The sequence below is a fragment of the Nanorana parkeri genome, unplaced genomic scaffold (genome assembly GCF_000935625.1).
Source record: "Nanorana parkeri isolate BGI_ZX_2015 unplaced genomic scaffold, ASM93562v1 scaffold257, whole genome shotgun sequence".
NCBI lineage: Eukaryota > Metazoa > Chordata > Amphibia > Anura > Dicroglossidae > Nanorana > Nanorana parkeri.
The window spans coordinates 1,389,286-1,461,374 of NW_017306525.1; the positions used below are offsets into that span (position 1 = coordinate 1,389,286).

A 72,089-nucleotide genomic window follows, 5' to 3' on the forward strand; every position below is an offset into this window, starting at 1 on the left:
TTTTATATCGGGTAGAGAATTGGACTATCTCTGTGCTGTTTTTCAAGGAGCATGCTTTATAACTAGCTTGGCTTTGCAGAAGCAAATCATAGCAGAGAAAAGGTAGAGCATTCCCCCAAGCATTAACATAAGATGCTCTTTCTACAATATCAGAATGATTTTGAAACATTTTAACATAACTTTCGCTAAGAAGCTTTGGGTGTATTCCACTATATGGTACTTTATATTCTTTACCATATGAATTCATGTACTTATTTTTGCCAGTTGCGCACGCACACACTAGTATATCACACCTCTATTTTCTCCCGGTTTTAGTTTTGTCTATCTAAACATTAGGTTGTACAAGGGCTGAGTACCACCTTGAACAGTGTTAAACCCTGTACAACTTCAGCCTGTTATCAAAGGTGGTCAAATGAACTGATGCAGGCATTTTCAGTTACCAAAAGGTAACTGCACTTTTAGTAGTAATATTGGTTAGGACTCTGTTTTTGACCTGATAAGTTTTATTGAACCAGTTAAGCTCCAAAACAATCTTTTTATTTATAACTATGGGTCTCTTAATTCCGCACTAACTTTATAATCAAATTGTAAAGAGATTTTGACAGCTGCACTGCTATACACTTTCAGATCTTGGAATTCCAGCTTTGACAGTGGGTCTCAGCAGCTACACCCACAGGCATGTGCCTGGCAGGGTTGGCAATCTAGCGTTTCCCTGGGTTTTTGGGTTTAGTGGTCTCTTGATAGGAAACACCAAAATATTCTCCCCTCATTTAAGGAAGATTTTGTTTAAAGAAAAGCAGAGAAATACAATGTAACTGTGCAATGGGTGAAAGCATTCTAAAATGTAGAATGGGGATAATGGGTTCTCTTTAGAGATTAGGAAGCTGTTAAGGGACTCTGACAGTGGCCGGAGGCCGCTCTCAAGATACAATGAAGGCAGCGGGAGATTCCTCGATCAATGCTAGTGTTGATAGAAGAATCTGTTCTATTATTTTCATTCAACCTGCGGGATGAAGGAAAAAAAAAAATAGAACAGTGGATGGCCACCATTTGTGTCTGTTTAAACTTAATTTTAAAGCATGCAAGCCAGAGGTTACAAAAATCCTGCCATTAATGTGGAAGAATAGTGACCAAGTACTCTCATAAATACTTTATCCTTCTCTTAGGTCTGAATGGTGAACTAGATGAGTTGCTGATGGAAGCTCAGCTTTTACAAGTCTCACTTCCTGAAGTACAAGAATTGTATCAAGCGCTTATGACCCAGCCAAGCACAACAGACCCAGAGAGCAACTTAACTCTCTCCGGGAAAGACCGGGGGCCCATTAAACAGCAGGGAACAGAATGGAACGTGTCACGTTCTGAGGTAACAAGAAATAGATTTTGACTATTGACTTGGCAATTAAATTATTTTGAATCTGGAAGTTATCAAAGAATTGTGGCTGGTTCCTTATTTCTCGAAGCCATTGAAATACCAGAAAAAATAGAGAGATTTGTAGATGATGAATTTAAAACACACTTGTAACACGCAGTGTATCTCTCTCTACTTGCATTTATCTCCCTGTGCTGAAGGCAAAGCCAGATACAGACCTGGTCTTCAGATCAGATAATTGCTGGTCTATTAGGCACAAGCTTTTCTGAGAATAGAAATGTTGTTTTTATTAGTGGCTGTACTTTTCAGGGCATTGTGAACTAATTATTTGGGTTTGTATTTCCCTTACCTTTTAGATGCTGCTAGATGGCAATGATTTGCCCTGAACAAACCACATTTACAGTGCATGTTTTTCTTGGTTGGAATGTGCTTAAAGGTATAACACAACTAAAGATTGTTTGTCTATTCTTAGGCTGTGTACTGCATGACAAAGAAGGAGAGGTCGGACAGCACAGAGAAAAGGTTGAAGAGGCGTCATGAGGCTACAGAGAGGAGGATGAGGAAGACACCAGCTCCTAGGAAAAAGAGGGTGAAAACTCTGCAGTCCAAAGGCTTATGTAGTAGAGAGCAACGTCTTGATAGAGACAGTGACTCGCAATGTTCTTTCACATCTGAATCGGAGGATGAAAATGCAATTTGTCCGGCAGATCATTGCATAGAACCTGAAGGAGATGAGGTATGGATCTGGATTTATTTCTTCCACCTAATTATACTGTGAATAAAACAGGGAGTGTCTTAGGGTGGCTATGCTTGTTCACTTCATCTTCATCTCCAATACATGGGTAGATTAACAGTTTACAGAAGGAAGATAACATTGTTTGAGCATTCAGTGCAGCTCACAGGAAGTGACAATGACACTGTTTCTGGCAAGATCAACAGGTATTTTCTGTACTTGCTAAAAAAAAATTCTTAGTGTGAAAAATGCAAATAATACAGCCCCCACATCAAAGGAATAGTTAGAACATTTTTTTCCTGGGTTTAGATATCCTTTAAAGGGTAATTCTACTTTCCCAGACGAATTAAAAGAAGCGCTTCTCATTGGTCAATGTAGTCAGGGGACCGCGCTGATCAATAAGTGCTTGCCATTTGTGAGTGGAATGTAAAATACAGAGCGCAGGGCTGAACTGCTATGTGTAGTATACCTTGGAGGGTATGGAGCATTCGTTGACAGGTAAGAGCAGCAGAGGGGGCAGATTGTTGAGGGTTAGTCCATTTTCCCAAATTCACCTTTGAAAGTGGAATTACCCTTTAAAAAATAAAGAAAACATCCACTAGAACCATAATAGGCATAGTCTTCCTTAAAAAAAACGCCTACACATTATTTAAAGAAAAAAAGTGCATGTATTAATGTAATTTTTTTTTTTTTGCATTTTGAGACTGCAAAGGATTTCAACCACGATCAGTGGATCGCAGTTGAAGCACACTGGCCTCTGCAGACTAGTCCCCCAGTTTAAGGCCAATACCAAGGTAGAAACCTTCCTTTTGGGACTAGAAGTTTCGTGGACTACAAGTGTGGTGTTATCACCACACTTGTGCTCCATGGTGATCTACAAGGCTCCCTGCGATGGTGGCAGATAGGACTTATGCTCTTTACATTCACAGATCATGTGAAGGGATCAGTGAATTAATAATGCAGCTATGTGGTTGAGTTCAAATAAATACAGAATCGTTCAAAGGGATTAACCTTGAGATTTAGGTTAGTGGAGGGGTGGTTTAAGGGTGCTGGTGGCTGGGGGACCATGCTTAATGTTATTCCTTAAATATGGGAACATGGTCCAATAGTGGAGTATGCTTTTAAGTTGTCGTTGTACATGGCAATTTTCTGTTAATTTCACTTTACATTGACTGGGAATTCCACATACAACCATAAGTAATTGCCAGAAATTAAGCAACCTATCACCATTAGTTTCACTCAATACAGAAAAAAAAAAAATTGTTTAAGTCTTTAGGTTCTTCTCCCTCTCTGCCATCCGGACATAAAATGATGAGTAACAGCAGCATTCATGATAGACTGATGGGGGTGGATGGCCTGTGTAGAGGTAAGCCAATGAATAGGGAGTTGCAATAGCCAAGACGAGAGATAAGTGAGTGAATGAGTAGTTTTGTGGTTAGATTGGTGAGGAAGGGGGGTATTTTGGAGATGTTACGAAGGTGACAGGATTTGGATAATGATTGAATGAGGGGCAGAAATGTGAGGTCTGAGTCCAGAATGACACCTAAAACCTTTGCATGGGAGAGGGCTGGATAGTTGTGTCAACAATCTCAAAGGAAAAGTTGGGGAAGGGTGCACGGGCAGGAGGAAATATCATGAGCTCAGTTTTTGAAAGGTTGAGTTATAAGAAGTGTTGCGACATCCAGACTGATATGTCAGATAGTAGATTAGTGACACGCAAGGACACTGAGGGGGTGAGTTGTGGAGTAGAAATATATATATTTGAGTGTCATCGGCATAGAGATGGCATTGGAAGCAATGTGAGGTTATCAGCTGACCAAGGGAGGAGGTGTAGAATAGAGAAGAGAAGGGGTCCAAAGACAGAGCCTTGGGGGACTCCTACAGAAACATGAGGGGAGGAGTTAGTTGTAAGTGACACTAAAGGAGCGCTTGGGTAGGAGGAGAACCATGAGAGAACAGAGTCTTGTAGGCCAAGCAAGCAGACTTTTTTTGAGGAGCAGCGGGATGTCAGCAGTGTCAGAAGCAGCAGAAAGGTCTAATAGCAAGAGTAAGGAGTAGTGGTTATTGTTTTTAGCAGTTGGTAAGTCATTAGTGAGTTTTTTGAGGACGGTTTCAGTGGAGTGTTAGGGGGCGAAAGCCGGACTCCAATGGGTCGAGAAGGTTATCAGTGAGGTGGCAGCTCAGGCGGTTGTAGATTAGGGCTTTCAAGGAGTTTGGAGGTGAATGGGAGTAAGTAGGTTGGTCTGAGATTAAGGTTGGTAGGGTCCAGTGAGGGTTTTTTTGGGGGGGGTATTCGGGGTGTACAGCACATGTTTTAGACGGGAGGGAAAGATTGAAAATGTGAGTAAGAGTGTAGGATAGAGCAAGAGGGTGACCGAAGTAGTGGTGAAGGAACAGGGTCCAGGGGGCAAGTGGTGAGGTGGGTGTCAGAGAAAAACTTTGTAACCTCCTCTGTGGTGATTGGGTCAAAACAGGAAAGTAAGTGTGATGGTGGGTCTGGTACATTAATAGGGGAAGGTGACTGGACAGTGGAGATCTCATCCCAAATTGCATCTATTTTGTTTTTGAAATGAATGGCAATGTCCTGGGTGGTGAGTTAGTGGGTGGTGGCGGACATAGTTAAAAGTAGAAAATAGTTGACCAGGTCTGGATGAGTGTGTTAAGAAGAGTGACAAAATAAGTCTGGCGGCATGGAGGGTGGAATTACACATGGTGAAGTCTTGCAGATACCTAGTTTTCCGCCACAGTCGCTCAAGAGCTCGGTTATGTCTTTTAAGATTTCTGTTTACCATGGTTGTAGTGGATGCGGCCTAAGTCTGCATGTAGTTAGGGGAGCCGAGGTGTCTAGTGAGGATGAGAGCGAGCTGTTGTAGACAGAAGTAGTCAGGGCAGGACAGGGGTGAGATTTTGTCAGAGGTAGGCAGTAGCAAAGTAGAGAAGAGAAGGGTTGTTGTGGCGAAGGTTTCTCTGGGTGACAGTGTGCTGTTTAGGGAGATTCAGGGTTGGGGACAGGGTTAGGGTGAAACTGACAAGGTTTGGTCTGAGAGAGGGGAAAAGAGGTGTTGAAGAGGTTGCAAGGCATGCATAGGTGAGAGAACACAATCTATTATGTTGCCATTGGACTGAGTGGGAGCATGTGCCCATTGTTGAAAAGAAGAGGTTAGGTTGAGATGTTGAGTGGAAGCCGGGGGTGGTAATGTTGGTAGCAATGTTGGTCAGCAAGAATGATAGTGGGTATTTTTGAGGAGAGAAAGTGGGGCAGTCAGGCAGAGAAGTCATCAAGAAACCGAGATACCAGTCAAGGGGGCCGTTCTATTACAGTAATCCTCAGAGAAATTGCGCCTGTACAAATCGCATAAACAGTGGGCATGTATTAGTAATGTTTGATAATAACAAAAGGAGCATTTCCTATATTACAGGACCTGCACCGTGAATGTATTTAAGTACTGCATAACACAACGGCATTCCTATTTATTTTTGTAGGTTGACTGGGTGCAATGTGATGGAAGCTGTAATCGCTGGTTTCATCAAGTTTGTGTTGGTCTTTCTGCTGAAACTGCTGAGAAGGAGGATTACATGTGTGCTCACTGCATTGACGAGATTGCCGCTGCACACAAATAAAGTTCTCCCCTCAGAGTTGACTGTACTGCTCCCAGGACTTAAGGATTTTTTTTTCTCTAGACACACGCCCGGTTTCCTTTTCAAATCCGGCCCATAATGGTGCTTTTCAGACCCTGAAAAACAATTTCTCACTCCTCCAAGAAAATTGGGACTTAATGGAAATACAAATCGTTTTGTATATTTTACTTAACTTTACAACTGTTACACGTTTCAGATGTGCTGGTTCTCCAGCGAAATGAGTTGTTTTAGATTGTTTTGCTGTTCAAAGATGAACTTTCATACCTCGCTGTATGGATCCTTGGTCAGTGCAGTACATTAGGAGGAGGCTGAATGAAATTTTAACTTGTGGTAAGGTACCAAGACTTTGAGGTTTCATTTCCATTTAAAAGACAAAAACAGAAACTAGGTGCTGTTTATGTAGGACATTTTTCCTGAGCAATAACTTTTTTTTTCCCCCCTCCCTGTCATTAATTCCAAAATCTGAAATTGAGATACTGAACCAGTTGCTCCGATTTGAGGCCACTGCAATGAAGTGGGTCTTTGTACAGAATGTTGGGTTAGTAGGTGCTTAGGGCAGCCAGCGTGTTAGACATAGCAAACTGAGCTCTGAAAGTTTCCTTAAAATCCCGTTAATTATTATTATTTCTTGTTTGTTTTGGCTTTTCTTGTAGCTTGTATCAAATTTTGCAGTTTATATTGTGGAATAAAAATCCTTGGTTACAACAAAATATGTTTTTGCATATTAAAAGGCAATAGCTGATTATTTAAAGTGATGGTAAGCTAAACTTTCAACTGGACATCTTTCACTGGTAATAGGAACTAAATGATAACTTCTCTACAGCACCATCTGCAGGTGAAAACTGGTGTAGCTACTCGGCTTTATGCACAGCACTCTTAGGAGTTCTATGAGCTCTCATCATTTAGACATATTCTGCTCAGAAAATGTAAATATTAATGTCATAAGAGCCCCACTATGGAGGGACTTGTTCTCAGTCATTTAATTTAAAAGAGCAATATACACACTGCTAACCCTATGGCTTAAATACCTTTTAACACAGACATAAGAAATGTATGCAGATCAGGAAAGTCAGAAGTGCTTGTTGGCAATCTTGTTTTTCATTCAGGTCAGTTGCAACAAGAAAGGAAATTTACAGTGGCATCTGTTTTTGATGTACCTTTTTAAATGGCACGATTTCCTTCAAAGTGAATACTCCCCCAAAACTGAGTCTATATATGGAAAAGAACAAAACACACAAAGTAACAATGTAAACAAAAGTCTATGCCCTATAATAAAAAGTATATATAAGTAGGAATTCCTTATACACTAGTGCACATGAGTAAGGCTTGGTTCACACCTAGGCGTTGCGGGAACGCATGTCACGTAAAATACCACACAAGCTTTTTTGCCACGCGTATATAAACCCCTTGAGAACAATGAGGACACGTGACATGCTGGTGTCAATTGGGCCTTAAACTCACCAGAATTTGTGACTTAAAACCCATTTCCACCCTTGCGGAGGTATTTTTTTTCTTTTATATAAACATGCAGGCAATGTACACAGTGATATGCAGTTGCTGTATAAACACAAAAACGTATGTATTTTGTTAGCTTTCCTCTTCATAACCTCCATAGAAATGGCTACCTCTGTGTTTTGCAAGCAATCTGTGTATATTATAACTGAGCTCTCCACCCCTCCATCCCATTCATTAGTATTCATAATGGCCCCACGGACACTGTATTGTGTGCAAAGGCAGAGCTGGTGTTTAGTGATCGTGTTGCACAGAATCACAGGGAGGAGGAAGAGGGGGGGGGAGGGAGTCGGCTGTTTACAGCTTGTTTTACCCTCAGAAGAGTTTCCTGCACAGAATGACACTGGGGTCAATGTTTCATTTGTAGGATTCAGGCCTAATAAATTCCTAAAAAAAAAAGCAATGTGAGGCATGAAAACCACAAGAAACGGGACAGCAGCTCAAACAGAATTTAAGTCAAAGCATCAAAATGACATCCTGGGAAACTAGCCTTCTCAAACAAGAGTTGAGTAATGGAACCCTCTTTTAATCTTTCAAAACAATGTCCGTCTTATAAAAGGTCAGTACTTGCTTCAGCTCCAGCGTCTCTCCACCTTGGCCATTATGCTGACCTTCCCCATGCTTTTATGGGCCCCAGCAATTTTCTCTGGGAATATAATAAAAGCTTTCTCCCAATCTTCCAGGACAGCAACCTGAGAGATGATTGGATCTTCAGTCTACAGGAAACACAATCAGACAAGGTTAAAAACCCATCCCACCCCCCCCTCGTCCCTCAGTTTTTGTGTTTCTTACCGCCTGGGTCAGCGCAATGTTTGTTTCTTTGTCCCGACTGGATGGCCTTGAGGTCAGCAGTCACCCTCTGTGGGGCTCTGCTAGGGTACTGGATTCCTGAGCCTTGCCTTGTGGTACAGAGGTTGTTTCCATAGAAGAGGTAGCTGCTCTCTCCCAAACTTAATGGTAGACACTCAGCCTATCTTTCCCCCGGGCTATTTGCCCTGTCTGGTGCTCTGTGGAGCTTGCCTCGTGGTGGAGGGCAAGGGGGCGGGACTTCCGCATTCCAAGCCTCGTTCGGAGTTACGAGGTGTCACTTCCGCCACAAAGACGCTGGCCTGACAGAGAGGGGAGTTGCTGCACGCCGCCGAGGCTGACATGGAGGAAGAAGCCAAGCCGGCGATGTCTGCACCCAAGTCCAAGGTAGCGGTGAGTGATGCTTCTGGAGGGACTGGGTGTAGTCTAGGTGGGGGGTGCCCTTATTGCTCCCAGTAGCTGTATTGATACAGTGTTTTGTGCCTCTCTCTTCAGGATGCACTTCTGGGGGACAAGTCGGTAGCCCAATTAGCAGTTCCACTTTCTGCCTCATCTTCTAAGGCATTGAAGAAGCGGTGTGGCAGTTGCAATGTTAAGTTGCCTCTGAATTACTCCAAGGCCATTTGTGAACAGTGTATACATAAGGTTATGTTGAGTGAATCTTCATCACTTATGCAGGACTTTATGGCCAGTATGCGTAATGAAATGGTGACTGCTGTGCAATCTTTCAAGAATGTTTTTTCAGAACTGTTGCCTATCACTACCTCCTCGATTGCCTCTGCAGGGCCATCTGGAAGTGCTGCTCTGCCTTGTTCACTTTCTAATTCTGCTTTTACTCGGGTAGAAGAGAAAGAGGAGCATTCTGGTTTAGATACTGACAGTTCCCTGGAAGAGGGGGAGACTGTAGAAGGGAATGTGGGGATTCAACCGCCACGTCACCTTTTTGCTCTAGATGACATGCAAGATCTGTTACAGGCTATTTATACTACTGAGCAGATTCCTGACCCTCCTAAAGCTTGTTCTGTGCAAGATAGGCTTTACAGGGGGTTTGCAGGATTCGGAAGGTAGAGTTTTTTTTTTTTTCCTTTCAATCAAACACTAAAAGATTTAGTTTTAGGTGAATGGAAGGATCCTGAGAGGAAGCATTTAGCCTTTCGGTCTTGGAAGAGGCGTTTTCCTTTCGGTAAAGAAGGAGGAGAAATATTTAAAATGCCTAAATTAGACACAGCATTGTCGCAGGTGTCTAAAAAACAGGACCTCTCCTTTGTAGATTCAGGGAATCTGAAAGATCAAATGGATCGCAAAGCAGAAGCCTTGTTGCGAAAAGCATGGGATGCAAATTCCTCTGCTATGACCCCGGCTTTGGCCTCCACCTCTGTGGCTAGGAACTTAGACTTGTGGTTGGAAAGGGTTTCACAGCATGTTTCCCTAGGGGCCCCTGCGGAACATGTGATAGATTCTCTATCAGTCGTGAGTAAAGCAGTTACATATCTGGCTGATGCTGCGGCTGAATCTGTTCGAGCATCGGCTAGATCAGCAGCTCTTCTCAATTCAGCTAGGAGAGCTATCTGGCTGAAGTCTTGGGAGGGGGATCTTTCGCAATCGTAGGTTTTTTCGAGGCCCCAGGACCAGAAAAAACAAGGGGGGAGACCTCGGGAGCAAAGGAAAAGATGGCCCTTTAGCAAAAATAAGCAAAAAGGAGGTTTGCTCTTTACTCCTCCTGACTCCTCCAAGAAGGAGTCAAAATGACGCCACATTGAAAGTGGGAGGGAGACTTTCTCTTTTTCTTCCCCAGTGGGTAGAAATCACACAAAATCAGTACATACTAGATTTAATAAGAGAAGGTGTTCGGTTGGAGTTTGACTCTCCCTCCACAAACTTTTTTTATTACGCCTCGGCCAAAAGATCGCTTAAAGGCAGTGGCATTATGGGCATGTGTCCAAAATCTTGTTTCCCAGGACGTTGTCCCGGTTCCAGAGGGTCAAATATTTCAGGGGTTCTACTCCCATATTTTTCTTGTACCCAAGCCAGGGGGCAAATTCAGATTAATACTGAACTTCAAGAAATTGAACAAGTATCTCCTGTTCAGAAGGTTCCGGATGGAGAACATATACTCAGTCCGGAAGATTTTGCAAAAAGATCTGTTCATGGTGACTTTGGACTTAAAGGATGCGTATCTCCATGTTCCAATTTGGTCAGGACATCAGAAGTTCCTGAGATTTGCCGTGCAGACAGAAAGGGGGTTTCTCCATTTTCAGTTTAGGGCCCTGCCCTTTGGGCTGGGCCCTGAACTGGCGTATTTAGACGATATCCTCCTGTTCGCCCCTTCAGAGGGGGAACTTTTGAACGGGCGTATTTAGACGACATCCTCCTGTTCGCCCCTTCAGAGGGGGATGGGATCATCAGAAGCATTCCCTGGAGAATCAGGTCTCCCTACCCGTAGAGTTGCGTCATTCACTGACTTGGTGGTTGAATCCACTGACCTTGTCGAAAGGCAGGGCTTGGGGTCAACTGTCTCCCGTGAAAGTTACTACTGATGCGAGCTCGCAGGGGTGGGGAGCTCATTCTCCTGGGGTTACAGGCTCAACGGTTTTGGGGCCCGGATCTTGTGGATGCATCCTCCAACCTGAGGGAACTATTAGCAGTGAAACAAGCCTTTCTAGCTTTCCAGCCCAGGCTGGAGGGGCAAGAGATTCTAGTTTTCTTGGACAATGCTACGACTGTAGCATATCTGAACCGACAGGGGGGGACCAGGTCCCCCAGTCTCCTGCAAGAGACGGTTCAGTTCCTTCTATGGGTGGAGGAGCATTTCGTCTCCATTTCCGCAGTCCACATAAAAGGGACATCCAATGTGGTAGCAGATTATTTGAGTCGAGCACCAATTCTTCAGGGAGAATGGGAGCTTCACCCTGAGGTTTTCTCCCAAATAGCCGAAAAGGTGGGGAATGCCCTCGGTCGACCTGTTTGCAAGGAGGAAAAACAGGAAAGTGCCTCTCTTCTTTTCTCTTTCAAGGGAGAGGGATTCAAGCGGGGTAGATGCTCTGTTACAGGACTGGGAGTTCTCCCTAGGCTATGCGTTTCCTCCTCTTTTTCTTCTCACTCGAGTGATTCAGAAATTAAGTTGCTCGGATTGCGTCATCATTCTGATCGCTCCATGGTGGCCCAAAAGGATGTGGTTTCCGGAACTTCAGAGAAGAACAGTTCAGCCTCCATGGATCGTGCCCCTCAGGCCGGACCTTTTTCTCCAGGGGCCGGTTTTGTATCACGATCCAAAATTATTTCGCTTGACGGCATGGATGTTGAAAGGAGGATCCTAGAACATAAGGGCTGTTCTCAAAAAGTGGTGGATACACTGCTATCCAGTCGGAAGCAGGTGACAAGGGGGATTTACAGCAAGGTGTGGAAAGTGTTTTCCTCATGGCGCGCACAAAAGCAGATCTCTACCCCATCAGTCCCAGTCATTCTGGACTTCCTTCAGGAGGGTGTGGATAAGAAGTTGGCACTGAGTACTTTGAGGGTGCAAATTTCCGCTCTTTCTGTCTTTTTGGACATTAGATTAGCAGAGGATACGTTGATTAAACGTTTTTTTTCTGGCAACAGAACGCATTACGCCTTTGTCAAAGCAATTTTTTCCTCCATGGGACTTGCCCTTGGTGCTGACTGGTCTTACTAAGGATCCCTTTGAACCCATTGAAAGCTTGCCCATTAAATGGTCATCTTTGAAAATGGCCTTTTTGTTAGCTGTGACTTCAGCCCGAAGAGTGGGCGATCTCTCTTCATTGTCTATTAAGGAGCCTTATATTACCGTTTTTCAGGATCGGGTTGTCCTTAGACCGGACCCATTATATCTGCCTAAGGTGGCCACTACGTTTCATAGGTCCCAGGACATTCTTTTGCCTTTTTGTGAAAATCCAAAGACCCCTGGCGAGGAAAGATTCCATTGTCTGGATGTCAGGCGTTGCCTGCTGCGATACATGGAGGTTACTAAGGATTTTAGAAAGTCCAGCCAGTTGTTCGTCCTTTTTGGGGGTTGCAAGAAGGGTAGCATGGCTTCAAAAGCCACCATTGCTAGATGGATTAGGCAAGCCATCTCTACGGTGTACAAGACGGAGGATAGGACTATCCCAACTCCATTGAAAGCCCATTCGACCAGATCTCTAGCAACTTCCTGGGCGGAGAAGGCCGGAGCATCTGTGGATCAAATCTGCAAGGATGCCGTTTGGTCCAACCAGGACACCTTTGTTAAACACTACAGGGTGGAAGTCCTGTCCCAACAGGATTTGGCTTTTGGCAGAAAAGTTTTGCAGGCAGTGGTCCCACCCTAAGGTAGGCTTATGTATATCTTGCTTATCTCTCAGGTTGCTGTCCTGGAAGATGATTGGAGAAATCTACGGTTAGTCTTACCGGTAACAGTATTTCTAAGAATCTTCCAGGACAGCAAGCCCTACTTCCCACCCTTACTGGATTTTAAATTGTCTAGTGGTTCCCCTCGTGCACTGGTGGAGGTATTCTACTTTAATCTCAACTGAGGGACGAGGGGGGGGGGAGGGGTTTTTAACCTTGTCTGATTGTGTTTCCTGTAGACTGAAGATCCAATCATCTCTCAGGTTGCTGTCCTGGAAGATTCTTAGAAATACCGTTACGACTAACCGTAGATTTAATAGTGCATGATCATCAGAAAAGGGTTGATGCTGGATGTAAAGAAGCCATCACAGTATTCCTTTTCCCCACCCCTTGACAAAGTGGTTGGTGACCTAATGAGTTGGACACTTAGTGGACCTTTACACCCTGTGACTTAAAATCACATCGGCATACATCTCTGCAATCTGATATGAAATATCTTACATTCGTTAGCTGAACAAACATTTTTATTTTACTTACAATTTTCCCCCCCACTTCCTGGTCTACTTTGGCACACTTGATGTAATGTTCCCAAGTGTTGCATCCTGGGTAGGTTACATCAGCAGATCATTGCTGTGAAATCTCATCTGTAATCTCACAAGATCTCAGGGAAAGGCATTTTCCTCCCCTGAGATGATGTGCATCGTCACATGTGCCAGAGTTACAGGAAGTAAAGGGAGATGTAGTAACTTGCACAAAAATGGCCACTGTTGGAAGACTGGTGAAAAAAAGAGAAATAAGGTATGCAAAAAATAAAAAGCCGGCAATTATCTAGACTTATGTGTATGTAGATTGTCAGTACTAACAATTTCTAAAGGGGCCTTTGTTGTTATTTTGAAGATATGGGTAAGGTTCCTCTAAGTGACATTCTTGCATTACACCGAGCACAGTAAATTGCTACCCAGAGCTGGAAGCTGATCTCGGGGCGTGGCCAGCAGCCGCATGTAGACGGACATGTTCGGGGAAGAGCTCTCCTCCATTATCCTGCTTCTCATCCTCTGGCTTACCTTGCCGTACTCCTGTCCCTCGCCGGCTTGTAGGGCAAGCTCTCTTGTCCCCAAAGGATCCATTTGGAGGTTGCAGGTGGGCGCTTTTACCCGCAGAGATGTTAAAGAAGGAGGGTAAGCAGGGCAGCCTCGTGGTCCAAGATGGTGGTGGCACACCAGGCTGCGCTCCAGACCCCATGCAAGGCTGCTGGGGAGAAAAATAAGGACACAGCAGTGCGATTGGAGAGCTTTGCCCACCACCCTGACACCCCAGCTAAGCAGCACAGGCTCTCCTACCCGGGCGATCGTGGCTCCCATAGAGAGACTGTTAGCGATTCTCCCTTATCTGACTTTGAGGGCCCCGACGACCCTGTGGTGAACGTGAGTATTGCTCCTAAGGCTGTTAAAGGCCCCAAGCCACTCAAGGCGGCTGATCCTACCACTGCTGATGTGTATTCTGCTGTCCAGCTCTCTAATACAGCATTGTCTGCCCTCACGGATCAGGTCCAGGGGATGAGAGCGGATATTTCGTTTATCCGCCATGATTTGCAGAAAGTGCGGGAATGCACGGCTGCCCTGGAGGGTAGAGTTAGTGATTTAGACGACTCTACTTCCTCTTTAATTGCAAATGTCAAACTGGCGATGCAGAAGATTACCGCAAACTCCCTGAAATCTGATGATATTGAGAACCGACTACGCCGTAACAATGTACGTGCTGTAGGTATTCCTGAACGTACCAAAGGAGCTAATGCAACTGGAAGCTCAGCCCAAAGGTCCTGGGCACATTCTTTGGTGTGGCAAAAGCAGTGAGCTAGTGTACACGGAGTATAGCATGCAATATATAGGTTTGTGCTCTTAAGGCACATACACATTGTGATATTTTATTTTTGGGTTGTTCTTTTGAATATTTAACTTCAATTTTCAGGGTAGTTTTCACATAAGTGGTATAAGGAGGTAGCATTATTTAGGAGACAACAGTGAAGGTTTGCAACCAAAACATTTTCACAGTGCCATTCTCCCAATTAGATAATGGAATTTATCTATGTGGCTGTGTCAGTGTATACCAAACTGAAGTACAAATCAGAGTGCCACATCTACCTTTTTGGTGGTTGATAAAAGCATCCAGAGAGGACTCTGCAGCTCCACAGACCTTAGCAAGGACCCTGATTGTGCAGCATTTGCTTTGTGAAACTTTTAAACCACATTAGACTTAACTTGTTACAGAACCCAAACAGTGGTTATTAAATCTGAAGTGTGCTAGTAAAGTGTATATTAAAGGAGAACTACGGGGTTAAGGCTTTTCCCCATAGTTCTCCTTAGGGTAACGGGAGGACACAAACTAGTGTCCTCCCGTCACCCTAAGCTCAGTATAGTTTAGGGTATGCTGTAGCATGCGGTATACTGAGACGCCACAGCTGAAGCGGATCCCGACAATTATGTCTGGATCCGCCCAGCTGCGTGAATGACAGCTGGCTCTGCCTATCTAGAGGCAGAGCCAGCTGTACCTGCCCCTCCCCCATCCGATCTGCCAGTCAGCGCTGGCAGATCGGAGGGGGGAATCCAGCCACTCCCCTATCCCGGCAGAGAGCCGTGACAGGATCGAGAGGTAAGCGAACGCCGGTATGTGTTCGCTCACTTCCCGATCTACTGAGCCAACCTGTGACAGTCTCATTGTCACAGGTCGGCTAGAACTATGGGGTGAGTGAAAAGCACTCGCCTCATAGTTCTCATTTAAACATTAACAATTAACTCTTACTTGCTACCTTTTAGTCTGTGAAATATACCTTTTGAAAGTGTTTTGCTATATTGGTTAAGTAAGTGCAAGGAAAATACCAAAGCTGTCCTTTGAAACACCTCCTTGTCATCTCCAGGAGTCTTATTACCACCCCTCCCAAATTCTTATCCTGGACTTCAGAATAATTAGTGTCTTATGTTGTGGGAAATAGGATTACAGGATTTAGGGGCTGAGTGCATGTCTGGCAGATCAGCAGGTAATTGTCTGTACATGCAGAGTTTTTAAAGGGACACAACATGGCCGGTGTGCATGTATTGCCAGATGTACTTCATTTTTTTTCACATTAACATACTTTAAGGAAAAAAATAATAATTTCAAAGCTGACTCGGTGTTACATTTACAACCACATGTACAAATTTTAAACTGCAGTGTACACCACACCCAAGTACAGTATATTATCCTCACAAGTTGATTTGTGGAAACAAGAGCCTGGGATATGATGACGGCCTCAAAAGAAAGGGCCGTGAGCTGGGAGGGCAAGATCCTCACCCATGATGAAATGGGAAAGCCGATTCAATTGATGTATCAAGTAGGTGATGGTGGCCATCAATGCAGGAAGACCTGTACTTGGACCCTTAAGGATGATGAAAAATTGAATTTTTCTATTCACTGTAAAAATCCTCTTTCTAAATTTAATTTATTAACCTTGTGATCAATAGATCAAACAAAATCAGTAGGTTATCAGTAGAAGTAGGATCCAAACAAGGGGCAGGCAAATTCACCAATGACAACAAAGCAACCCTCTCCCCAACCTGGGTGATTCACACTACTGCCTGCAAAAAACGGCAGCTAAATCTCCTATCCCACCTCAACCTAACCGCTCAACCATCACGTTCTTAAACAATTCATCCCCACACAGCTCCCTCATCATGTATCACTTCTCCCTCCCTTTTAGATTGTAAGCCCTCAGGGGCAGGGCCCTCCTTACCATTTTGTCTTGAGTTGTATTGGGATTGTAATGTCTTCCTTATATTGTAAAGCTCTGCGCAAACTGTTGTCGCTATATAAATACTGTATATTAATAATCCCCAGATGCAGGCACATCTACCTTGTAAAAGTGTATATAGAGGATCAAATTGCCACCTAACAGATGTGATACAAATCCCTGATGGTGAAAAGAACAATAAACACTTACTGCCCATGTGGAATCGGTAGTGACTGCAAAGAGGGGGTCATTAAAAAGATTAAACGGTCTCCCAATCTAGGACAGCATAGCAGATTTGGAAACATTCTCCAATTCAGCTCACTTTCCAGTTCAGGTATGTTGTCCTAGATTGTTCACTTCTCCTAACTCTTCACCCTTGTGTGAATAACCCTGATAGTGTTTCGGTGCAAACAGTTCCTGATTTCCTCTCACTTTAGTAGGCGATACAAGAACTCAACCTGGGGTATAACTTCCCACACCTTATCAAGGTACTGTATCTCGATCAATTTCTCCAATATATTAAAAGGAAATGTGTAGAGCCTCATCGCCTAGTATGGTAAAACTTGAGCTTTTATTAAAAGATTAAACCTACTTGCATAGCTGTAAAGGCAATCGCATGTGTAAAAAAATATCCGTTTGATCTGAGTCACTCAACACTACTCATCGTGATGTCAGCATGCGTACGCCCGTCTGTGTTTCAGGGGTACTGAAACTCGTAGATGGGGGTACGCAAAGTCCGTGACGCAACATGTAGATGGGTCTACACATGCTGATGTCATCACGTTGAGGAGTAGTGTAGAGTGGAGAGAAACTCAGAACAGATATTTTTACACGTGCGATTGCCTTTGCAGCTATGTGAGTAGGTCTAATCTTTAAATAAAAGGAATGATCATTCGCTATGGCAAAAGTCTCTCAACAGACCTTTATGCTGAATGGATATCTCAGCAGACTGCGAGGTCTCACTTTGCCAGGGTCTTGTGGCACCTACAGAGGTAGAGGGCTTTATGCACTTGGTTTCCTTAATTCAAGCCCCTTTTGGGATGAAAGGAACACCCATGGGCTGTGAAGGAAGGAACTCAACATTGTTTATGGCATCTTTGACATACCAAGACTGGGGTAAAAAAAAAAAAGAAAAAGGTACTTTTGCCCTCTGTATTGTTTTTGATGTTCTCGTCCAGCTTTGTAGCAAAAAGGTGACTGCCCATGAGGGAACGATTAGGGTCTCCTTGGAGGTGTGGGCCTCTGACGAGCACCACAATAAAAGAAACATGCAAAGCACCACTGCAGGCACTGTCATGGGTGACACCAGAACACTTCGGTCCAGCGCTGTGCCACACAGGTGCTCAAGACCCTGTACCATCTGATTTATCAGTTCAATTAGGGTTAAACTAACTTGATACATAACAGATAGGCTCTGTGTGTAGAACTGACTCAATTTTGCTGGCTTTTTGGAAAGCACCTTCACCCACTTTCTGCTGTTCCCACAAAGCTTCCTGTGTAGAGGAAGCAGCACACCAGGATAAAGGGGGCAATCTATCCTTAAGATCAGATGGAGGCCAGGTTGCTGCAAAAACACAGCCTAAGGCCTACTGCAGCCTAAAATTGGTCCACAGCCACAAAGTGGAGGTTAGGAACTGAGATACCCCAAGTCCAGGAAAGCACATCACACCGCATCACTTGTGGCTGGTAATATGGATGGACTCAAGAACGTGGGCCGAGCAGGCCTATTGTGAAAGAACATACCTATGTGCAGCCACTCACCAGCCAGAGTCCAGACAGCAAGCAGCAGCCTCCAGGTATCTTGGCCAATGCAGACATAAGGGGAAACATTCTGAGAGGGAGGCTCTTCTGCCTGCTTTTTGTACTTAAGGTATCAGGGAACCCAGCATTAACGACCACTGCTGCAAAGATTAGGGCTGTTGCAATGAATCCAGAAATCGGTGGAGACCCAAGTGCTTGCCGACTGTAGAGACTACAAGGATCCAGCATATCCAGCCAGTTCATCGAATCCAGGAGCTAGGTCAGATATTTTCTTACCCCTTGGACAAAAGGAAACTTGACTCTCGGTTGTAGAGTTAGGCCACCGAATGATGATCCAATTTGGATCTCAAAACTCTAACAGTTTTTATTCTAGGCCAGAAATTAAGGGAATTTACCAGGTCTGTCCTTGCCTCCCTACACCAGGTACTTTCTGGCACTATGCAAACTATAATCAAGGGATCAACCGCAACAGTGGTAAGATCTCTTTTAAGAGAATTTGACCAGTCGGCAAAGTCAAAGAATTTTGGTTTATAGGAGCAGGGACCAGACACTATGCTAGGGAACTGAGAACTGGAACTCAGCTTGCATGGTTTTCCAGTGATTTTAGATACTCAGCATCCAGCTTTTGTATAAAATGTAACCAGGGCCACCAAGGTAACCACAGGTTTTGTATACATCTACGCAGGACTGGTAAGGTAGCCGCAGTGTTATAGGCAATAGAAATTTCCCTTATGCCTGAGGAAGAAATGGAAAAACTTACAGGCAGTGAAATGTTTCTCCTGACCTTAAATGTCACAGTAGAACCCTCTGTCAGGGAAACACCAAAACCCAGAGAGCAAAGAGTTAAGTGACAGATTTGACCTCCCATGAGATTAACATATGAAAAAGGGAAGGGAACAGTTCTGAAGAAGCTATCACCACTGTAAACAGGTTCTGAAACTGTAAGAGATGAAAATTACAGAGTTGTGAATCTAGCCTTACTGTAGGATGACAAGAGAGGGGGTGGAACAAAAAAGAATGCAAAGGATAAGAAAGACGTGCCCAAGCACAGGAAGCCTCCAATGTCATACAAGTGCTGCAGAATGCCCCCTGAAATTCCAGTAAGCAATCCTATTGTATGGGTAAGATAAGGTCACACTAAGGTAACAGCACCAGGAGAAGTCCATGCAAGGCTGAGAGACCAGCAAAAATTAAAAAGGAGAACTATGAGGTGAGTGCTTTTCACTCACCTCATAGTTCTAGCCGACCTGTGACAATGAGACTGTCACAGGTCGGCTCAGTAGATCGGGAGGTGAGCGAACATTTACCGGCGTTCGCTCACCTCTCGATCCTATCACAGCTCTCTGCCGTGACAGGGGAGGGGCTGGATTCCCCCCTCCCCGCTCCGATCCGCCAGCGCTGACTGGCGGAACGGACGGGGGAGGGGGTGAGTACAGCTGGCTCTGCCTCTAGATAGGCAGAGCCAGCTGTCAGTCACGCAGCTGGGCGGATCCCGGCACAATTGTCAGGATCCGCTTCAGCGTCTCAGTATACCGCAAGCTGTATACTGAGCCTAGGGTGCTGGGAGGACGCTAGTTTGTGTCCTCCCGTTACCCTAAGGAGAACTATGGGGAAAAGCCTTAACCCCATAGTTCTCCTTTAAGGCTCACAGTGAAGCAGCTGGGAACAATAAAAAGAAAAGCTTATAAGTAGGGATGTCCCGATACCACTTTTTCAAGACCAAGTACTTGCCGATACCAATTACCGATACTTTTTCTTAAACGGGACATGTGACATGTTTTCTAAAACAATACAGACTAATGATTTTAGGGCAGTTTCTCACCAGGGCTGCGTGCAGGTCTCAGCAGGGCTGTCTACAGGGGTTCAGTGAGAAGAATGGCCTTTGCATTAGTGGTTGTTCCTGGAACTAGCCAGACACCATCCAGCAGGAGGTTAATCAGCAGCAGGAACCCCACGCAACCGCTAGAGGAACCCTGGTTGGGAATGGCAGACCTAGGCTGTTCTCTAGGGTACAAGTACATTCTATACAGCATTTTCAATAGTAAGGGCTTGTTCACACCAAATGCGGTGCGTTCCAGAGCAGTAGCTGCTGGAACGCACCGCAATCCCTCACAAAACTTTCCCCTGCGTTCTGGGGCGGAAGGGGGTGTGGCGGTGCACAGAACTCAATGGCACCGCTTCCACCCCACCCGCAGTGTGATCAGATGCGTGGCAAAACTTTGCCTGCATTCCGTCCCACTGCAAACGCAAAAAATGCTGCTTGCTCTGTTTTTTTGCGTTTGCAGTGGAACAGAACGCAGGCAAAGTTTTGCCACGCGTCCAATCGCACTGCGGGCAGGGGGGCATGGAATCGGTGCCACGCCCCCTCCCACCCCAGAACACAAGGGGAAGTTTTGTGAGGGATTGCGGTGGGTTCCAGCAGCTACCGCTCTGGAACGCACCGCATTTGGTGTGAACAAGCCCTAAGGGTGCCAACTGCAATGCCCCCCTTCTTTTGGTGCCATACACATGTAAACAAATAGGTTTTTCACTCGCAGTAGACACTCTTCATACGCCCGAACTTCCGAAAGCCGAACACAGGATCTATCTCCCGCCTCTTGCTCTTCCCCGGCATGGATGCACTGCACAGTAGAGTCTGCAGAGTTCCATCACACAGAACACTCGGCGCCCGCCCGCCACGCCGTCACACTTCTGTCGGAGAGGTCAGAACGGAGAGGGAGGCTGCGATTGGTGGAGAGTGTATTCCGGGGGAGGGGCTATGAGGGTCAATGGCATCCCACGTGCCGCCTTCTGCCTGTCTTTCCTCTCCGTCAGCCAAAGCTAAAAATATTTAAAGGGCCGGTATCAGCAGTATGTATCGGAGCATTTTCTTCAGTACAAGTACTCGTGAAAATGCCCTGTATCGGCCCCTATACTAGTATCTGTACATCCCTACTTATAAGGCTATGAAATTTGCATGAAGAAAACAGAAGGAGACAGTTACAGAGTCCATATAAAAAAAGCACACATTTCTCAACACCAGACAGCAAGTGTTCAAGGGACAAAACAGATTAAACAGAAAGACACAGGGAGGGCTCCAGGGAGCTAGTTGATAGAAGAGCCATTCCAGCAGTGAATCTCCGGGTTTGGTAGTTTGGTGCAACACTAAAAAAGAGAACCTTAGGAATTACTAGCCCAGATGGAGAAGCTAAAGTATGCACCGACTGGGGGGAAAAAAATCAGTAGGAGATATTGTCAAACAAATTTCTTAGGAGACTTTTTATAAAAGGCATGATACAGTCTACAACATCTAACCTCTAAAACATTAACCTTAAAATGAGGATCGAGCTTCCTGTGGTAGAGGTAAAGCCCAAAGGAGGGAACAACATTTTTACTCTGTGTCAATTCTCCTGAGCACTGTGTTGTCCAAAGAATAAAAAAAGAAAAATACTTTCAACAGTGTATGTTCACTATAAACATTATTTATTTCCATTAAATGATTACATTTTTTGCATGGCAAATAGAGTTGTGTAAAATCCTTTTCCTTGAGTTCACTATGGGACACAGGAATGTAGTAATTCTTAGACAGTGAGGTTAAACTGCTGGCTATATGAATAAACAGCAAACAGCCTGGTATAACTCCTCCCACTATGCCTCAATTTTGTGAAAAGCAATGCCGAGAGTTTACAAAGTAGACTCACAAAGCACAAACTATATCCAGACAATGAAGGGAAATCCCCTTCTGATGTACTGGTTCTTTACAAAATAGGTCCACCAGTTCAGACACACATTTTACAGAGGTGATCGTGACAAGGAAAGTAACCTTGTGAGTAGGGGGAGATAGGGAAATATAAAATAAATAAAAAAAAAAAAAAAATCAAATTTCACTGTGTAACAGGTGAATGCACAGGAGAAATCACATGAGAAACAACCTGTACAAAAGTTTTAACCCAAGTATAGAAGGCTAAATTGCTTTTCTTGCACCAAGTGAAACATAATCTTCCATGTTCAATGGTGTACCTTTCGGAAAATTGACTTCCCAGCATTCACATAGTGAATTCCTCAAGTATAGTCCAAGAAAATCAGCAGAAAGGATTTCCCCAACTCCAAAGATAGATTGATGAGCCACCAAGCCAGAGATAACTTGACCATTGGTAACAGGCAAGTTGGTCTGTCTAGAGACTGAATCTGTTTGTCCCACGATAACAGGATGTTGAGTTGTATGGGTCTGGAGTGAAACTGGGCTAACAGACTTTCCTGAAGGAGGCTACCATCAGCCCCATGAACCTCATGCAAGAGCAAAGAGATTGACTCCTGTGTCCAAGAGTTGACCGAGTCTAGGAGTGGAGAGTATGAAGATTTTTCTGTGGAAGAAAAACCTTATCCTAGACACAACTCAAGCAAAGGCCAGGTACTCCAAGCGATAAGTGGTTTGCAGTGCAGACTTCTGATGGTTTAGGATCTACGCAAACATTTTTAGGGTTTGAAATGTCACATTGTCAGTCAAGACTTGTGCAGACTGCTCTCTTAACAGGAAGTCACCCAGATATCCCACAATAGGCCCTGAGTGCATAACAAGACAAGTACAGGAGCTAAAATCTTGGTGAACATACGTGGTGCAAAGGAGAAGCCGATGCAAAGCAAAGGAATTGCTCATGTGCTGGAAAAATGAGAACGAGGACATGGTAGATTCAATGCATAATTTTTGGGCCCGAATTAGAACATTTAGAGCCATGAGATCCGAAATGGGATGCATGCACCCATTTGGCATGGTAAATGTGAAAAGGTTGCAAAGAAATCCTTGAAGGCCTGAAGGTTTGAGGCCTAGGCTTCTTTACCTGGGGTAGATGAGTACTCTTACCCCCAATGACATCCTTGATTACGGGTGTCCAATTCAGCACCAAAGATATCACCCTCAAAAGGCATGCACAGAATAAGCTTTTACATGCATGTCCTGCAGACCAACATGCATGTTCTGCAGACCAACAACAGCATGTCCTCCGATACGAGACTCATTTGGAAAATAAGAAGGGAGACATCCATCTACGCAGTAGATTAGGGCAGTGAACATGAACTATAAAGATCAAATTTCCATTTATGTTGATCCCCTATTTATAGAGCACTTAATTTCCTTTTTAATACATTCTCCTACTTTGGCAAGCTAACATCACAGCCATTGCAAGCTGCAATGCAGTGCCTGCCAGAGAAAACAAGGAATCTTTAAACCTTGATATTTGTGATCCTTAAACACTGGAGCACGCACTACAGGAATTGTCAGCGCTTTAAAGACATGGCACTGACAAGATAAATAGTGATAAAAATCTACTTCTTCACAAAGTCCTTCTCAAATAGATATCAGGCTGCAAAAAGTTTGGGAGCTTTGAATAGTTTATCAGGAGGAGTTCCCTAGTCCCCAGGCAGGACATATTGGAGTGTGCACCAGAAAAGTTTTTCAAGTCTTAGGACCTCTAAGGGAAATGCAGACTAGTAGCAACGCTAGTAGATGCTATAGGCTGTTCTTCCATTTTTAAGTTGGCATGCACTGCATCAATAAGAGCTAAAATGGTTTCTCTAAGCCTGGGAGCTGTAACAGATGTTTGCAACTCTTCAGGGACCACTATCATCTGGCAAGAATTTTTGAGACACTTCAAGGCATGCTTGTAGCCTCCGTAGAGGTCAGCAATCAAAGTTTCAATTTGGCCCATACAATCTGCAGTGAAATCCTCCTGGAATAAGGCCAAAGAAAGGGCCACACTTGACAAAGCTAAGAAAAACTCCAAAGAATTAAGGGACTCAAGCAAGGGAAGAAAATTCTATGCTGTCGGTGTCAGGCCTTTAAGGGGGAGCATTGCAAGCCACCCGGAACGGACCATGAGCTGGAGGAACACAATAGAGAAAGAACAGAGCTTCAAATGGCTAGAGGTGCACTGTAAGACGCAGCATGGGGTAACCAAGGTAGAACTGTGCATTTCTTAGGAGCAGGAGCGGGAAGGTGTGGAGTGTGCATGCATGATGTTTGACTCAGTGATTCAACACTTCCACTGCATTTCAACTATTTCAATCCCCTGGCCTATTAATCCAACATTTCAATAAAATAGTCCAAATAAAAGTGGTAGCTTCTGATGCTCAGCCCACCCGGTCCACTCGTAAATGGATTCTTCAGCGAGAAGGTCACACAAGAAGCTGTGGGGTCCCAGTATGGCCTCCAAAGCTATTGCTGAGGATATGCGGATCCGGATAGCTGAATAAAGAGACTGGCTCAAGCAGTGTGTGGCAAAGTCTTGCTTAAAAAAAAATATATAATCTTGAGAAAAAGAATGGCAAGTAAAAATGGTTAAACTTTGCTCAGTAAAGAAAAGACATCCATCCTCCTAGGTCACTAGGAAAAAGTGACAAATGCTGGGAGTGGGACGGGTTATATCACATGCTGGGAGTGGGAGGGGTTATACCAGGACAGTCACTTTTTTTTTTCCCCATTTGTTACTGTGCAAACCCTTGTGTATGCGGCAGTATAACCTGTATGTCTACGAATTACTACATTCCTCTGTCCGTCAATGAACGCTGATTCAGAAAGTCACTGATCTAGGACACGCATGCAGAAAAATCTAAAATCACTGTCCTGCACTTTTGTTGCAGTGCAGTAACTTACTGGCTAGGAAGGGCAGGATAAGGATGGGGGCCCCAGAAACACATATTAAAAAACAAGCCAGTGTCAGTTCTCATATTTCTATACTCAATGTTCTCCTATAAGCTCCTGATGTAGCCATGGCCATTCCACTATATGTACATTTGGAATAAATATCAAAGTTAAATTACATTTCATTTCCACAATGTTAAACTTTATTTATGTTCTCTTTTAGCAAGTTTTGACATAAGTAAATATACATGGACATTTGTATGTTTTATGCAATAATGTAGGTGTGAATATTTTATATTCCACCATAAAGTAGTAATCTAAAGGCAACAGAGGCCTTGTACTCCTGGGTCCACTAATGTTTTGCACATACTGTACAGTACTGTCATTAGTACAATGAGATCAGAAATCCTGTAGAATGTAATGACTTAGCATGTTCCATTTCTAACTGATTCCAGATGAATAAAAGACCCAAATGGATTAAGAATGTGACTTAATATAGAAGAGACCTTAATAAAAAACAAACTAATACAACTAGTGCCCCTTTTTAAGATATAAGGCAATTAAAAGGTTATGGTCAAAATACATCTCTGCTCCTTGTGTATGTTTTATACAGTACTTGCTGGATTCTGGTATTCCAAAATGAGGAGGTAACAGTGACCATTGCCTTGTAACAGAGGTCTTTTGCATTGTCTAAATACAGATGGGTATTAAATCAGTTTAAGTCCTCTAAACCACACCCTTGTACATGTCCCGGTGAAGAGTCTAACTTTATTCCAAACACTACAGGAGGGAATCATCTGTGCAACCACCCTCCAGCCCATAACGGAATTCCTGCAAGTTGGATACTCCATAGAAGTGGATAAAAGCTGCTGCCACGACTAGAACATGGAAGATTTGGTGGGACTGGAACTGGAAGAAAAATATAGAAAGACATGTTTGAGTACAATGCAGAAAAACAATACAATATCATCTTAAATTAGATTGATAGCCATCACCAAGTCTATACAGGTATTGGATCTAGAAGCAGAGCATCCAGCCCTTATCCTGGGGCCACATATGCTCTCACAGTGGCATCACATTGATGTCTGTGTAAATAAAGCATTAACACTTGTGTTGACTGAGCCTTGAAATATCAGATTCATTACTTTTCATAACAATTGTGATCACAGTAATAAACCAAATTGAGAACAGCAGCAATGTTATGTTAATATACTACACTTACCCATATATCAAATTTGCCAGGAAAAAAACGTTCAGGAATCCTTGCTGCATATAGCCCAGCTCCTGTTATGTACATAACGGCCATTAAGAAGAACCAGCCCATCTGACCCACAGTAGTTGCTTTAACAAAGCCTTCCGCAATGGTGAAATGGAGGGTTGGAACAATGCCACTCAGACCAAGACCAAGAAACACACCTAAAGAAATACGGCAAAAAGACAAGGCAGGATTCATAAATAGGTATAAGAAACTACAAATATAAATAAATACAAGCATTATGTAATTTTAGCATGTTTCGGTTATTTAAGTCATAGAAGCCTTTACAGACAACAAATCCCTACCTAAAAAGCTTTTTACATTAAATCTGAACTCTATTAATCCTTTGAACATAGTGATACAAAGCCGTATACTGAGCTGTGACGGCTATCATATACAGTTAAAGCTGACTACACATGTAAATTGTAATATTTAGGTCAGCACATAGTTGGGGATAGATCTGAAGCAGGTTGTGCGCAGGTCATACAATCAGATTATAATGTGTGTAAATAGCATTATGTCCACTTTAACCTACCCTTGCCCATTCAATAGCAGTCTGTTTAATGTTTACAACAGACAAAATGGTTTTTGTTTATGGCAAGCAGTTTTAGGTCTAGGTCTTTCACAATAAACCGGGTTCATGATAGTGAATTAATAAAAAATGGTGGGGCAAAGTTTGCTATAGCATAGAATGTTTAAACCAGAAATAAGGAAGTAAAGAAAAACAGGAAGTTAAAGTAACACTGCTTTCAGAATCAGACTGATAAATGTAACGGATTTGAGACTTCCAGCATTCTCATTAACTGGAAAGAGGTGGAATAAAAAGAGCTGGACCTGCAAGGTTTGTCCTATTGGTGTGGCAGGCCAATTAGGATGTGAAAGAGTCAGTATAGGTGATCTGACTACTGGACAGGCATCTTTTACATTGCAGATGATCTCCACTATCTCCTTGGCTTGTGGTGTCAAACTGCGGAATTGTGAATTAAAGTGTCACACTCCATTTAAAATTACAGATACATCTTTATTTAATGTAGGGTTGAACAGTATAGAAATATCCAGAAATATCTAGAAATAGCTTGTTTACGGGTGCATACAGAGACCCCCTTCATCAGGGCTTTCTAAGGTAGAAAGGGCAATGGCTTGAAATGGAATACTATTTTGTCTTGTGTGGGAGAATGCATAGAGCTCTTTAGCAGCTGATTTGGCTTAGTTAGCCATTTCTATACGGAATGTGGCACTTCAAATTTACAATCACGGTGGTATTACATTCTTTATGTTGCTATTATATACAGGTGAAACTCGAATAAATAGAATATCGTGCAAAAGTTCATTTATTTCACTAATGCAACTTAAAAGGTGAAACTAATATATGAGATAGACTCATTACATGCAAAGCAAGATAGTTCAAGCCGTGATTTGATAATTGTGATGATTATGGCTTACAGCTCATGAAAACCCCAAGAACCCCAAATCCACAACCTCAAAAAAGTAGATTATTACATGCAATCAATAAGTCAGCATCCCCATAGAGGTCGTCTGCAGAAGGAAGCATGAAGTGCTCCAAAATCTTCTGGTAGACGGCTGCGTTGACCCTGGACTTAATGAAAATATTTTAAATAGTTCACCAACCAAAGGTTGCACTACTTTTAAAATGGCCATGAAGCCAACAATAGAAGCTTGTCTCAGAATAACAATTTACAGGTATACTCATGCTCAGGAATATTAACAATTTTTTTTTAAATTACAAAAGGATTTTGCAACACCAATGTGTTGACTTGTTGCCACTAAAAAGACAATGTGGATAGTCTCCCCATTCCAACATGGCAGAAAACATGACAGTAAATGTTAGCAAAACAAGAAATGTCTTTTAATGTGTCAAGTTATGAGAAATCCCCTTTATGTAAGAAAATCTTTGGTGTTTTTGAAAGGTCCCTGCTCTCTATCTAATTCAGTACTGTTAAAGAATAACACTTCTGTCAGAAATATATTAGAGTTAGACAAAACTTACCTGCCCGCGTCGGCCTATGTTTTGGCGTTGCAAAGCGGTCCCATTGCGCCACAACAATTGCGGTGATTCCCAGCACGCAGACGATCGACAAATATATGAGGCGTGGCTGGGGGGAGCAATAGAATGAGTAATACAGCCAGGGCACAAAGCTTCCCATGATCAACAGCGCAATCCCCGAATAATCCAGCCTGAAACAAAACAAAATGACTTGCATGTTTCTATAAACATATCTGGTTGAAATGAACATACAGCACATTTGCAGTGAGCATACAGGAGCCACACATTGCAATTTGTACTCCGAAGCAATTTCACATGCCTTCTCTTCCATGTCTGTGTTGTTGCATCAAAGGAAATGTGTGCGAGGAGAATAAAACATTAGGGCTGGTACTGAATACAATTTTCGTGTTCCATTAATCGAATTTTTTTTTAATCGATTAATTATAACGCACATACAGATCCAACTACATTGGCCTATACACATACAGCACAGCAATGAAGTAATAAAATGAACTAGGATCAAACTAATCCAGCACGTTATTAATCTCACGTGCCCCACTCAATATGGCCGCCACTTGAGTGGGGCAACTCAGAATAGTAACGTGCTGGATTAGTGTGATCCTAGTTCATTTTATTACTTCATTGCTGTGCTGTCGCAGAACTCAATAAGTTCTCAGTGTCAAAAGATCACCGGCCCAAGTGGCTCCGTCGGCTAACGAAGGGAAGGGGGGATGAGTCCGGTGACGTCGATGTCCGTGACGTCACCGGATCTCCAACGGGACTCCCGGAAGACCTGGAAGCCGGCAGAGAGCTAAGTGTTTTCATTACTGATTAAAATTCTTTTGATCGATCAAAAATTTTAACGATTAATCGAGTAATTAATCGTTCATTTTCGCAGCCCTATAAAACATACTTCAGAACAATATTTACATTTACACTAAGGGCCTGTTTATTTGGAGAAATCTTTGCCATTACTTAAGATAACAATGTAATACATACATACAAAACTAGGCTTTGTTTTGGCAACATTGTTTCACAAACTCTATTTTATTTTTTATGGAATCCATCAACCAGAAGCCATGTTACAAAAAAAGGTGCCCATCAGGAGAGTCACTGCTTGAGTAAGGGATGGGTTCATTTTGAATTTTCACAAATGATTTTGACAATATTCCATTTTCACTTTCACCACATACTTACTTTGAAAATGTGCGGGACACCTTTTCTGAATGACAATACACGGTATGAAAAAGCCATGAGAAACTTAGACATAGGACAGCTCCAAGAAAGAACATTCCAAACACCACCTTCTCTTGGAGGGGAGCCATGAAGTACATGTTTGGTCTAAGCATAGTCAGGACCCCCAGGAAAACAAACAGCAAAAAACCTACATGGTTAGAAGAAAAAAAAGCAAGCATGTTATATATGCAAACCAATTGAAATAAATTATCTGTCAGCAAGAAAAAAACTGGGGCATAGGACTGGGGCTTATTAACCTCCCTGGCGGTATGATTTTTAATTTTTTTTCATGTCATTTTTCGGTATTGTTTTTTTCGAATTTTTTTCGTCTTTGTTGTTTTTTTTCCAAAATATCCCGCCGGTTCCGCCCCCCTGCGACGCGTATGTTCGCAAGCGACAGAACCCGGCATCGGCCGCAGAACACAGCGCGGCTCGAGGGACAAGGTAAGTAAATGCAATGCGGCTTTCCCGAGTGTAGCTCGGGGTTACTGCTTATGGTATGGAAAAGTAACCCCGAGCTACACTCGGGAATACCGCCAGGGAGGTTAATAATATGTACCAATTAAAGAGTAACAGGGTTATTCACAAAAGGGTGAAGAGTTTGGAGAAGGCAGGAGAAGTGAACAATCTAGGACAATATAGCTGTTTTGGGAAAATTCTCCAATTCAGCTCACTTTCCAGTTCAGCTATGTTGTACTAGATTGTTCACTTCTCCTGCCTTCTCAAAACTCTTCATTCTTTTGTGAATAACCCTGTAAGTTTACCTTTTCATGTTACATCCATATTCAGGGTGTATAACTTGAAACATGGTGATAATGCCACCTACCACCCCCATTACGCCCCCTCACTTACCTGAACTGCGGTGCTACTGTGTTCTGATCTCACTGCACTTGTCTCACTAGTCCAGTCATTTTTCCTCCCTTCCCTGATACTGAATGTCCATACCTCAGTACAGACAAGGATGGGAGGAAGAATTTGCAAGAGCCAGAACATTGCACCCGTGATCCACTGATCCCATGTTTCAGTGTTTTACTGGCTTCAATGCAAACAAAATAAATGCACATTTTCTATTTGTGTATTTATTTCGTTTTTTAAAAAGGTGGATTTTACCTTTAAATTTCACTCCTATGACTTACCTATTAAATGAGTCCATATGTTTCCTGTCTCAGTGTGTATTCGAAAAATGCTCCTGAAGCAGGCACGGAATGATGGCATCGGGGGACGGTGCCCATGTAGAAGATAGTCATTGTCTTTAAGCCAATCAGGAAGTACATCATACGGAATGACTCTCCATCGTCCTTCCCAGATCTTTAAAACAATGGAAAAAAGATCAAGTTAACAGAATGCGAATACTGTAAATATTTGGCTTCTCCATGGTGTGCACACAGTTCTCCGGAATTAATGTAAATTAAATGGGGGACAGAATAAGCTGGAAACAAAATCTGGTTATATTAAAACTGCACATGTACAATCAACAGTGTAACTATTTCTATTGTCCGCCCAAATGAGTTGGAAGCTTAATGAGGTTGAACACAATGGAATCGTGTCTTTTTTCAACCTGACTAACTATGCAACTACTGTAAAATTTGGCCATATACACGTACAGCCAAACTTTTAAAGCATAAGGCAATGTCTTCCAAGTTTAAACTCCCCCTGTCACTACAGGGTAGAAACTGAACTAAGCCCACCTTGTAAAAGAAGATGCTGTATATTTACCTTTCCAAAGGCGCATGTCCTCGAAGTCCATCACAATGCTGATCCCTGGCCACTGTAAGTATCCAAACACTTCCATGTGTCTTGAATATCTGCTGGTGGGAAGAACTACAGCCTGCAGGGGGGAGCAAGTATTCAACACACCCAAAACTGTTGGGTAACTACTAGGGATGCACCGATACCGGTAGATATATATTTTTTTGGTACTCGCCGATACCGAATACCGATACCGGAAGGCCCATTAAGGATGCCAGGCGGCGTGTAATGACTCGCCACCTGGCTTCCTGATTAGCAGGGAAGCCGCCCTCATGATATGTGACAAGAAAGCATGGAGCCGGCTTTCTGGTCAATCAGGAAGCCGGGCGCGGTGTAATGACGCGGAGCGCGGCTTCCTAATTGGCCGGGAAGCCGGCTCCATGCTCCCTCATCATGAGGTGACGAGGGAGCATGAAGCCGGCTACCCGGCCAATCAGAAAGCCGGGCGCCACGCCATCAGACAGCGCCCGGCTTCCTGATTTGCCAGCCTCCCGACCAATCAGGAAGCCGGGCAGCGAGTCATTACATGATGCCCGGCTTCCTGATTGGCCGGGAAGCCGGCTCCATGCTCTCTCATCACAAGTGTAATGACGCGCTGCCCAGCTTCCTAATACAGGAAGTATCGGGCTAGGCATTGGAGCATTTGGGCGAGTGCGAGTACTCCAAATACTCGGCATCGCCACCGATACTAGTATCGGTGTATTCATAGTAACTACAGTGGCCAGGGATGAGCAACATGACAGAGTATAAAGACACGGGCCGATGGAAAAATAAATTTTTTTGATTAATCAGTTCATCAAGCATAAACTAAAAGGGATATTTAACACTTCATTTCCCAGCAAAAGCAGTTAGCTGCAGCAGACTTATAGCTGGTGCAATAAAAGATACAGCAGAAGTGGGATATGTATTTAGATTAATGTGTTAAACCAATCCCTAAACCCTCATATAATATTGACCACTTTGGCATAGTTTAAAAAGTAATTTTCAATCTTCAACCTTTTTAAATTTTGCAGAATTCAATAAAATAATACCTGGTGGTCCTGCCGTGAAGTTCCTTGTTTACACACTGTCAATAATGGGATAACAATGCTGTGTCCCTGTCTCCTAATTTCTCTCCTGCTTGGTTAACCTGGGCGCAATTCACTAAGAGCTAAATAACTCAACCCACCCTGATCAGTGACATGCATTCAGTGCTGAAGAGCATCTAATTGTTTATGATACACAGAAGGAAATTTATTGAGCAGACACAATCTGGAGCAGCTGGCCTTGGCAACCAATCAGCTTCCATCTTCCACTTACAAAGTAACATAGTATGTAAGGTTGAATAAAGACCAAGCTCCATCCAGATTAACCTATGTATGGGAGTGTGTGTGTGTGTGTGTGTGTTTATCTGGCTCTAAGACTTCCCATATCCCTGTAGATTCTGCGAAAGAAGAAACTCATCCAGAATTTTCCAAGTTTAACTAAAAAAAATAAAGAGAGAAGCTGATTGGTTACGATGGACAACTGCTCCAGGTTTAAGTGGCGAAGAACAAATTACTTTTCACCTTATATACAAATTCCTCCATCTTCTCCATAGCATGGTGTGCTTGTAGAGGAAGAGTCAGTACTCTAACCTCCTCTTCTTCTTCCTCTTCCTGTGGCCCCTTGGCTTGTTGGCTTTCATTTCCCTGCAGCAAAAAAAAAATAGGAGGACATTTATCAATTCTATTGCTAAATTCTAAACAGGATCAGGGATGGATGTAATATAAGGCTGCAATTGCAAACAGATATTGCTCCGTCTACTGCTTTTAAGGAAGCATGGAGACAAGATAAAAGCTGGCCCTTGCCACTGAATTGGGTGTGCGTTTTGAGTGAAATTCCGTCTCAGACTTTTGCAAAATTGTCTCAGCTGGAGTTCAGGTGCAGAAGTCAGGAGGAGACCACGGGGGGATAGAAGCACTCCCTTCTAACATTTGTTGTTTTAGGGCGGCTGCCATCTTGACTGTTATAAACATTTACAGAAATTGGACCTGTAACTTTGGGGGCCTTCCACTCCAGTTCCCCAGCTTTGGTGGAGTCATTCCACCTTGGAGTAGAGTGAGTAATATTTTTGATGAATACTTTTTGGAGTAATGATTCTCTGTTACATACAACAATGGTCCTTTGGATGTTGCACCCGTTGTATCCAACTTTAGTGTGTGAAAATGTCAATAAATAGTAAAAATTCTTTAGAAAAAAAAAACCCCACCAAAAAAAATGTATGCACTTTGATAAATGAGACAGTCTGATTTGCGAGAGATGTGCGTTTTGTTTTGTCATTAATTTGCTTGATATACAGTATGCATAAGAAAAGCAAACGGTCTCAAATATCATTCCAAATATGATTCCAATTAAAGCATAAATAACTCAATAGGAGATTGTACATTACTTTCATGCCTGACAAAACATTTACAGTAAATGCTACACCCTCTTTATAAAACTGGATGTGCATAGCACTCTAAGTTAATAAAACATTTACAGCATTCTGTTTTTAAGATTAATGCAAATATGCTAAACTGCCAGCACACATCAAAAGGTGATGTATCGTTACATAGCTTTCAAAGCTCCTGAAGAGTCTCAAAGCTCATGGTGCTCCACTTTGCAAACATGAACCTCAGTTTGCTACATCAAGTTCGGAAAAGCCCCCTTTTTACCATACAAGCCCCTTGACTACTGGTCTCTCAATGTGATGGTTGAATTGACTGATCAACAGTAAGGGGCAGAAGGTGGCATGCCAGAATTCGTTTAATAGCCAAGGACAATATTTGCATAATGAAACAACCTGAGTTTCAGGGCTTCCATAAAAGCTAAACATATGTGTTGGCTCCTCTAGACCTAGGTTTAAGCCTGCAGACTATTTAGGATTTTTAGAATGATTATAGGTATACTTTAACATCAGTTCTTGTACCTCTGTCTTTTTCTGTTTTGACCAGTGTTAGTTTTAAAAAAAATGTAGTTTTACTCTAAAAAAAGTATACATTTTATTCTATAATTTGTTCCATTTAAAATTATGCAATGTTTTGGGTCCAAAGCATGGCAAAGTTATTTGGACATTTTTTTTGCTTTTCTCAATTTTGTAAATGTTTGAGATACAGTGGAAAAACAACGTATATAAAATTATGCATACAAATAGAAAAAAAGAATTCACAGCTAAATAAAAGCTAAGGAGAGAAAGGAGTTAACCAGAGTCGATTAGGGTGAACTGGGAGTTAAAGTAGTAGTAAAGGCTCTGCGTTTTTTACATTAATGCATTCTCTGCATTAAAGGTAAAAAACGCCCAGTACCTTTTTGTGCCCCCCCTGTTCCCCACCTACACTTACCTGTGTCACTGCTGTCACCACCACCTGATCCTCAGTTCCATGGACTTCCTGGTTGCGGGGGGAGGATACTGATGGCAGAGGAGGCATAGGCTCCTTTTGCCATCAATCAAACTGCTGGGCAGAGAGGAGAGGCACGGCCTGCGACAGGGCTGTGTGTGCCTATGGACGCACACAGCTACTTGCGGTCACGGCTGGGCACGAGCATGCACGGGTGCCTTTACAGCAACTGCTTAGCTGTTGAAGGCACCCGTGCAGGGGGCGGGGTGTGAGCACTGCGAAGACCCACTAGAAAAGGAGGAACTGAACGTAAAAAAAAAAAAAAAAAAAAAAACCTGAAGATTTTAACTTTTATTTTTAGGGTGGGCCTCCAATATATAGAAATTAAAAAAAATGTCATGTCAGTTAAAGGGTCAAATAGGAATACATTTTATTTAATAATAATAAAAAGTTACCGGGTAACCTTATTACCATGAATTTTCTAGTACAGCACTTGAGAGTGGTTCCGCCCACCTCAAAAAGAAAAGCTCAAGACTCACGTTAAAAAAAGTGCATCCAGTTTGTCTGCCTCAGTTATACATTAAGAACGGAAAGGCAAATAAAACAAGCTGTAGTACTACAAAACTTGAGGTGTTAACATGAATGGTTGGGAATTCACTGCAGTCATGAAAGGTTCTTGGAAATTAGGTTGCCAGGTAACTAATTGTTCTCCCCAATCATCTTCCAGGACATTAAAACTTGTAACATTTTGAGAGGATAAATGAGAAATCTATTGGGAAGGGGACCACAGTTTGCAGTACTTTTTCTGCCGAAGTACTGGTCGTGATTAGAGAGCAGATCAAACTTGTCACTGTCAAAGGTGAGGAAGCCTAACCAGAAAGCTATTCTGGATATCTGCTCTGGAGTGGCTCCTGTTTTTCTGCTCAAGAAGCTGTCAAAGCCATTGTGGACTGGGAATTAGCTCTGCATGCTGATATAAAAATCATATAACATTCATTAGTTAAACAAACATGTTTTTTTTACTTACAAAAAGAATTCATCCACTTCCTGGTCCTCAAGCACAAATGATGTAATTGTGCCCAAGTGAAGTGGTGCATCCTGGGAAGGTTACATCAGCAGAGCATTGATGGGAAATCTCATCTGTAATCTCATGAGATCTCAGGGAAAGGCAGTTTCCTCCCCTGAAATGATGTGCATGGTCACATGTCCTAATCACATGTGCCAGAGTTCCAGGAAGTAAAGAGATCTAGTAATCTGCCCATAGTAAAAATGGACACTGAGAAGACTGGGGAAGAAAAGAGAAATAAGGTATGTAAAGAATACAAAGACAGCAATTATCTAGAAGTATGTGTTTGTAGGTTGTCATTACTAAACATTTCTAAAAGGTGTGTTTGTTGTTATTTTAAAGATATGGGTAAAGGTCCACTTTAACTTCTTTGGGTGGTGTCATATTTAGAACTGGGTATGATTCCAGACCGCATCCATCTAGCAGTTGTACTCTTTGAAGCTCTGGTTCCTTTTCCAGGTGCCAGCATAAAGTATGAACAAATTGGTAGATTTTCTCCATGGTTTGGAGATTTCAAGGTTGCTAGAATTGCTTTGCACACATCTAGGCAGCCTCTTTGTCATTTTATGGTTTGTCACATAATAATGTCTTGGTTTCTAACGGAACTGGGTTGTTATGTTAGAAATACTCCAAAAAGAAAGAAACACAGATTCGCTATCAATAAAGCTTGTTTTTCGCTCACTCTTCTTACTATTGCAAGGCCACTAACAGAACTGTTTTCAATGTAATTAGTTTTGCCGAACACTGCAACATTGGCTTAAAAGGGTCTTTAATAAGTGTTTTTTTTAGTACCACAGTGAGATCCCATTGAGGAAAAGTCTGAAGAAGCTTGTGTATTCTCACTTGAATCGTGGTGTGTTTTGTGTATTTCTTTCGGAGCCGTGCAGTAATTCAGTGTAAAACTGTGCTTTTGTGCTGAAGCCTCCTGTAAGAAAAGACCGGTCAATGCTGCTCTATCTCTTTGTGCATATTGACTGGTCTTTTAACAGCATCCTTCCCTCAAAGTTTTCTCCAGACAGGCTGTATTGGGTCCCTCCCACATCTCTGCTCTCTTCACAGACTATGTGCAGTACAGTGACAAGGTCACTGCTACATTTACACCTGCAGTTTAGCTTTAAAAATCTATGCATTAGAGGGTTCCCTACTAGATGTGTGTCCATGAAAGTTGAAAATGCTGCAACGTACTTTAGTGTGCTACCGAAAGATTTTGGTCTGTTCCTCTTGCAGGAATTCTAGCACAGAAGCTATCCGAGAGTTCAAGCTACTGTTGTCCATTGCAAGCCAAAGACAAAGTCTTCTGCACTCTCTTATAAATAGCATTAGTGACCCCTTTGCAACTTGACAGAGTAGAAATCACTAAACCCTTTTTGTTTAAATAGCTGCTGTTCAGGCACAAGGCGGCTAGTTTAAAAGTCTGACCATTTAGGTGAAAAACAAGGCTCTGATGCACCAGGTCATGTGTGCAAAGAAGCATCCAGGGAGTATTACTGTTGTTCTGTGGTCATACTCACCAATCCAGACATAGGACACCAAGAGTACCTTTTCCCTCTGCAGATCGCCTTCCACCAAGGTGGGGGCACTGTATGCCTTAGGGGGGAGCACTGTGACAAACCAGCCCAATAGCCAAGCGGTGTGTCCCCCATGAGATATTTCACAGCTTGCCCCAGATTCCAGGAGGTCTATCGTAGCCAACACTGCATCTAAGGCAGCATGCGCTAAATGGGTGAGCTGGGGAGACTACAAGGATCTATGTTATCCAGCCTGTCACCCAACTCAGCTGTTGATTACCGATCAATGAATGAAAAAAAGAAAAGAAAAAAACAGAGTATTAAGTTCCCCCTTAAGGGAACTAGGTCCACGCTCCTTGACACTAGCCAAAAAACTGAGCTCCCTCTAGCATATGGGGGGTTTGGCCACCAGCAGAGGCCACCCCTAGGCTGAGCTTGGTTTGTTGTACCTAGCATCCTACTCCTGCAGTTGGCAGTATAGCCCATATTCTTGTGTGATCTTCACTGTGTCCTTGAATAGAAGAGAAAAGCTTCTTTTTAAAAAAAATAAATCCATTCTTCTTATAATCAGATCTGTCTAGAATGGTCTTCAGTAAAGAATAAAAGATCACCAGTGAATGGAATGCCACAAAGGCTTGACTTGGACATAGGGTCTCCAAACCAAGTGTGTGCTCAAGAAACCCCATGGCTGGAAGGGACTGTAAGATTTGTTTTCTCTGCGATCCGGCCTCTGGGTGGGATCCAAGTTGTTCCAACCAAAGGTCTAATGTAAAGGGCTAAGCAAATGGTTACCAGTGCAATATTTAGATTGGTGGCTCAACTCCCAAGCTTTTCTGAGTATGATATCTGCTTACTAGTACACTTCTTTAAGTACTCCCATGTCTACGTTGAGTCTGAGTTGAGATCTGGGATAAGAAGGCATCCAACTCAGGGCACTATTCCCACAGTTTCAAGTACGGATGTCTCGATACCACTTCTTCAAGACCAAGTACTGTCTCTTAGGTACTTGCTAATACCAATTACCGATATTTTTTTCTTAAAAGAACACGTGACATTTTTTCTAAAACACAGTCTGATGATTTTAGGGCAGTTTCTCACCAGAGTTAAATACAGGTGTCCGCAGAGCACAATACAGGTGTCCGCAGAGCACAATACATCTCACCAGGCTGCGATCTCAGCCGGGGGGCATGTGGATCTCTGCAGGGCTCTGGCTATGCCGTGGAGAGTTGATCGGGTGGGTGCCATCTCCGGGGCTGTACTGTGCTGTGTGGGGCTGTCCATGGCTGTGCCTGCGCCGGGAAGAAGGAGCAGGAGATATAGAACCGGACAGGCACTGCCAAGGGTAGCTACTGCCGGGTCCGCAGCAGGCTGTCGAGGTCCCCAAGCACAGAACTCAGCAGCCACTGTGGTTTAAAAATTTAAAAGGGCCGGTATCGGCCTTAAGAATCAGGGCATTTTCACGAGTACAAGTACTCGTGAAAATGCCTGGTATCGGGACAATACTAGTTTCATATCATATAAAGAAGATCAAGAGGGAAAATAAAAGGATTCTCAGGTTCTCTTCACATAGCCTTAAACAAGTCTCTGAACGCTTCATGAAAAGGAAATGATCAGTCTTTCGCCCCTGTAGCCCTCTGCACTTGTTATCATGTGTGGCATGAACGGCCTTAAGGAGCTCTTCTGTTTCATCAGTGTGTAGTAGATACTACTGAGTCCTATCCTCTGATTTCTCCTCTGCTGATGCCTCCTAGACCTCTGAGGAGTCTAAGTCCTCACTGGACTCAGTGACAGAACTTCCTTCTCAAACAGAGGACGACACAAAGGAGGCGTTGTAGGAGAAATCTGTAAAGGTAGATGGTAACTGGCTAGCAAAGTCCTATAGCAGAACCCTAAAGGTCTGAAAGGCTGCAGGCATTTCCTACCCCATCAAGTTGATAAGACCTTTAAAGAAACCTGCTGACTCTTTGGCCATTAATTTATCAATGCGTTGTTGGCAAAGAGGTTTGTTTCAGGAGCCTGATAATTTTGAGTTACAGGATCCACATCTCATCTCAAGTTTTGTCCTGCAAAATAGCATAAAAAGCATAAAAAAACGGAATACTAATGATTGGCTATGCCTCAGAAGATATCTCATGTTTGACTCTGCGGGACTTTATTTCAATACTGAGAAGCAAAATAATAAACGTGGATAACCACATTCTATTTATATGTAGCACATTGTAGCCGCGGCCTAAACAGCAATTGTCACTTATCAGTCACTTTGTTTGACTTTGGAAACACACAGAAAAGCGATATCCCCAGGAGGAACTCACAAACTTCAGTATTCACCCTTAACTTTGGGACTTTCTTCCACCCACGTTAGTGGTATCCCCCCAGCGCTATTCGCTCGATACAGATTACTAAGAGCTATACCGGTTCAACTTCATTCACTATCAACTGCTAGTCCGTCCATGCATGTTTGTTACAAGTGTTTTGTCTGTTAGTCTAATTAATTTTAATGGGGTTTCAGGTGGTGGTTGCTGATCTTTCTTGATGATCCGTATTTTAATTATATTTGAATAAACAATATTTTTGTTCTAAAGGTACTCCGACCTAAATTCCTACTGGTCTTGAGTTGATCTCCTTTAGATCATCTCCCCCATTTTTCCTCTAGTGTTATATGACAGTAGAGGGTTGTCGAATACCGCACAAACATTAGATTAACACCCAAATAGGGGTTAATCTTAATTGTGTCTGATCTCTGGTTATACCCCCTCTATCCTCTATTACACCAGCCCACTGCTTGCTGTGCCCTCCTCCCAGCGTGAAGGAGAGCGCTAGGGGATTCAAACAGCTAATCGATTAGTTGATTTCCGCCCTAATTTACATATTACATTTCAACAGTCTGAGGGTGGTCTTGAATGGTCTGATAAAGCCACCCTTAAAAAGGGCATAACAAGCACTTTCAACCAACATAAGCACCGATAACTGCACAAAATAAATTTGCAAGTTGTTGGAAAAACCTCTGTGTAATGGGGCAAATAAAAAAGGAAGGAAGTATTTCACCACAAGGGCCCGTAAGCAACCAAGAGATCTCCTGTGTACTCCAAGAAGTGATCATAGAATCTCTAAGTGACTGGCCAATCCTTCACGCTCATTAAAAAGGGGAAAGTATCTTGCCACATGTGCAAAATGTTTCCAAGATGGAGTGCACTGGGGCCTGGTGCTTTTGTGGACGAGCAGGTGATCTCCTGCATGCTGTTTTTAGGGAGACCACTGTCTTTGGCCAAACTAAATTGCTGAAAGCTGATCTGTGGTAGTTTGATACTCTTTTGATGCAGGATTGCAAAGATATATAATAATAATGATAATTTATTTGGATGCGATATTTACTTATACTGGATTGTGTCAATTTATGAATACTGGATTGTGTCAATAAGAATATTTTCCACTGTCCACCTATCTGCATCAAATTAGCAGTGCCAGTCTGTGCAGACTGTTTCAGACGTACAACACCTATGTGTGCTAAACAATTCTAATTGTTACTTTCATACTTTGTTGTCAGAAGTAAGTTTACTCACGCAGCCTGGAGTCTGCCCAATTCTTTCTCTTCCTGTTTCAAGGAGTGGTCCCAGCTCTGTCAGCTCCAAATCGTCAGCATCTCCTCTGGGACTGCTAGACAAGCCACCTTCTTGTGTTAAAGCTTTGCAAGTGGCCATGAGGCCCGTTTACGAAGGGGTGGGGGAGATCTTTGCTGGTATGCACTTAATCTTCTCTCTATGTATGGATTTTTAACCTAAGAATACAAAAAAAAATGAGAGGTGTTGCTTATAGCCATAGATAGAGACCGATGACTACCATTGGCCAGGCAGTTGATACACATGAAAAATTGTTCAGCACTTCAAGCAGATATAATAAGAACACCAATCAATGCCGTTATGCATTTAGAAAAAAATGAAATGAAATGTATTTTAATTGCAATTAGTGTAGAGTCAAGAAACTTTTTAATGAGTTTCTTATTTCACTTCATATACACAAATATGGGCAGTGTTAGAGCCATACAAATAGAGAGACACACAATAACAACCTTCCCTACTAGGTTACCTGAATGTGTATAGGTCAACCTCCTCTAATGCCTTACCCAGCAGCACTCTGATTGGTAGAGGAAGGTTGTGTAATGGAAGACATTTAGGTTCTGCTGCATGCGCACGTGCCAATAGGGAACATTTTGTCATGAGCAAAGGGCTGCATGAGCAGCAAAGAGATGGCTTCACCAGTGTGCTCCAGGAACTTCAAGTCAGGGATGTATCGTGACCAGTAAGGGCCCATTCAAATCAAAGTCGGAAGAAAATCACAAGTCAAAGGAGGGTCAGTTGACTTGCAATTGTAGCTTCCGATCCGTTGTGTTGCAATCTAATGGATGCTAATGGAAGGGCACCGAAAAAGGAATGGATGTGAATGGGGCTAGTTCACACTGGATCCGTTGCGTTGACAAAAAGTAGTGCATGTTCTACTTTTTTCCAGCACAACGTAATGTTACAGAACAGAGCAGTGTGAACTACCTACATTCACACCCATTCATTTTTCGGTGCCCTTTCGTTGGCATCCATTGAAAAACGTGTCACAACAGAACCGAGGTAAAATTAGCCTTAAAGGTGATGAAGTTGATGAGGTTGTGCTGTCTGACAGGGGTGCCTGGATCACAGGAGGCTGTACAGAATTCTTCAGCAGGTAAAACTATAAGCGGCTTAACTAACTAGTGTCAATTATCTACTTTCAGCTTTAACTTTGAGTCATTCCTATTGAGCGAAGTCTGATGAAGGGCAGTTAATTACCTTACAGACTTTAATATGTGACAGAGTGACTCCTGGATGCAACATTATTTTATCTACTCTGTGATAGAAGACCAGTTATTTACGCCACTACAATAAAGTCAACTGGCTGCAAAGTTCACCTTAAAAAAAATTCTAGCCTCTTCCTGATCTTTGACCTAATCCTAAAATTACACTCGACTCCTATCCAGCTCAGATGACTCCAATAAAAGTTAGTAAATTACCAAAACACACATGCTGCAAAGTTAAAAGGAGAATTATGAGGCGAGTGATTTTCACCCATCCTCATAATCTGAGCCGACCTGTGACAATGAAACAGTCAAAGGTCGGCTCAGTAGATCGGGAAGTGAGTGAACACATACATTAAGTCGCGCGATTTTGCAAACAGATTGTGACACATTGATGTAAATTAGCAAACGTGCACAAAAATGCAGCAAATGCACATTTCCATTAAAGTCTATGGGGCCAAGCCCCTGGCTTCATCTGCCAAAAAGAAGCTCATGTGGTCGCTAGCTCCTGTGTGAAGATCTGAAGCTTCTCGAGTGGCCATGCAGGATGATGGGGCGGGCACATGAGATTATTAGCAGGGAGAAGAGGAGATGTTGAAGAGGGGCTTCTGATGTGAAAGTCGGGCTCCTGATATGAAGGTGGTTTCTAAAGTAAAGGGGTGAGGTGAAAGAAGTGATTCTAATGTGAAGGGGCACCCCCCTTTCTTTTTGCATTGGGCACCCCCCCTTATAGTCAATATCAGAGTCCTACCCGGGTTAAGGGTCTGGTATAGGCTTTGGAGGGGCTACAGGTAATTTTAGACTGGGGTGCCTCAAGACTTTGCATTCTTTTCAAGGGAAAAAAGGTTGAGAAACGCTGACTTATCGGTATGTTGTTACTCTTCATTGTTCAGCAGGCTGAGGGCAGGAAGGAGACACCACTGCATCCCTTAACTCTAAAGCTGGCCATACACCTATAGATTATCTGCAGATTTTCTATGGTCAGATGGAAAACGTGCAACCGATTCTGCCATCTACGCTAAACTGTGTGGCTGGAGGAACCTCCCACTGGGCCAAGCTTCGGTATCTTCCTAGTCAGCCCCGCTGGCTCTCAAAATACCTGAACAATGCCAGCATCCAAATCAGATTGTTCAGGTATTTTGAGATCCAGCGGGGCCGACTAGCAAGATACTGAAGCTTGGCCCAGTGGTAGATTCCTCCATCCACACAGTTTAGCTTAGCTTGAGGAATCTGTTGCACGTTTCCCATCTGACCATAGAAAATCTGCAGATAATAACCTATAGGTGTATGGCCAGCTAAAAGAAGAAAGTGGTGTCCCCCTCCTGGCAGAGGTTTATGAATCACAAAAGTGGCTAGGCAATTACAAATCTTCTGGCCCATACTATAGTTCATTTACCTCCATTTAGCCATTTGCCTGAAGTGCAGCTTTAAATAGTTCAGGTAGGTGCAACTTTTTCAAGATCACATACAAGACGTCAGAACTTTATACCTATATACCATGCAGCTGGAACTGATGTGTTTATTATTATTTACATTTTATTCAGGTCACACAGTAAAACTGGCTACATAAGTTTATGTGTAACTCGTATGTCAACAACATTTTTCTAACATTCTTTCATGCTCCACCTTTTATTCTTGCTAAAAATAGATTTTAAAAAAACATTTGTGCACTGAAAAGAAATGTAAAAACGACAAATATTTGGTTAAATAGCACGTTTCTATATATTCATTATTTTAAAATAACTCATTCAAATAAAAGAATAAATTAAGGAAAGAAGATGATTTTAGTTATTGAATGTTACCTCCTATATACAGTATATGACCAGCATATTCATTTCAACTGACACGGGAAGAGAAAAAAAAACTGCACAGATTTTTGCATTAATGGCCAGTCCCCTGAAGGAGGAACCTTTAGACTGGACCTTCAAAGTGATTCAAAGTGAACTTGAACTTCGCCTGGACTAGAACTGCAGTATACAGCAGAAGGACTTAAAACCTCAACCCCGTCCCAATCCACCACAACAGCACCCAAAAATTCCTGTGCAAGTTTCGAATTGCTCAGGACTTTACATACTTCCTCATCCTTTGTGACAGAGTCTATGTCTGGCTATTGGCTTGTATGTCACCTAGAGCTCCTAGTGGGAATCAGGGGTTATGTGCCCCCATGCTAGCAAGTACCAGCCTTTGGATGAGCTACAGCGGAGGACTGCAGGGAAAAGCTTGTGATGTTTGCAGAAAAATGCATCACCAACAAATGCGAGAAGCTAAACTGATCAAATCCTCTCTCTAGCATCAGAGCTAACTGCCAGTATCATATACTGTATACAGATTATTAAAAATACACAGACACACACTGATATCTAAATGGTACTGTCCGTTTGGTAGGACCTGGAAAATCACGACTTGTGACTCAAGATCTCCTCCAGGCAATTCACTCTTGTTACTCAACATATTCAAGAAGTGTCATAGTTACATAGTTAGTCAGGTTGAAAAAAAGATACATTTCTATCAAGTTCAACTATATCACTACATCAGCAAGTACAGTTATCCTTTACTTAGAAGGAAGCAAATCCAAATAAAAGATTTATATTTGTTTATGGCACATTACTGCATGTTCAATGTGTAATTGTGTATATATTCTGCCACCATACCCTTGTGATGCATCCAAGCAATATAAATTTGTTCTGGCTATTGGTGATTTTATTAACAATATCCATCTAGATAAGTGTATTTTCCAAACAAAAAAGTGCACCGATTGCTTAGAGGGGGTGTTTTTTTTCAATATGTGCCATAATAATTCCCTGTGTGTCATGTATAATTTATATGGGTAAATATGACAATTTTTTAATTAAATGGTATGATAGGGTGATTGTTATGAGAAGCATAGCTTTAAAGGGTAATTCCACTTTCCCAGGAGAATTTGGGAAAATGTAATTACCCCCTCTAATATGGCCCCCTCTCTCCCCCGCTGCTATGCTTACCTTTGGGCGAACGCTTCTTCCCCTCCGCTGGTGCCAGTGTACTATTCGTACCCCGGCGAGCACTCATTGGTCAGAGGGGTCACCTGACCTCGCTGACCAATGAGACGCGCTTCTTAGCAAGAAGGGGCAGAGGGGAAAAAAGGTAAATATAGCAAGGGGGCCCCAATGAATCACAACTGGGCAGAGCCGGTTGTGATGTCACGGCTCGCTCCGCCCAGTAGTAATGACAGATCAGCACCCCTAAATGACCTGGGAACGCTGATCTGTCATTAAACAATAACAACTGGGCGGAGCCGGCTGTGACGTCACAACAGGCTCCGCCTAGTTGTTAATTATTGGCCAGGACCTGCTAGAAGACTCTGGCAGGTGCCAGCCAATAGGAAACAGTTGGGCAGAGTTAGCTGTCCCCGCTAGCTCCGCCCAATTGTGTTTGTTTTGCTGGCATCTTTGCCGGCGGTTTTTAAAATTATTTTCAGATTTCTTTTTTTTTCTTCTTTTCTTGAAACCATTTTAACTTTTTATTAAATTTTCCTCATTTACATTTTTAAAATTATTTTTCAACCCTTTTTTTTTCTTTCCCCTTCATTTCTTTCACTCTTTCTATTCTGCGCGGTACCTCGGAGGTACCGAGCATAATAACCAAGCCGATTGCCGCACGGCGGCATTCGGCTATTCACTCACTGACATATGACCCCTATGAGAATATGGGCGAACGGCAGCGAGTGAGCTGCCGGAGTTTCGGCTCAGATGTTCCTACAGATGTTGGATTGGCTGAGTAAGGGACTTCCACTCAGCCGAACATGCTTTAACAGAAGGCAGCAGATGTATGGCTGAAATCAGTCGTACTGAGCCAGAGTGAATAGCCGAGCGTCATTTGGCTCACTTCACTTCGGCTGGGTTATTCACTCTGATGCCATCGGCAACTCAAACAATTCATCCCCATACAGCTACCTCCTCATGTACCACTAGACCCTCCCTTTTAGATTGTAAGCCCTCAGGGGCAGGGCCCTCCTTACCATCTTGTCTTGAATTGTATTGTGATTGTAATGTCCTCCTTATATTGTAAAGCGCTGCACAAACTGTTGGCGCTATATAATAATAACCCCCTAAGTATCTTGTATTTGTGTGCATAATTCTGGAATATTACAGCATTACATTGGGGTCGTTGTTATGCATTTTGCAACCTTTTGCTAACTAGAGGAACGAAGGTTTCTCTACGGGACTCCCGTGTTGGGGAAAGGTCTTGAGTGCCAACTTTTTATTGTGGCACATGTTTCAGTGAGAAATAGCCCAAACGTTTGCTGAAGGCTGGATTACATTTCTAATGACAGAGCTGTTTCCATCCCTAAAAATAGCCTTTTTCCAAAGAAGGAAGGGTTGTCTATGCATATTAGCCGATCTCCTAAAGCAGATACTCCCAATAATTTGCTGTCTGGGCCCATCCCGCTCTAATATTACATACAAACTACAAGCGATGAGCTGTGTCTGTGTTACCACCAACCACTGACATGTGAGGCATCACTCGGCACCCGATTTTTTTGTCAATTATTCCACATAAGAAAGTTAAAAGGCATTGGGACCTTATAAGCAGTCAATTGTTTTCCAGCAAAGAGGGATATAGTTTTCCTGCAAACATACAGAGATTATGTTTCTAATACACATGTAATGAGCGGCTAGTGGTGATACGTAATAAAACCCATTAAATGTCATTAGTATAAAACTTTATGATACCATAAAAGAATGGAGGCAGGAAATGACTATTTTTGTCTATTTTTTTGTCTGTGGCAAGACCTCGTCTGTTTATCCCAAGCAACAGCACTTACTGTTGCTTGACTCACTACCTCTGCTGGAAGTCTGATCTAAGCATGCACTACTCTTGCAGTAAAAAATACATTTTAACATTACTCCTGAATGTTTAGTTTAAGGTCACTCGCCCATGTTCTTGATCTTAGCATCATAGTGACAATGATGCCCTTCTGAACCTTATTCACACTCTTAACATACCTGAAGGTTTTAATCATGTCCTTCCCTTTTCATTCTTTCCTATAGGCTGTGCATATAAAGCTAAACTCCAGCCTTGCCTTTTTCAATCATGTAGCAATGCCTCTGCTGTGTTGAAAGCTATTACTCTCATTTGACTGCCTGCTGTCATCTCTTTAATACAACCTCTATAATCTGCAGCAGATCTGTGGAGCTCACTTCATTTCTAGCCCCAACGGCTTATTGTGTCATAATCTTCTCTCCTCCTTATCCCTCCTGTCATTGGCCAACCTCATGAATCTATTAGTTTTCTTCACCATCACTGGCTGACAGAACAGTGCTACCGAATGGGGCTGACAGGGGAAGTCATGACTAGGGGTGGCGTGAAATGTAATAGCAGTAGGGTGTGCAGTGAGAACAGCCTAAGGAAAGAAAGTATTGTGAGGCTGCTCTGTATTTGACGATCAACAGAAAGGAGCAGCTTATGCAGGGAATAGCAACGGTGGGAGGAAGCCAAGACTGGCATGAAATGCAAATATGATGATTTATGAAAAGGGCAGTGATGAATGATATGGCTAATGGTGAAAGGGCAACCATGACCAAGGGTGGGGTGAGATATAGTGGCAGAGGGGTATGCAGGGGGACTGGGAAGAGAGAACATTGTGGAGAAGATGTGTTAATTCCCTTGTGAAGGAGGAAAAAGTGAATGAGAGGATTTTAGGGTGGTGCGGGGTGCATAGGTCGTGGCTTAAAGATCTATAGAGCGGTCTCTACAGAGGAGACGGACAGGCAAAAGGGCTGGCAGCGCTAACAGAGGAAGCTAAGGGTAATGTGGAGGTCTGTGTGTGGGTAGGGCGATGCTGGACAAAGAGAGTAGCGCAAAGCAGATGTGTGAACGGTCTGTCAATGGTTTGATAATGGAAAGGATGACAGGGACTTTGAATGGGTGCTGCACGAGTTCACAAGAAAGCAGATGGTGCGTGGGGGAAAACCTGAGAGGGGATTCGAATGGGATGAGCGCCATATGTAGTGGTGAAGTGGGTGGAATGTAGCAAAGTATTTGAGTGAGAGATATAGGGATATGAAAGCTGTAGGCCAGGGGACAGCAACCTTAAACACTCAAAGAGCCATTTGTACCCGTTTCCCACAGAAAAGAAAACACAGGGAGCCACAAAACCCTTTTGACATCTAAAATGAAGATAACACGGCATATATCGTTTTTTACCTTTATGCTATGTATAGCATGTATATAGGTATATGTGGGCTTAGTAACGCACTGGACTCTGGGCTTACCCGAGACCCCGCAGAGCACACCATAGATCCTGCACAGCCTAAGACTCTCTATGGTGGGCTCTGCAGGGCCTCACGTGGGCTGGTCGCCGGGGTCCCTTTTCCTGTACCTCCTCCTAACTCCTCTTACCTGCTGCTGTGGCCTGGCCTCCTCCACCCCCTCCCGTCACCTCTGCCATGCCGCCCCTGGTACAGCTGATACTCATATAAGAGGCCCCCCAGGCTGCCCAGACCCCGCACATGGGTACTGGCCGTACCCCTCCTGATGGCAGTTTTCTAAGTTTGTGACAATGTTACAATGTGTAACGTAGTCACACATTTCAATGTAATCCCACCCAGTTTTTTGGCAGTGGATTGTGGGACCAACAATAGGTCAAGCATTCCAACGCTTTCCCAGCTGTTTCAGGGCAGATCAGCATCGCAAATCGTATGCTGACCCAGGCCTTGACCATGTCACCGGTCACACATTCCAACCTAGTCACAAACTTTGTTAGAACAGCGGTTCCCCATTATAATCCACTTTCCTAATTAAATGAAATAACAGCACACAGTGTGCAGTTATTCCTGTACCATTCCCCCCCCGCTCCCCTCATTAGGACTCACCTGCCAAGCCTCACAGCCAGCATCCCAGCCAGATGGGGGCAGGGCATGTGACACACACCACACACTTCTCTCCCACCTCCTGTTACTAGGCACGTGGCCGGGAGAGGAGGTGAGTCACAGGGACCCGCCCCCTTGATGAGAAGCCCGTCGGCAGTGCGGGGCCCCGGGAGCCTGCACTGCCACTTATTCCACCAGGGGGGTGCCCAGGACCAGACCTCACTGGGCCCCCCCACAGTCTCAGGCCCCGGCGGCAGTTCCGCCCCTGGACAGTGAGCCACAGCAGAGGGATGAAAGAGCCACATGCGGCTCCGGAGCTGCAGGTTGCTGACCCCTGCTGTAGGCAAATGTATGGGACTGGGGGATTTCTTACAGTATTCTTGGTACAATTATTTGGGGGTAAAGGAGTGTCTACCTTCTGATGTGCGATATGTATGGACCTGCCTATAAGTCCACCTACCATGTCGGGTAAAAATTTCTATACACACGCCTAGGACACTGCCCACGGTTTGGAAGGGATCTTGTAAAGCAGAGTAAGATGATGAATATAGAAAAATCTTCAAGAGTCTCCTACCAAACAGGAAGTTTCTGTAAAGCAAAGACCGGCAAAAGAGGGACCCAGTAATGACATCACTGGTCCAGATATAGATAAAAATTTTTTTATCATACACACACTTTATAAAAGGTACACCTTGCTAGTACTTGGTTGGGCCCCTTTTGTCTTCAGAACTGCTCTAATTCTTCGTGGCATTGATTCAACAAGGTGATGGAAACATTCCTTAGGGAGTTTGGTCCATACTGACATGATTGCATTACACAGTTGTTGCAGATTTGTCGGCTGCATATCCATGATGGGAAGCTCCACCAGCCTGGACCGTTGATACAAGGCAGGATGGATCCGTGCTTCCATGTTGTTTACATCAAATTGCGACCTGTCCAATCGCATGTCGCAGCAGAAATCGACACTCATCAGACCAGGCAACGTTTTTCCAATCTTCTATTTTACAATTTTGGTGAGCTCTTGCAAACTGTAGCCTCAGATTCCTGTTCTTAGCTGACAGGAGTGGCACTCGGTGTGATCTTCTGTGGCAGCAGCCCATCTGCTTCAAGGTTCAGACCTCGGATGTAACAAGTGGTTATTTGAGTTACTGTTGCCTTTCCATCGGCTTGAAACCATCTGGCCATTCTCCTCTGACCTCTGGCATTAACAAGGTATTCTTGCCCAGAGAGCTGCCGCTCACTGGATATTTTCTCTTTTTCAGACCATTCTCTGTAAACCCGAGAGATTCTTGTGTATGAAAATCATAGTAGATCAGCAGTTGCTGTAATACTCAAACCTGCCCATCTGGCACCAACAGCCATGCCACATTCAAAGTCACTTAAAAATCACCTATTTTAAACATTTATTCTTACCCATATTTTTGGTAAAATATAAAATAGGGGTTCACGTCGGGTAAATAGACACAGAACATGTCAAGCCTTAAAATTGCGCACGCATGCAAAATCGCAAAAAACGACCACACCAAAAATTGACCATAGGCGACGCTTTTATTGCTCATCAGTTTAATATTATCAGTGATTAATGACCCTAAAATGATTGCTCTCACTGCAACGTTCGCGGTGATATACAACATGTGCGGCACAATAGGCGCAATTGTCATTTTCACATGTAGGCGCACCTGACGCATGTTTGCATGTGTATGTGGGGGGTGGGTGACTTAAATTTTTTTTTTTATGCTTCTTTAATATTTTTACACTTAACTATTTTGCTATCACATAGGGGGCTAAGAAGCCCACTATGTGATAGCCAATTTACATGATATGTCCTCTTTATGGAGACATTAGGGGTCTCCAAGACCCCTAATGTCACCTAGGGACCCCCAGAGAAGCTCATGAAGCAGAGATCTGCGTCACCAGCTTCTCACCGGCATCTGTAGCTGGGAATGATAGCTGAATGCGGATGTAATATACCTCACTTCCTACATTCGGGGACAGGAGATCAGAGGGAGATTGTGTACCGATCTCTTGTCACAGAGCAGCCGTGCCGGTCCCGGCCGCACAGGGCACAACTGATTTCGGGAACGGCAGTGAGAGTGGCGGTGGCATGGGGGAGTAAAACCGCAGCTAACACAAGCCATCGGGCGTCTCAAGAGACACGCGATCGCTTGAATGTAAACCGCCATCCAAGAAGCTCCCGGCGGGCTGTTTAATTACAACGGCCGGCCGGTAAAGTTACTCATCCGGCTCTGGCGTCCTCTCGTCACATACGAGAGCGCGAGTGGATTTTTCAAGCCCTGTATATACATATACAATATATACACATACACACACACACATACATACATTGTTAATTTAGTGTGCATCGAGAGGAGTGGGAGGGAACAAGGGAAGGTATTTTATGCATACTTTACACAGCTTTAAACTGCATTTCCACATTTGCAGTCAAATTTTAATAACCCCCTACTATATGTCTGTCATTTGTTCCCATTTACACAGCATCTATGTTTATCTTTTTATATTCTAAAAAATATATATTCCATTTAAAAAAAAAAACATTTGTTACCTTTCTAGCTGTTTGTTTGGAGCAGGATTAAATATAGGACACTACAGGCAGCTTCTAGTGGTTGGAATAGATGTCATTGTGCAGATATGTGGACAGACTGAGGTTTTTTAACAGACATGAAGTTTTTTAAAATGTAAAAAACCTAACCATGCAGTGGGGCTACCCCCGCACTGCAAGGGTTAAAGGAGAACTATGAGGCGAGTGCTTTTCACTCACCTCATAGTTCTAGCCGACCTGTGACAATGAGACTGTCAGAGGTCGGCTCAGTAGATCGGGAGGTGAGCGAACACATACCGGCGTTCGCTCACTTCTCGATCCTGTCACGGCTCTCTGCCGTGACAGGGGAGGGGCTGGATTCCCCCCTCCGCCAGCGCTGACTGGCGGAACGGACGGGGGAGGGGCGGGTACAGCTGGCTCTGCCTTTAGATAGGCAGAGCCAGCTGTCACTCACGCAGCTGGGCGGATCCCGGCACAATTGTCAGAATCCGCTTCAGCTGCGGCGTCTGACTATACCGCGATCTACAGCTTGCGGTATACTGAGCCTAGGGTGACGGGAGGACGCTAGTTTGTGTCCTCCCGTTACCCTAAGGAGAACTATGGGGAAAAGTCTTAACCCCATAGTTCTCCTTTAAGCACTCATTTTGTCTATGGGGCTCAAATGACGCAGATATACTCACCTCATCCATAGTCCCATGGCGGTCAGTGCTCACCTCTCTCTTCCCCCGTTTTCTCACATCAGCAAGCCACACTAAATGCATGGGGCTGATGTGCGGTGAGAAAAAACAGTGCAGATGCACTGATGCCAGCACATCACCTTTTTAAAAAAAAACTTTATTGAAATGTCACAAATTACATTTTGTTCAGGTTTACAGCCATAGTGTGATGCGATTTTACTGCGTCGCAGTACTTTTTTTTTTTCAGTGCACACCACAGCAAGGTTGAAAACAAGGCTATTGTCTTGTTAGTGCATTGGGACTGCACTGGAAAAGAAGGCCAGCCCCAAGGAATCTGGTGCGAATCGGCCCTTGTCTCAGGTGGAATAAACAGGATGGATAGTACTACTCTAATTGTAGAAAAAGTGGATAGCGGCACACCGACATATTCCAAAAGCAGATATTTTTGGAAAATGTCAGTGTGCCGCTATGCACTCTTTGAGTAACCAGTGGCGAGCTGTGCGAGCACCTGACTGTGGCGGTCAAGCGTGAACCAACCCGGAGTGATCCGCCCCCTTTCTGGCCACAGCATCCCTGGCTGTCAAGGGTTCTTAGCAACCTGTGATGCTCTGGCCAGCGTACCACCCTGCTGCTGGCAACCAATGGGCAGGAGCTGGACAGTGCAAACAACCCCAAACGTGTGCTGCCAACACCCCCCTCGGCTTCAGGTGGTGAAAGGTGTATGGGAGGCCACTAACTCTAAGTTTAAAGGGCTCCCTAATACATTCCATCAAATTGCACTTACAACAGAAATATGTTCTATGTAATATTTTCCACAAAATCCAAGCTCTAATATCTCTGTCCTTTCTAGTACAATGCCCTGCTAAGGTTGTACCTGCGTTACTGAGTTTACAATAAACATTGCTATAAAAAGGAAGTCTCCAATGGATGCCCTATAACGTCATCATCAACCCTGAGACAAACACCAATGCTCGGCAATAGGCAGCAACATGAAGATATTCAAAAACAAGGTCAAATCAATGCAAAAACGTGTCATCCATACACGGATCGTGAAGAGGAGCTCATGGGCACAAAACCTCTCGGGTAACACAGACACACACACATAGGCGCTACGATCGACTAGCATACAAAAATGATATAATTACAGCAATGTCTGTCACACCCATCTCCTCAGCACAGCCTTCGCATCGAGTCCCTGGTCAGGACGAGCCGCATACAGAACATTGAGGTTAATCAATAGTAGCCGTAGAAATGACATGTTTACCTAACGCTTCCACCAAATGTCTCCGGAACAACCACTGTCTAGGAAATGACAACATGATTCAGCCACTTCCGGTACAGCACTAGAGTCCGCCCGCCCGCCTCACTGTACAATGCTGGGGGCCTCCGCTCTTCTGACATGGTCTGTGTGACAGGAGGGAGGGCGGAGTCCAGTTAACTCCGCCCTGATCAAAGTAATGAGCCCTGACAGAACATGGACGCTGTGAGCGAGTCATGTGACAGTAACACGGTTCATAAGGTGCTGTTCAGTGCCATTCATAGACTCTCATTAGGCTGAGGCCATGTTTATGTAGCCCTGAATATAAAAATATGTCTTCCTTATCCCAATAAACTCCAAATAAGGCCTTAGGCAGGTTAACAGTTTTGAACTCCGTCCCCTTAAAGGCCCATTGACACCTAGGTCTCCTAATACATTGCAATTAGACCCCATTCACACCTAGGTGTTCTGTGAACGCATGGCATACGTGCAAATAAATGCACGCTTTGATGTGCGTTCATTGAACTGGTCAAAAACATTCAACAAACATTCAATGGCACCACTAAACACAGCTGGGAAAAACGTGAGATGCGTGTAGGAGAATTTGCTACATTGCCGCATAGGTCATGCCTGCAGGCACCCACTAAAATCAATGAGGATGCACGGCAAATGCCGGGGAAGAAAATGCATGTGAACACGACGTACATTACCAGCGCACCTAGGTTTGAATGTGGTGCAACGCGTTTATTCATACATTAACGTGCATTGCCTTAAGGAAGTCTGTTCAATTAATGGTCTTGCAATGCACCAAAATGTCCAAGAAAACAGATCTGCACCATTTTCAGCAATACTGCCAGCACACTGTATAGTTCATAAATAAAAATGGCTTTATTTGCGTAAACTAGGCATGTCACGTATTAAATGTAGGCTTTCAGGACCTGCAAAGGATCCGTTCATCATTTAAAGTGACCTTTAATATGTGACATGCCTAGTTTACACTAATAAAGACGTGTCACTTTACCTGATAAAAGGACCCCTTGCAGGTTTCTGGAACATTGCATTTGATATGCGACATGCCAAGATTACGCAAATAAAGGCTGCCTTATTTTTGAACTATACAGCGTGCTGGCAATATATACTCTACTGTTCACGGCAGCGCCATCCATTCTATCTATAGCACCCTATCTCTGGGGGCCTTTTCATTCTAGTCTATGTTCCTTAGAGCGGTGTTGCGCAATACACTGTAAAGGTGCCCATGCACTGTTTTTGAGGAACCTCACGAAATTTGCACAGTGTGTGCCACTGTCCTCACTCTTTCGATCGGCATCCCTCGATCAGCTGATAGAAGTTACGTGAACGCGGGTCAAAGCATGCATTTTTGTGTGTGTTTGCTGCATGTTCACCGAACGCCTAGGTGGGAATGGGGACTTGCCTGGTTTTTAGTGCGTCGGGATGTCATTCAAAATGAATGGCCCAGCAATGTCCTGATGCACCTAACATCCATTAACGTGTTTTGGGGGGACTTGTGTTATCACACTACAGCGCTTTGCATGCCCTTTGATGAACGTGTCTTTGGAGCTGCCCAAGGATGTTACTGGGGGAGTACTGAGTACTCATCTTCCACGGTAGGAGAAGCCTAGGGCTCAGTCTGAAAAGACTCAATCATTACCAGAGGCCAAGAAGAGTTTATTTCCTTTTGCCTAGGCCTCAGTTTCCAAAGTCAAGCCCAAGTTTGGTCCCCAGTCCGTCCGTCCCTGTGGCAGAACAGTTCCAGGGGTTTAACTCCAACCTGTTTACAGTTCCCAAAGCAAAATGTAATTATTGGACTTCTCAGTTCTCAGGAGGATTCTACTCTCTAATCCCTCAAATAGCAGCCAGCTGTGGGCAGAAGAGAGCTGCCCACTGGGAACAGATCTGCTTCTCAGTATGAGTGCTTGCTCGGAAGTGAGGTGGACTGCCTTCCTTCCTGTCTTCCCTTGTCATGTGACATATCACATAAGCAAAGGATGGACACTGGCACTCCAAAGCAAATCCAGTACGTCTATTTATTCACGTACTTGTTCAAATGCAAAACACAAGATACCTTGTGTTTTGCATTTGCAACAAGTACGTGAATAAAAAGACGTACTGGATTTGCTTTGGAGTGCCGGTGTCCATCCTTTACTTATACTTTGACGGAAGCCACCAGATGACACCTGCTGCACCCACTTGTTAGCTCATGGAGCAGCGGTTCTTAGTGCGATGGGTACACGGACTATATCACATAAGCAGTGACGGGAAGAAGAAGCTGCCTTCATTCCTAGGTGGGCACTGAACTGAGAAGCCCTAAACTGTGAGTACACAGAGGGTTGGGGAACAACTCGGTGGCAGAGTTTCCCTCTCCCTCTCGAAGCCCCAAAGAGCGCCGCAGCCACCCTACCTTTCAGCTTCCCTCGCTTCCTTAGAGCCACACAGGGTCCCTGAGTTATATACACCCCACGGGGCCCCCACAGCCTCCTGGCTCCTTCCTGTAATCCCACTGACTCAAATTTCAAATTAGTCCTCCCTAGACTAACACCACTGATGCAGACGTATTTTTTCCTCCAATGCAGTGTAATTTTTTTTTCTCCCAATGATACCAGCACAGCTGTATTTTTCACTCCCACTGACAATGGCACACTTGCATTTTTTCCTTGCATTGACACCTCTGACGCAGGAGAATTCGTTACTTCCAGTGACACCACCGACACAGGGACATATTTTCCTCACAATGAAGCAGGGGCATTTATTCCTTCACCTCTATTAGCCTCCTATTTTACTGAATGGCATAATGTACACTGATATACAACTCATACATTACATACGTTTTGCCACAGTGCTGTTACTCCACCTTCTTCTTCATCTAGCTGAGGGTGCTGTTTGGCATCTTCACACTGGGTAAACGTGGGTAGACGTTTACTGGGTAACTACAGGGCAGCCAGCCTTACATCAATAAAATGCAAAAGTAAGTCAGGTACTATATTCCAAAATTTGCTTGTGATAACGGTATCATAAGTCATAACCAGCATGGATTTATGAAGGACTGTTCTTGTCACACAAACCTTTTGACATCCTATGAGGAGGTGAGTTATACATATTTATACTGTATGTGTACAGAGGAATCGCAGTAGATGTAGTTTATCTGGATTTTACCAAGGTGTTCGATACAGTACCCCACAAACGGTTAATTTACAAACTAAGGTCTATTGGCGTTGAAGAAACTGTATGCACATTGGTAGAAAACTGTTTGCAGGAACATATCCAAAGGGTAGGGATAAACGTCTCATAATCTAATTGGTCCAAAATGGTGAGTGGAGTGCCCCAGGGTTCACTCCTGAGAACAATTCTGTTTATTCAATTCAGAAATGATTTAGAGGTTGTTTGCTGATGATACGAAGTTAAGTAGGGCAATAAATTCACAACAAGACATAGAACGACTGCAGCAAGACCTTGATAAAATTGATGAGTGGACAGCAACATGGCAGATAAGTTTCAGTCTAGAAAAATTTAAAGTTATGCACTTGGGAGGTAAGACATAATACAAAATACACTTTGGGAGGGGTTCCGCTGGGGAAATCAGTAATGGAGAAAGATGTATGGGTATTTATTGAACACAGACACAGCAAAATCATGCAATGCAAATCTCAGACTACACAGGTTTTTTTTTTTTTACTGTGGTAATAACATTCCACAGTTAGCTGTATCAGCAGACAGCACTGACAGCTTCAGAAAACATTTGGATGAGTTCCTCAGTTTACAAAATATACAGGGTTATGGAATTTGCTAGCAATAGACACACATATACCCTCTCTATATAGGTTGAACTAGATAGACCTGTGTCTTTTTTCAACCTTACTTACTATGTAACTATGGATGATCTTGTTCCGGCACTGCCTGGCACTGGTGGCAGTCACATTTTCCCAGTTCCACTCCAGACTCCTATAACCAACATTCTGTCATCATGGGACAAGTCAGTCAAGACCTTGGGCAGACCAATTCATTGGGCACTGAAGACCAGGTTATCCCTGGCTCGGTGGCTTGGGAATCCTTCTCGGGAGTCGGGGACATCACTTCCTTCCAGAACTTCATAATGGATGCCAGCCTGTCAGGCTAGGGAGGAGTCCTAGGCACCCTGTCGGTGAAGGGAACTGGGAGGAATCTAGTCTTCCAATCAACATTCTGGAACTTCAGACAATTTGGTTGTTCCTACAGTGCTGGAGGATAACCCATTCTAGATTCAATCAGAAAACCATCAACCATTAGGCATTAACCAGAAGTCTTGCCACTGCAGATCTTCTCCTTGGCGGAACGTAATGTTCCAGCTTTGTCCACCAATCCAGAGACCACATTTCTTAATTAGAACTTTTGTGCAGAGTGTCTTACAAGAGGCTCCCCCTGTACGTTGTTTCCCCCATGGCTCCACTGGATCTCAATTTTGGCTCTTCAAAGGGCATCCAATCAAAGATTTTCCCCTCTTCACTCTCATGCAAACGGTTGTGTTTCCTGTTGCCATCACCTCGACAAGGCGAGTATCTAAACTGATAGCAATTTCCTGTGAAGAAACTTTTCTGATCTTGCACAGTACTGAGGTTGTGTTGATGCCCAAAAAATTCTTCCTTCCTAAGGTAGTTTCAGCCTGTCACCTCAACTAGGACATTGTTCTTCTGTCCTTTTGTCCAATCATAGTTCATCAGAAGGAGATCTCCCTGCATTGCTTAAATGAAGTTTGTGCTGTGTGTGCTATCTCACAGCCACTGCTTCCATTTGAAAGAGTCTCCGCTCTTGTAAAGGGGAACTTGATTCTTGTTCCACCATTTATGACTTACACAAACCATCACCACCCTTTTCTGTCAAGGCGCAGTTTACTAGATCCGTGAGTACTTTTTGGGCTTTTTGGCATCAAGCATCTATTTCTCACATTTGTAAGGCTGCCACCTGGTCTACTGTTCACAAGTTCTATCAGGTGGATGTTAAGGCCTCTTCTGATGCCAGCTTTTGGCGTAAGGTCCTTCAGATGGCTTTCTGAGCTCCATACAGTCCCCAGTTCTGTTGTATGTTGTGGACCTTGCAATGAATTGTTGCTGTTGCCCACCCCTTAGTTGGCACTCCTTTGCCACAAAACTGAGGCATGCTGTGAATACGAGGGGGTTATACTGGGCTGGGCACAATTTTTTTTTGTTTGCCACTATCCTGAGGGCAGCAGTCTAACTTCACAGTCTCTGAATTTCTCTGTCTCTCAGGGAACTCATAAAAAACACATACTTTTTACTGCACAAAACACAACCCCCAAATGAACCATGAAGTGTAAATGACAAATGTGTTTAGCTGATAAATACCAAATATATCTAGTGTCTAAATCACATACATTTACAAACAGGGGGAAATACAATACTCAAAATTGTAAATAGGTGACATAATATAAACCTATAGGCCAGAATCACATACCAGTAGAGTGTTACTGCATGCATGTAAATATGAGTTGCGGTAAGGCTGCTCATTGCCCTCCATCCAACCCAAGAAAAATGGTTCCCAGTCCTCCCCTGGCTTTCACCATCCTCTGGCTTCCATCATTGCCCTGAGCAATGCCATGAAGCCATTGGTGAAGTGCAGGCATGTAGAGAGGAAATGGCCGGCACAAAGGCTGTAGTTGATCAGAAGCGCTGAGATTTAACAAAGGATGAAAAAAAGATGAAAACAAGCATTTAAAAAAATAAAAATAAAATCCAACTGTTTTTGAATCACACTTGTTTAGCAAATGAATTGTCCCTTAGTTTAGGTATATATCTGTTTTAGATGTGTAAAATTTGTAACGTTTTCCCAGTTTGCAGTTCCACCAGCATGGATCAAAATATCTAATAGTTTGAGGAAATGAAGACAGTTAGCAAATATAAACTAGATCACTTCGATTTCTTTTTAATTTCTTTATTTCATATATTTGTCAAGAGTGGTGGTGGTATAACTGTAATACACAGGCTTAAATCTCCACAAAGAATAGATCGTTTAGTTTTTGGAAAAAATGCCATCATATGATATCATATCATTCTAGGCGACAACCTTTACCACATGATTGTATTGATTTTCCACAAAATAAGCCAGCCCCTGATGGCTCCCGCTTCTGAATATTTTGTAGAATGATCTTCTGTGTGGAAGATTGTGCATGACCAGCCCACTAGTATGTGAAGTCCGTAGATCATTTAACACCCTAATACCAGGTGTAGATGTATAGTATATGTAAGAAACACTGCATGCATTTTAATTCAGCTTTGAAGCACTCTTGGATATTAGATAAATATTTCCTATGCCTTTCTGTCCATGCACAGAATACTGAGAGAAGTACACTAAAGATATTTTCAGGTTTTTTTTAAATAGCTGTGATAAGTACCGTATATTTTTTGTACAATATCAGCATTTCATTCCTTTGAAAATATTACTATGCCCACACAAATGTCAAGGTACATGTTAGCAGGTTGGATCACTCTCTAGATTTTTATATCCTTGGAATTCCACCATCCTCTACCATGGAGATTCACTCCTCTGAGGCTGTAATGTGATTAATGAAATTACCTTGGTATATCTGTGGCAATTAGAGGAAACTGGGTATTTGGGGGTCACTGTTGGAGTCACTAAGAGATGCAAGAAGTCAGAGATGAAATTATCTAATGGCATCTTCCTAGAAGTAACATTTTAATCGTTGATGGATTTATACTTAGTATAGAAAGTTTTTATTTAAAGAAAAATGTTGTTAGTAAACAAAATACATATTTTCTTCGTATCCTAAAAGGTCCAGACTGGGCTTACAAGCCAGTTTTATCATTGCGGGAGGTCCACATAGCAAAATGAAGGTGTCGTCAGCTGGTGGTGGTAGATGCTCTTGGATCATCTTTGAGTCAATTAAACCTTTACTGTATTCCCAATCTTAACACAAGCAAAACAAAAACAGACATTAGTGAATTAGTAAGAGAGAAGACCTGCTATGTCAAACAAACATGTCATATATACAGACTTTTAGCTATGTGTTACTACTTCATGGCAGAGAATGTTACTAAGTTTATAGCACTATGTCTATTGCACATCTAAAATGACTGCTTTGCGTTATGCATTTTCCATGTACACTTAAGTTTTAACCTGACAACAGTAAATTAATTTGTTTTACATGTAATGATAAGCTCACTTTATCAGTTTGTTATGCATGAAGCAGTTTTACTTACAAAGTCTGAAGCGAGTGTTTAGCGATTTATCAATTGGTTATTCTGGCCTGTGGCATAGGTGTAATGGCTGTAGCTAAAGCAATAACAACAATTGTGCTTGGTTATGACTCAGAACTTCTGAGGGCCCCTAGTGAGCTAATGTACCCACTGGTTTATATCTATTTAGGGTCTCCATGCAGCAAGTAGTACCACTTCTCCTGCTGTACTCCACATTATGTAAAATAAATGAAATAAATACAATAGAGAGTAGTAGTTAGGTAAGAGAGACACTTGCTTACCTTGGGGAGCATTATCTACAGTAAACCAGAGTGTGAAGCGCTCTGAGTGCTCTTTTTGTAGCTTGTCAAGGTCATCTCTCAGTATGATGTCAGGTTCTGACTAAAAAGAAAGATACAGTGTTTCCAACTTTTGGACAGTTTTAGGTATGGCTTATTGTCCCACATGAAGGTGTCAAGTGTTTACTCCTGAGTCCCAATTGGGGTTTCAGTGGCATTTCTTAAGTAAAATTGTAATTTCACTCACCTCAGTGTTTGTTGCACATGAATTAGTCTTTAGTGTAGGTCCTACACCAAAATAACGGTGTAACATCTCAGACTCTTGGTTTCTCTGTTTAACCCAGGTGGAACCTGCTATTGCAGCACAACCATATATGCAGTGACTCTATGTGAGAACCATGCTATTTGAATGGTGTACTTCATTCCGATTAGCATAAAATTCCACAGCTCTATTTTCAATGATTGATTCCCAGTTTTTTAAAAACTTTTTTACTTTCAATAATTTTTATTGCTATTACAAAGAAAATAGTATTCCAAAAAGTTATTATTTTTTTAATACAACTGTACCACAAAGAGCTGTCATAATTAAAGAAGGTAAACACTTCCATCATGCCTCTGGGTAACATGAGGCACATTTCTTGTGAACTGATCCTGTATTTATCTCTTGACTGGAATTTATGTATTACAGAAGATGAATCCATTCTTATATAAAGGCTTCCAGGATTTTATGAATTGGTACATACAGTCATGGGCCAGAAAATAGTTTTTTACATTTGTACTATATTATTTACAATGATACATTTCTCTAAGAAGCTTAATAATTAACAAACAGCCCTCCTCACATCTTACAGCCGGTGGTGTAGCTAACCTAAGTGATGGCTGTGTTTTACTGACTGGAGACATTGATGCTGCTATTGGTTATTGCTATGGCTAAATAAGCAACCATGGATCAACCAGGGCTCCACTATTAGTTTGCTCTTGTTGTGGGTAAGGCACATCAGAGTCTTGATGGAGCAAAAGGTTGGACCTTCTCTTGCATAAGGCTCTGGTCACAGCTGTCACAATCCCTTGTTCTTTCATAATGCACAAAAATAAGGATTACATTCATGCTATCTTTCATCTACAATACTCACTTTATTGGCAAACAGTAAGAAACATTTTGTTTCATCTTCTGGATCTTTAAGTATAGTTTGGATTATATGTAGCATTGGAGTCAGACCTGAAAAAAGATGAAATACAACTAAAAAAAGTAAACATTACATATTAGAATTCTGAATCAATATTTATCTAAATCTGTTAACCTGGGCAGACATCATATACTCACTGAACAAATTACATGACTCAGGAGTTAAAGCAGACCTTGCACTACAATACAAGATCCACTTGTGCAGCTGACACAATGGGGTTGATTTACTAACCTTATAAACACACCACGGACATGTATACACCTCGGTAGTGTGTTCCCTCCCAGCATGATCTATGGGTGGACTCTAAACACCTTTGTAGTGTGTACACACCCAGCAGGTGTGTTGTGCAAAGCCAAGCATGAATTGCAAGGTGATGTTGTGTAAATTAGCTCTATGTTATGTTGCTTGCGTTGATGAATGCAGGAATGTAAATGCATGAGCTAACCATTTTTGTCTAAACTGTGAAGCAGCATTATATATGCATCATGTGCATGATTTTTCCATATATGGCATTAGTGCAAATATGCTTTTAGAGACTTTTTGGTTGATAAATACGTTTTGCTGTGTGAAAATCACACGCACCTGGTGCGTGCGTGTGTTTAGGTTAGTAAATCACCCCCAATCTCTTAATTCCAAAAAGCTAGATTAAAGGAATAAGAAAAGAAAGATCATGTAAAAATACTTACCTTAAACCCTGACTTTTGCCAGCTGACATCCCTAGGTTTTCTTATAGAATCCTTGATAGCTGAAAATCCAAAATCTTGTAAAAAAATTCACCCCCTTTACAATGCCTTCTCATGAGAATTGGGATCCCTTAGCTTTCTCTAGATCCCTGCTGAGAGGCCCAGTGAGGTTAGTGACTGAGAATATCCAGAGAATGTTAAATATCTATTTTTTTTGTTTTAAATTGATTTATTCTAGACTTTTTTGTAATCAGCGGGTGGGGTGTTGACAACTAAGCTGACCTTGTATTTAAGTGGAAGGTCTGCTAATAACAGTTATTGACTATTTTCATGAATACTGTACAGCAAGATTTATTATGGTAGACGATAACTACTGCCCTGGCTATTGTAATCAATTGATTCTAACGCTTACTGCTGAGACTTTCAAGGGCAACGGTTTTGGGTGGGCATTGGTGCATTAAATTACCCAACAGCTTCCTATATGTCTTGCAGGCTTCAGTGGAAAGATTCCTTGTTTCTGGTTAGTCTCTTTTATCCATCCCCCACAACTAAATTAGGTGTCACTCTCTCATAGTTAGATTTCCCAGTTATTTATTTACTCTGCATTATAGAGAATCCACTGGGGAGCCAACACTATCATGTGGCTTTGTAATGCCCACAGCATTTGAGCAATATTAGAAATGTATCTTATGATATCTTACCACTAGTAGATAGTAATATTCAATTTGCCAGCAGCTATGCATGCTGCATTTTTTTGCGTTCGCATTGCACTGGAACGCAGGTAATGTTTTGCCATGTGTCCGATCGCACTGTGGGCCAGGGGCGTGGCTGCAGTGCCATTGACTTCAATGCACCCCCATGCCCCTTCTTGCCCCAGAACAAAGGGGGGAGTTTGGTGTGCGATTACAGTGCGTTTCAACAGCTACCGCCCTGGAACGCACCACAATTTGTATGAACTGGCCCTCAGGGAAAGCTGCTTGCAAACATGATGACTGTAAGTGCTTGGGCAAAAATGCAAAGACGTGAACGTGAACCCTGAAAATTATTTTTGTCCTTTTTCAAGGCAAATAGGCAAAGGACAACAAACAAGGGGCAAATTAACCAGGGAATTGCCATGGGGGATATGTACCAATGCAAACAATGCATCTTGTCTTGAATTGTATTGTGATTGTAATGTCTTCCTTAGATTGAAGGTAAACTGTTTATCAAAATAAGTACTAACTGAAAATGCTATAGTATTGTAACATTTACCTGAAAATATATTCGGACACACTAGCACCATGAGTGGACAGAACAGCATGCATGAGAGAAGAGCAGGGAAGCTTCTGCAGTGCAAGAGAGAGCAAGGAGAGACTGACAGGAGAGAAAGAGAGGAGAGACAGCCATGAGAGAGAGATGAGACAGCCAGGAGGATGAGCGGGAAGAGACAGCCAGGAGAGAGAGCAAGGGGAGACAGCTAGTTTTTAAAATAAAAGGTGTTTTTTTTTCATTGTTAGATCTCATTGAGCTTGTCATTTGAAAAGTAGATCTTAAAGGAGAACTATGGGGTTAAGGCTTTTCCCCATAGTTCTCCTTAGGGTAACGGGAAAGTAAACATAGAAAATACTGTTCAGTGGGGCAGAGTCCTCTTTTTAAAGGAGAACTATGAGGTGAGTGCTTTTCATTCACCTCATAGTTCTAGCCGACCTGTGACAATGAGACTGTCACAGGTCCGCTCAGTAGATAAGCTGCGTGACTGGCAGCTGGCTCTGCCCATCTAGAGGCATCGGAGCGGGGAGGGGATGGGTACAGCTGGCTCTGCCTCTAGATAGGCAGAGCCAGCTATCAGTCACGCAGCTGGGCGGATCCCGGCACAATATACTGTGGCGTCTCAGTATACCGCGAGCTACAGCTCGCGGTATACTGAACCCAGGGTGACGGGAGGACGCTAGTTTGTGTCCTCCCGTTACCCTAAGGAGAACTATGGGGAAAAGCCTTAACCCCATAGTTCTCCTTTAATGTATTTGCAGGCAACATAGGAGGTGTTAGGGAACAGTACAGTCTCATGGACAGCGTCAACAACACTGTATTCTGGCATCATATATTTTGCATGTATAATAGATTTTTTAATTTTACATTATTGCTTGGCTTAAATACAGCAGCAGCACCCCAATCTGATTCATTAAACGTGGAAAAAAAACAACCTTTTAAGTAGTTTTTGATGATATGCCTGAATATGTTTATCCAGCAGTAACAGACATGATTTGGGAGTAGCAGTATACCCTTAAAGATACCACAACAGCACATTTCATGAATCCCCCCCCCATCTCCTTATCTCCAATTCTTCCTAAAATATTTAAAATATCTCTCATAATATTTCAGGTTTGGTTTTTGATAGAAATTGGCTAGCGTCAGGACAGTATTATTTAATATAAAAAGTAGAAAGTGAAGGGCGAGAAAGGAAAAAGAAAAAATTCTATACATTAAATAAAGATAACAATAGTGTAAGACAGTACTTAGACATAAAATATTCAATGGGTGGGCCTGCTTATAAATTCTATAAATACTCTTATCAGTAGGGATGCACCGATACCAGTTCAGATACCAGTGCCGATACTTGGCATTTTCATGAGAACAATGATAGAAATTTGATAGAAATAGTACCCGCCCCCTCCCCGTCCGTTCCGCCAGTCAGCGCTGGCGGATCGGAGCGGGGAGGGGGGAATCCAGCCCCTCCCCTGTCACGGCAGAGAGCCGTGACAGGATCGAGAGGTGAGCGAACGCCGGTATGTGTTTGCTCACCTCCCGATCTACTGAGCCGACCTGTGACAGTCTCATTGTCACAGGTCGGCTAGAACTATGAGGCAAGTGAAAAGCACTCACCTTATAGTTCTCCTTTAACACCAAAATTGTGGGCACCCTGATATAAACACTATGGGGTCTATTCAATTAGCTGCCGTAGGCAGCCGAGTGACTAATCGACCCGAAATAAAGTGAGCCGAACGCTGTTCGGCTATTCACTTCAGGCTGGTACGGCTGATTAGAGCAGAGTAAACCTTTCTTGGAGAAAAGTTTCTCTCCCGGGCGGCTGGGAGCCGCTATCTAATAGCGAGAGACTTCCGGAGCACCCGAGAGAGTTGGGCTGTCTGGAGATCAGTGTCCCTGGTTACCTGGTAACCAGGGACGCTGATCTGTCTGTGCAAGTGGCCGGAGCCAGCCGTGAGATGACGGCTGGCTCCGCCCAGCAGTCAGTAGCAGGCTATCGGCCAGCCAATAGCTGGCCGTTTGGCCAGCTTCGGCTTTCACCTCGGCTCAGTCCAGCCGAAGCATATGCCTTTGGCTCGATTGAGCCGCTCGGCCGACTTCAGGAGCTGTACGGGCTGTAGTGAATAGCCCGTATAGCAGCCCTTCGGTTCTACTGAACTGAAGGGGTCCTGGGGCCGAAGCTAGCTAAAGGATCATCTGAAGCTACGGCTAGATCCTTCGGCAGGTTAGTGAATAGAACCCTATGTGTATTACATGAAGGTTATTATGTTGTTATTATTATATATTATTATTATATATGCTTAGAAGAAAACCTTAAAATAATCAGAATACAGACCTACAAAATGCTTTGAAATTCTACCCCAGCTCACATATTGAATTCATATGGTTGGAAAATAAATGTGAGATAAATTGGATTCTCTGGGAAATATAATGAGAATAAGCTAAAAATTTATAGATGTTATAAAGTGGAAATTACAATTTAAGGTCATACATGGAGGAAACAAGCAACCATGTATTAACATGATGTCTTTTAATGATTTGTTTTTATTGTATTTAAAATAAATCTTGTATTTTTATATCTATTTTAAAGTATTGTTGGGTGACCTAAAAGTCCATCTTTCTTTACTGTATAACTAGCTGGATGCCACATGCATGAGGAAACACATGGCAAGGCACCAAAGGGCTTGGTGGGAGCAATACCTCAATGAGACAAGTTAGCAAAATGTACACCCTCATTCCTCAAGGGTGCATAGCAACCACTTTCTTTAAAAGATCTGCCAATGCGCCATTTCCCTTTTCCTCATTCCTCAAGGGTTTATTTTGAACAGGAAAGACACTAGACAGCTTTTAAATAAAATATCAGCATTCGAGTTTGTTTATTTAAGAGAAAAAGCCCCAAAATGTTGTAGTAACTATGTACACTGTTTTAACCATTAGACTAGACTAATGCTTTTTATAAAAAAAATAATTTTAGTGTATTTATTCAGCTGAAAAAAAGATTGTAGTGAGTGTGAATACAAAAAACTGTAGAACTAGCCCAGAATGATCTGCCAAAGAAATTCAAACTTTATCCCACATGCATCTTTACAAATAACAACTGCTGACACATTTCTGCCTTACTCGGGACTTAGTCATAGCTGGTGACCTATTTCTTCCGAAGATCATCGTGTGCTGGCTCTACAGTTTTTGAGCCTATCACTTCATAAGAGAGTCATCTGTGCACCGAGTATGAATTGCAATGACGCATGATAGGTAGTGAGCCGTGCGCTTTGTGTATTTAGGCCTAAGTATAAATACAGTCTTTAAACAGTTTTTTGACTAGACCACTTTGTCAACAGGACCCATACCAGCCACCTTTTAATAAAAACAAAAATCAGCATTATAGTGTACTTCACTATAAAAGCCACTAAAATATTGTAGTTTATATGTGCAGTCTTTAAATACTTACAGGGTTATTCACTTAGCTGCTTAAGGCAGCCGAGTGAATAACCGAGCCAAAGTGAACAGAGCCGAACAACGTTCTGCTATTCACTCCGGCTCAGTGCAGCTGATTTCTGCGTACATCGACTGAAATCAGCCGTACATCGGCTGCATTCGGTCAGTCGAACATGCTCTGCATGTTCAGCTGACCCGAAGTGCAAGAGGGACTTCGACTCAGCCGATCCAACACCTGGGGCTGAACGGCAGTGAGTGAATAGTCGAATGCCGCCTAGCAACATTCGTCTGGGCTATTCTACTCGGTACCTCTGAGGTACCGAGCAGAATAGAAAATAAGTGAAAAGAATGAAAAAAAAAAGTTGAAAAATTATTAAAAAAATTAAAAATATAAATTAAAATATTTTAAAGAAAAGAAATAAAAAATTACGCCCGCCGACCCGACCGCATGAGATGAACTCCCGCTGCATAATGAAGCATCTGAAAGATGCCGGCAAAAGAAAAACAATTGGGTGGAGCTAGCGGTGACGTCACGGCCGGCTCCGCTCATTTGGGGATGCTGATTTGTCATTACAACTGGGTGGAGTGAGCTCCACCCAGCTGTCATTTGCGTGGAGATCGGTCAGCTTTGGCCGACCTTTCTTCACGCTTCGGGTGTCACTACGGCTCAGCTGAGCCGAAGCATAAAATATGATATTGAGTATGGGCACAGTTTTTAAATACTTTAAACCAGGCAGCTTTTTTTACATCAGCAATTTTTAAATCAAGAAATCAACTATCCCCCCTCCTTTTTTTTCTTTCACAAAGATTTTATTGTATTTTTGTTTTTTCCAAGATAACAAAATGGAAAGTAAATCATAGCAGTACAATTGAGTTTAGTAAAAGTTTTGTTGTTTGCTTACATGTAGGGATCGCGGGATCCGGAAGGAAATCAGTTGAACAAATAAAAGGAAACATATTATGTCAATCATATCTCAAGTCATAATATGGCTTTATGGATAGTTGTGCACGAGTCTCGGCTTCCATCATTTAGTGAGTGGAAGCCCGTGGACCTGGCCTTTGAATTACATTAAGCCATCTTGGCTAGAAAAAAGGCTAGAAGAGGAAAGGAAAAGAAGAAGTGGAGGGACAGCTCTCCAGAAAGAGGGGAAGAAGAGGGGGGGGAGAGGAGTAGTGCTGGATGTCCCCGCGCCCCAAGGAGCCCCACGCGGTCAAATGGCTGCCAAGCTCTCCCGTAGCAAGGATGGGTGGGCATATTGTACCCAAGGATCCCAGGTTTTCAGGAAGTTTTTCTGTGGGTCCAAGAGAATGCTAGACGATTTCTCGTTAATAAAGAAGGACTCTATCCTGCGTCGCACCTCTGCAAAGGAGACAAATAGCTTTCTCCAGGCCTGAGATATGGCCTGTTTGGCAGCTAGTAGTATATATACTACAAGTTTGTGTTGAGGTTTTGTGAAAGTTGCTGGTTTAAGATGCAGGAATACGAACCAAGGGTCCTTGGGTAGTTGAGTCTGAAAAAGATTCCTAAGGAGACGAATTGTGTGTGCCCAGAATCTGCTGAGCATTGGGCAGGTCCACCAAGTGTGTACCCCCTCCTTTTTTTTTTTAACCTAATTGAAGAGAAAAAAATGAAATAAAAAAGAACCCCCCAAAACAAACAAACAAACAAGGGAGTGCAGCAACAAAACAGCAACTGAAGTTGTTGCTAAGACACACAAAACAAGTATATGTCCCATGTTGAAGGTGATTTGTGACATGTGAGGCAAATCCTGGAAAATCACAAATTCAGATTTATTGCAGTGATATCTGAACTACAATATGGTGCAGATATTAGCTGCAGATCGGAGCCTGGTCTGACCAGGTGCAGATCTGCACATCGAGCTGACTCAGGAGAAGTTACCATCTTCCTCTCTTCTCCCTCTGCCTAACTGATCAATCAGAGGCGAGGATGGAGGACACAGCATATTCCTTGCAATGGGGGTCCTAAGGGGAAAATTCCCAGAGGAGTGGGCAGTCCTTTGTCTGCACTTTTCTCTTCCCCTAGCGATCACTTTCTGATTGTGGGGGAGAGTAGTGAGCTGCTGTAGCTTGCTGTATCATTCTGTGCACATGTGCGCTGTCACTGCAATGTATGCCTAATAAACAGAGGTCCTTGGGGGCACCGCTGTAAATTAGGTTCACTGTGCACACTTTTGTGCACACACATATACAGCACATGGCGCAGTCCAGGGCATTGTGCAATGTATATGTTATCTGGCTCAGTCTGTCTGTGACTCATTGTAAATATAGACATTTTCAGCAATCACCACCAGCATCTAACTCTCCCATGAAACACTCTGTAATGTCTTCCTTATTTGTTATAGGACTGTACAACACATTGTTGTGTTTGTGTGGCTCGTTGTAAATATAGAAAGACGTTTTGAGCAATCAGCACAGGCATTAGCACCTAGCTTTCCTCGCAATCTGTTGTCTTTTGCTAACTACTCAATTTCTGCTTGAACACAGACTGAACAAAGGCTGCCTGGCTTTTATAGTGAGGGGGCTGGCTAAGAAAACCCTCATGATCTGCCCTTCTAAGCCACTTGACCACAGTTCATAGGCCAGGAAGTGCATTTTTGGTAATTGGTTGGTATGGGCATGAAAAGCCAAATTTTTTCTCCATTTTCTCCAACTATGAATGACTCATGGTCGACCCCAAAGCTGAAGCTCATCCCTATTTCCAATATGGAATACATAACGCCATCCTCCCATAGATGCAAGTGTCTAATGCAGCCAACCTGAAAACTGCAAAACCTGTTACAGTGCTTAGCACTCCTGGATAGGTACAATTGAGTTTAAAACTCCACCTTCCATAAATTATAAAAACATAAATAGCAAGACATAACAGGTTAGACCTGAACTCATGAACATTGTTTCATCTTAGCTTATAAACACTAGTTTAAAGATCAACTTTAACAACCATTTCCAAACATTTTGCAATCATCAGCTTCCTGGAGTTCATACAGAAGTGACTCTACAGGGGAAAAATAAAATCACACTGAGCATGATGTTCCCACACTGCCTACATTCACTATTTGTTTTGAAAAAGTCAAAACTTCGCCACAGCTAAGGGAGCTCTTCCTCACTTGACAAAACTCTGGCCTGTAGATTGGCTACTTCATTGTGGGATGTACACATGTGCCCCATAATTGGTAGAACTGGGTATTTGCAGGTGCTTTGTAGGCAGATCCTGGTAGAATTGGAGCTAAAATAAAGATAAGAGCCGGCATCCTATTTTCTACAGGTTTCCTTTTAAGAATGATTCATCTCTAGTCTAACTCTTTCTAACAATTTAGAACACTTTCCATAATTGCAGGTTAAACCCAGTTTCCCCTAATAATCTACATGAACATTTTTTATATTTGAATGTTGATTATGATTTTCACTCATCCTCATAGTTCTAGCCGACCTGTGACAATTAAACTGTCACAGGTCGGCTCAGTAGATCGGGAAGTGAGTGAACACATACCGGATCCCCCCCTCCCCTGTCTGATCCTCCAGCGCTGACTGGCGGAACAGACGGGGGAGGGGGCGGGTACAGATGGCTCTGCCTCTAGATAGGCAGAGCCAGCTGTCACTCACGCAGCTGGGTGGATCCAGACATAATTGTCGGGATCCGTTTCAGCTCCGGAGTCTCAGTACACCGCGAGCTGTAGCTCGCGGTATACTGAGCTTTGGGTGACGGAAGGACTCTAGTTTGTGTCCTCCCTTTACCCGTAGGAGAACTATGGGGAAAAGCCCTAACCCCATAGTTCTCCTTTAAATACTTCTCAATGTGAAATCATTTCAGTTCAGTTAATCTTTCTCTATGCTATCTGAGGTTCTTCATGTCCCTTTTTAAATTAGTTGTACTCCTCTGCATTCTTTCCGTTTTCACAACATCCTTTTTGTGAACTGGTGCCAAAAACTGAAGTCTTACCAAAGCTTTATATGGAGGCAAGATTAGCTATCCGCGTCTTGAGCCTATATCTATTTTAACGCAATAATGTATTTTTCTATTTTAGAGGCTGCAGATTGACATTTCATGGCGTTATTAAAGTGACACTAAACTCAGGATTTAAATGTTAAAAATGCATTAAAGTACCTTAACTATAAACAACAATGTATCCTATTGTGTATTGCTTGGCTTTAGATGCTGAAATCATCTCTGAATTCATGATGACACTGTCCTTCCTTCTGTAAGGTGGCTACTTTTGTTCCCCATTGTCCCTGTGTGTGTTCTAAAGTAGCCAACGGTCCAAGTTCACTCCCGTGATGGACTACAATCACAAATTTGTATTGAGATTATAATCTATTACGGGTGTGAGCTTGGAGTAGTGGCTACTTTACAACACACACAGGGACCATAGGGAACAAAAATAGTCACCCTCCAGAAGGAAGGACAGTGTCAAGATGATTTCCAAGATGATTTGAGGATCTACAGCCCAGTGATACATCCATGAGATACATTTTTGTTAATAGTTAAGGGCTTGAATGTATTTTTAAGATTTAACTCCTGAGTTTAGTGTCAATTTAAGTATATGATCTACCCAAATACCAGATTGGTCTCTGTCATTGATTTACTCCTACTACATTAATGGATCCATGTTTTAGACTTCAAGTGGTTAGCTAGTAAGTTAGAGACATCTTGCAAGGAATGTTCAGTATTTAAAGATGTGTGTTATCCGCAAACACAGAAATTATTATCTTAATCCCAAACTCTTATATTTTTAAACGAGGTTCCAAACCTGACATTTTTAAATGCAGTCCTTAATTCTATAGATTTAGACAATTTAACCTGTAAATGACTTATACTATCACACGGGGGTGGACGGACAACACATGGGGCAATACAAGGTTATGGGGCCACCTTGTGCTCCACCCACATACAAGCCTCACTCGTATATACATTCTTGCAGACCCTGCATACCTCTTCCTAAACTGTTCACCTCTGCATCCCTGCATCCCTCTTCCTACATTTCTCACCCCTGCAACCCTAGCATCCCTCTTCCTACACTTCTCACCTCTGCACCCCCCCGCATCCCTCTTCCTACACTGCTCGCCTCTGCACCCCCTGCATCCCTCTTCCTACACTTCTCACCTCTGCACTCCCTACATAACTCTTCCTACTCGGCTCACCTCTGCACCACCTGC

At 43.0% G+C, this 72,089-nt stretch overlaps 3 protein-coding genes across 4 annotated transcripts in view; 1 reads left to right on the forward strand and 2 right to left on the reverse strand.

Moving 5' to 3' along the window:
• KDM5B (lysine demethylase 5B) overlaps positions 1-6,451 on the forward strand; it is a 55,168-nt gene extending 48,717 nt beyond the window's left edge. Inside the window, exons 26-28 of one of the 2 annotated variants that reach the window (XM_018556907.1) lie at positions 1,167-1,321; positions 1,851-2,105; positions 5,586-6,451. In XM_018556907.1, the coding sequence (XP_018412409.1) occupies positions 1,167-1,321; positions 1,851-2,105; positions 5,586-5,723 (548 nt within the window). In that variant the 3' untranslated portion in view covers positions 5,724-6,451. Of the gene's footprint in view, positions 1-1,166; positions 1,364-1,841; positions 2,106-5,585 lie in introns of both variants that reach the window. The other variant, XM_018556906.1, reaches the window with a different exon arrangement.
• An 18,299-nt stretch (positions 6,452-24,750) lies between these two features.
• ADIPOR1 (adiponectin receptor 1) lies at positions 24,751-52,945 on the reverse strand. The gene is made up of 8 exons (XM_018556911.1): positions 52,873-52,945; positions 40,262-40,476; positions 32,337-32,459; positions 30,177-30,348; positions 29,002-29,188; positions 27,808-27,995; positions 25,767-25,960; positions 24,751-25,453 (listed from the first exon to the last, which is right to left on the reverse strand). The coding sequence occupies exons 2-8, from the start codon at positions 40,397-40,399 to the stop codon at positions 25,325-25,327; spliced, it is 1,131 nt and encodes a 376-aa protein (XP_018412413.1). The 5' UTR covers positions 40,400-40,476; positions 52,873-52,945; the 3' UTR covers positions 24,751-25,324.
• A 6,681-nt stretch (positions 52,946-59,626) lies between these two features.
• The window catches only part of LOC108787357 (NADH-cytochrome b5 reductase 1), a 24,165-nt gene continuing 11,702 nt past the window's right edge, over positions 59,627-72,089 (reverse strand). Inside the window, exons 7-9 of the mRNA XM_018556889.1 lie at positions 61,501-61,586; positions 60,371-60,470; positions 59,627-59,799 (exon numbers count right to left, since the gene is read on the reverse strand). Coding sequence (XP_018412391.1) covers positions 59,627-59,799; positions 60,371-60,470; positions 61,501-61,586 — 359 coding nt within the window. The remainder of the gene's footprint in view (positions 59,800-60,370; positions 60,471-61,500; positions 61,587-72,089) is intronic.

Bases quoted from the DNA above. Each gene is read 5' to 3' on its own strand.
- ADIPOR1 (XM_018556911.1), bottom strand. From the start codon at position 40,399: ATGGCCACTTGCAAAGCTTTAACACAAGAAGGTGGCTTGTCTAGCAGT. The intron at 32,460-40,261 runs GTGAGTAAACTT...TTTTTGCTGCAG, and splicing joins TTGGGCAGACTCCAGGCTGC to GGAAATGAAAGCCAACAAGC. The intron at 25,454-25,766 runs GTAAGTGTAGTA...TTTTTCTTCCAG, and splicing joins CTGGCAAATTTGATATATGG to TTCCAGTCCCACCAAATCTT.